General features: G+C 46.9%; 2 protein-coding genes across 2 annotated transcripts; one reads left to right on the top strand and one right to left on the bottom strand.

Annotated features, from left to right (window-relative positions):
* Positions 1-10,579: 10,579 nt before the first annotated feature.
* LOC308677950 (transcription factor MafA-like) lies at positions 10,580-15,769 on the top strand. The gene is made up of 3 exons (XM_081344674.1): positions 10,580-10,670; positions 13,113-13,515; positions 15,124-15,769. Exons 1-3 carry the CDS (start codon positions 10,651-10,653, stop codon positions 15,520-15,522), a joined length of 822 nt encoding a protein of 273 aa, XP_081200800.1. The 5' UTR covers positions 10,580-10,650; the 3' UTR covers positions 15,523-15,769.
* An 18,664-nt stretch (positions 15,770-34,433) lies between these two features.
* Positions 34,434-57,712, bottom strand: LOC308677939 (copine-6-like; the record flags this gene model as incomplete). The annotated part of the gene is made up of 15 exons (XM_081344660.1): positions 34,434-34,559; positions 35,857-36,090; positions 36,227-36,360; positions 37,151-37,202; positions 37,309-37,363; positions 37,483-37,616; positions 41,486-41,545; positions 41,681-41,767; positions 44,699-44,797; positions 45,650-45,739; positions 47,039-47,122; positions 49,132-49,206; positions 50,411-50,485; positions 51,370-51,558; positions 57,560-57,712. 15 exons carry the CDS (start codon positions 57,710-57,712, stop codon positions 34,434-34,436), a joined length of 1,647 nt encoding a protein of 548 aa, XP_081200786.1.
* Positions 57,713-70,771: the final 13,059 nt, after the last annotated feature.

The following is a 70,771-nucleotide window of genomic DNA, read 5'->3' on the forward strand; positions in this document are numbered from 1 at the left end:
AACTTGGCCCTTTTTTATGACTTGCGGTCTTCAACTCCCAGAATTCCTCAGCCAGCGTGAGGAAATTATGACTCTTTGATGACTTGTGGACTTCAACTCCCAGAATTCCTCAGCCCCCGTGCCTGGCTGAGGAATTCTGGGAGTTGAAGTCCACAAGTCATCAAAGGGCCACGTTTGTAGACCCCTGGTCTAGTTTAATGAAGAGAAGGACCGGGGGGACGACATGATAGCAGCGTTCCAATATTTGGGGGGCTGCCACAAGGAAGAGGAGGGGGTCAACCTGTTCTCCAAAGCCCCTGAAGGCAGGACAAGGAGCAACAGGTGGAAACTCACCAAGGAGAGAAGCAACCTGGAACTAAGGAGGAATTTCCCAACAGTGAGAACCATTAACCAGTGGAACTGCTTGCCTCCAGAAGTGGAGGGTGGGCTTTCAAGAAGAGATTGGATAGCCATTTGTCTGAAATGGCCTAGGCTAGGTTTCCTGCTTGACCAAGGGGTTGGACTAGAAGACCTCCAAGGTCCCTTCCAGCTCAATTATTCCGTTAAGGAGAGACTCACCGTGCCGAGGATTAGGTGGGGAACTTTACCTGTTGAACTTCTCACGACGCCGGGGGACGGGGGTGGGGGTGGGGGAAGCTGCTGCTGTGCAATACAGGAAACCTTTTGGAAAATAAAGTGGTTCTTCTCCTACCCACCCCCACCCCAAATTTCAGATCAGGGGGCAAAATCTCTCTGTCGATTTTGCAGGGGATGCCAAAAATTCGCACCCGGAAAATTGAAGAAACGGGGTAGAGCTCAAAGAGAAAACAGGTCTGATTTTTCAATATTTTGAATTTTTGATTTTTCCCCCAATATTTTTTCAACTTTTCAAAGTTATTATTCAGTGCTTTGGAGAATTGTGGGGCAAGAGTTAGCCCCGATTTTCTTCTCTTCCCTTCCCCCAAATACAGAGTAACCCTTATTTGGAGCCCGGCAAGCCACAAAAAGTGACCGCAGAGAATCAGAATAAGTGAGCCGGAAGGGACCTCGGAGGTCTGCTAGTCTGACCCTCTCCCTCAAGCAGGAAACATTATACGGGTGGTCCCCAACTTACAACCATTCATTTAGCGATCGTTGGAAGTCACTACGGCGCTGGAAAAAAAGGGACCGTTTTTCACGCTTAACGACCGTTGCAGCACCTCCCACGGTCAGGTGATCAAAATTCAGAGGCTTGGCAACTGACTCGCATATATGACGGTTTCAGCCCCCTCTCCCCCCCGGGAATCACGTGATCTCCTTTTGCGATCTTCTGACCCGCAACGTCGGTGGGGTTAAGCCGGATTCGCTTAAGAACCGTGTCACTCGTTTAACAACTGCAGGGATTGACTTACGAACTCTCGGCAAGAAATGTTCGTAAAATGGGGCAAAATTCACTGAACAAGGGCTTCATTTTAGTAACAAAAATTTGGGGCTGAACCTGTGGTCGTAAGTAGAGGATCATTCTGGACAGATCTCTTCTTAAAAACCTGCAGCGATGGAGCACCCACGATTTCTGGAGGCAAGTAGTTCCGCTGGTTAATTGTTCTCGCCGTGAGGAAATTCCTCCTTAATTCCAGGTTGCTTCTCTCCTTTGATTAAGCCTTGAAAAAGGCAAAAAAAAAAATCCCCCTGCAAAAGATAAAAATAAAAATAAATAAATAAAAAAAATAAAAATAAATAAAAAAGCTAAAATCTCGCCTCTTTTGGCGCCGAAATCAGCCCCCATTCAAGGTTTCAATCTGTCAAGAAGGCAAATTTTGCCATTTTGTCAAAGGGTGTGCAAAGGTGACGCGCAACGCTTGTGTCTATTAGCACCCGAAATGTGTTGCTTTTCGTCACATCCGCGGAAGCGCAAAGCAAACTGCGAAAAAATATAATTCCGAGATCCAGACGACAGCTCTCCGGCTGATGAAATAAATTGCAATCTTGCCTTTAAAAAAACAACAACAACACCCAAAAAGAAAATCCAACACTTTAACCTTTTCCTAGCCCTCAAAGACCTTTGGCTTGGCTGCCTGGGGATGTTGGGATTTGTAGTCCGGTTCCTTTCAGGGCACCTGTGACATTCATCCTCACCCAGGTCCCCACAGACTCTTTTTTTTTTTAAAAGGTCCGTACAGAAGCGGTCGTTTTCTGGATAATTCCCCTCTTTTTGCCTCTAGCTCTATCAGTTCTCACGCGGTCCGGTCTGTTTCCAGCACTTCTCTGGATGGTGACGGGTTGTGAATGACAGCCGACTGTCAGGAACATGTGAGCATTCTCCGTCATTGCTTTCTGGACGGTTCTCCGAATCGTCCCATTAAGCGACCGGTTTAGGGGGGCTCCCAAACAGCCAGCCCCCCCTCCCCCAATGACCCCCCCCAACCAGCCTTTTATGGGGAGCATCTGAGCTGACGCCTTAAAGACAAACCATTCGTGGTGCCATCTCCTTTTACAAGGACTAAACATTCACATGGGTGACGTAGGCCGTCCTCACTCGTCGCTAAGTGAGGCAGCTGTTAAATGAGTTTTGCCCCACCTTGACAACCTTTTTCGCCACCGCTGCTAAGTGAATCAGTGCAGTTGTTAATGAGTCAGACCGTTGCTAAGGGGATCAGGCTTCCCCGACTGACTCTGCGGGTCAGACGGTCACAAACGTGACACCCCCCGGGGACACGACAGCCGTCATAAATATGAGTCAGTTTGCCAACTGTCCAAATTTTGATCACGCGACCCCAGGGATGCTGCAACGGCTGTGACGGTGAAAAAAACCAGTCATAAGTCCCTTTTTCCAGGGCCCTTGTAACTTTGAACGGTTGCTAAATGAACGGTTGTAAGTTGAGGACTGTGGCAGAATTGGGGAATTGTAATTGAATTCCTACGATGCCTGGGAATTCAGGAAGCCAGGAAACCAGCTTCCACCATTCTCTTTGGGGAAACTGAGGCATCCCATTGCTGAAAGTAGAATAGAATAGAATAGAATAGAATAGAATAGAATAGAATAGAATAGAATAGAATAGAATAGAATAGAATAGAATAGAATAGAATAGAATAGAATAGAATAGAATAGAATAGAATAGAATAATAAAATATAGAAGAATAGAACAGAATAGAATAGAATAATAAAATATAGAAGTATAGAATAGAATAGAATAATAAAATATAGAAGAATAGAATAGAATAGAATAGAATAGAATAGAATAGAATAGAATAGAATAGAATAGAATAATAAAATATAGAAGAATAGAATAGAATAGAATAGAATAGAATAGAATAGAATAGAATAGAATAGAATAGAATAGAATAGAATAGAATAGAATAGAATAGAATAATAAAATATAGAAGAATAGAATAGAATAGAATAGAATAGAATAGAATAGAATAGAATAGAATAGAATAGAATAGAATAGAATAGAATAATAAAATATAGAAGAATAGAACAGAATAGAATAGAATAATAAAATATAGAAGTATAGAATAGAATAGAATAATAAAATATAGAAGAATAGAATAGAATAGAATAGAATAGAATAGAATAGAATAGAATAGAATAGAATAGAATAATAAAATATAGAAGAATAGAATAGAATAGAATAGAATAGAATAGAATAGAATAGAATAGAATAGAATAGAATAGAATAATAAAATATAGAAGAATAGAATAGAATAGAATAGAATAGAATAGAATAGAATAGAATAGAATAGAATAGAATAGAATAGAATAGAATAGAATAGAATAGAATAGAATAGAATAATAAAATATAGAAGAATAGAATAGAATAGAATAGAATAGAATAGAATAGAATAGAATAGAATAGAATAGAATAGAATAGAATAGAATAGAATAGAATAGAATAGAATTGGAAGGGGCCTTGTAGGTCATCTAGTCCAACCCCCTGCCCAAGCCGGAGTCTCTGGCCACTGTTCTCCTTTGCTGCCAGCCTGCTGCTTTTGCAGCCATACCTGTTTAACCCTTTTGCACCAGAGACTCTCAAACTTGGGGTGGAGGAGCCCTTGAGGAGGGAGGGGGCAGGAAAGATTCTCTCTCTCTCTCCCCCCCCCTTTTGAAACCTGACCAAGCTCACGGAGGCCCAAATGGAAGCCTTGTCCGAATTTGGGCTGGTTTCCGGTTCTCCCTTCGCAGCCACAGGGAAGAACGTTGGATGGTACAGTGGTGACAATCCGGTTATTAAACACGATCTTCCGTTCTTGCGACGGTCCTCCCTTCAGTCATGGCTTTTAGGGGTCACGCAAGCCTGCTAGCCATGGTTAAAGTTCCCAAGCCCTCCAAGTTGAAGGAACCTTGTCCGTGGGAATCCTTGCTGCTCTCTGAGATGGGTGGTTTCTTTGCAGACCTTTCATGACCAAGCTAGGGAACATCATCAGTGCAGTGATGATGTTCCGTAGTTGGCTAATGAAACAATTGCAAGAAAATTGTCAGGCTCAGAGAGCATCAAGGACCCTTCAGCCTTCCTCCTCCACCTCTCCCTAAACCCCCCTCCCTTCTAGCACTGATGATGTTCCCTAGTTGGGCCATGAAACGTCTGCAAGAAAACCATCAAGCTCAGAGAGCACCAAGGGCCCCACAGTCGTTGTCCTCCTCCTCCTCTCTCCACAACCCCCCCTCCCTTCTAGCACTGATGGAAACATCTGCAAGGAAACTACCAAACTCAGAGAGCACCAAGGGCCCCCCCCAGCCCTCCTCCTCCTCCTCCTCCTCCTTTCCATAAACCCCACTCCCTTCTAGCACTGATGATGTTCCCTAGTTGGGTCATGAAATGTCTGCAAGAAAACCATCAAGCTCAGAGAGCACCAAGGACCCCACAATTCTCCTCCTCCTCTTCCTCCTCCTCCTCCTCCTCCTCCTCCTCCTCTTCCTCCTCCTCCTCCTCCTCCTCTCCATAAACCCCACTCCTTTCTAGCACTGATGATGTTACTTAATTGGGTCATGAAATGTCTGCAAGAAAACCATCAAGCTCAGAGAGCACCAAGGACCCCACAATTCTCCTCCTCCTCCTCCTCCTCCTCCTCCTCCTCCTCCTCCTCTTCCTCCTCCTCCTCCTCCTTTCCATAAACCCCACTCCCTTCTAGCACTGATGATGTTCCCTAGTTGGGTCATGAAACATCTGCAAGAAAACCACCAAGCTCAGAGAGCACCAAGGATCCCACAGTCGTTGTCCTCCTCCTCTTCCTCCTCCTCCTCCTCTTCCTCCTCCTCCTCCTCCTCCTCCTCCTCGTCCTCCTCTTCCTCCTCCTCCTCCTCCTCCTCTTTCCACAACCCCCCCTCCCTTCTAGCACTGATGACATGACCCAGTTGGGTCATGAAACATCTGCAAGGAAACTACCAAACTCAGAGAGCACCAGGGCCCCCCCCAACCCTCCTCCTCCTCCTCCTCCTCCTCTCCACAAACCCCACTTCCTTCTAACAACTGACGACGTTCCCTAGCTGGGTCGTAAGACGTCTGGCAAGGAAACCCCCCAGCTCAGAGAGCAAGAACAGCTCAAACCCTGGAGCTGCAAAACATTTTCTCCTGTCAAATCCCATCTCCGGCACTGCTTAACCCGAGTTAGACAGAACGGGGTGGACAAGCGGGATTAAAAGTTTAACCCACCACGCGCCAGCCGGGGATCGAAGTGGGAGAAATCCTCTCCGTCTGCCCCACTCCCCGATCCCATTAAAGGCCTTCCCACCTTCTTAATCTGTCTGTTTATTTGCCGGGATCAAGGTTTACAAACACTCCCCGGCTAGGCTGAGCTGGGAATCCATTAAATGCCGTCTTGGGCCCAGATCAGGATTAAATAGATTGGAATATGGGTCACTGAGGATGGAAGGTGTTGGGGGGGGGGAGAGAGAAACGGCCGGGGGGGGGGGGAGGCGGTCATCATGGAAGAAAGCTGGGCCAATTAAGCTGAGAATATACCTTAAAGTGATTAACAGAGCTGGGCTTTATTTAAAGACAGCTGCTTGAAGGCCCTGCGCTGAGCAGGTTAATCAGTCTTTTTTTTAACTTTGCAGGCCAATTGGGAGCTTCCTACAGGGAAATTCCTGCTAAAATTCTCATTTCAAGACACAACAGCTCTCTTTCTGTCTGGGAAACAGGAACGGTTGCGGGAATTGGGTATGTCTCGTTTAATGAAGAGAAGGATGAAGGGGTGTGTGGGGGGGGACATGATAGCAGCCTTCCAACATCCCAGGGGCTGCCCCAAAGAAGAGGGAGTCAAGCTGTTCTCCAAAGCCCCTGAAGGCAGGACAAGAAGCAACGGATGGAAACTCATCAAGGAGAGAAGCAACCTGGAATTAAGGAGAAATTTCCTGACGGTGAGGACAATTAACCAGTGGAACAACCTGCCTCCAGAAGCGGTGGATGCTCCAACGCTGGAAGTTTTGAAGAACAGACTGGACGGCCATTTGTCCGAAATGGTGTAGGGTTTCCTGCCTGAGCAGGGGGTTGGACTAGATGACTTCCAAGGTCCCTTCCAACTTTATTATTATTGTTGTTGTTGTTAGCTGCGAAGTCGTGTCCGACCTATCGCGACCCCATGGACAACGTTCCTCCAGGCCTTCCTGTCCTCTACCATCTTCTGGAGTCCATTTAGGCTCATGTTTATTATTATTATTATTATTATTATTATTATTATTATTATTATTATTATTATTATTATTATTATTATTATTATTATTATTATTATTATTATTATTATTATTATTATTATTATTATTATTTCAGCCTCAGAAACAGATCTCCCTCAGCAAGGCTCAGCTTCTGGGCTGTTGGCTTGACCCGTTGAACGTTCCACTTGCCCTGTTGTACTTCAGCCTGGCATCTTGTGCCCATTGCAGCTTGGCTCCTGAATTTATGGGGCAGGTCGGAGCCAAAGCCTGGGAAATTGGGTTCAGTCTGCCTCCCCTGAAAATCCAAAAAATAAAAATAATAATAATAATAATAAAAAAATCACACTGCAATTTTGGGCTTTAAGAGCATCAGCAGCAGAGGTTGAAATTCAACAGGTTAAGCTTTGCGCTTGGGGCATTTCTCTCTTGCTACCCAGGTCAGGAAAAGTCTCCTCGCCTCACGAGCAACGTTGAGCCCAATTTTTTTTCTTGCTAGATCAGACCGTTGTTAAGCGGGTTTCGACCCAATGTCTTGCAACGGTCCTTAAGTGACTCACTGTGGTCGTTACCGTCATAAGCAGGTCGTTAAGGGAATCTGGTTTTCCCATTGACTTTGCTTGCAAGAAGGTCATAAACGGGGATCACACACGACTGCAGGGACGCTGCGACCGTCATAAACGCGAGTCAGTTGCCAAGCCTTTGAATTTTGACCAGATGCTGAAACGGTCCTTAAGTGCAAAACCGGTCATAAGTCACATTTCTCCCTGCCCGGGAAGCTCTTTCGAAAGCCCAAATGAGTTCCGTCTCCCTCCCACAGCAACTCAACACCTGCCTTGTTTCGGCCTAACCTCCCCGGAACTCGGCTCTACCCATCAAGCAGCTAGTCCTCAAGAGGAGACTGGCAGGCAAGCAGCTGAATTGCAGTTTGGGGTGGGGGGCGCGAAAGATAGAGCTGGAAACGGGGCACGGCCGGGGAGCGGGAGGGGGGGAGGGGGGGGTCTTTTTTTTTTTTTTTTGCGAAGGGTGGATTTTTCCTGCTTTTCTTTCATTCGGGGGGCTTAACAACAGGACTGGGTCAGGTGGGGAGGTCACGAACGGTGGGGTGAGGGCGGATGACAGGCTGATGTCCAACTGAATAGGCTGAGAATCCCTTGTCAGAATGGGTTAGCAACGCTGAGTGGGCCCTTTGTGCCCATGTGGGGCTCGGCATTAGCAGAGGGGCGGGCAGGCCCCGGCGCCATGGCAACCCTCGGCCGGCCTGGGGTCCAAACCAGGGACGTCGCTTCTGCCCCATAGGACCCATTTCCATCGGGGCGCTGGCCTGCCTGGCTTTTTACGCCTCTGCCCGGCTGCCCGGTATACAGGCAGCGGGTGCGAGTTCAGCCTCTTTCTCAGCGCACGTCAGGATTTGAACCCACCTCCGCCTTTCATGCATGCTGCAAACGGGACTCCGAGCCCTGCCGTCTTCACCCCTGCCCTGAGTCGCGTCTCTCTCAGCCACAAGGCCTTTGTTTCTGACTTCCTGGGCATGCACAGAGTGCCTTCCCCCGCCCCCGCGAAAGAATCCTTTCCGATGGTTGCTGAAAGGGCGAACGATCTCTGAGCATGTCTAGAATGCCTTTTCTTTCTTTCTTTCTTTCTTTCTTTCTTTCTTTCTTTCTTTCTTTCTTTCTTTCTCCTTCCTTCCTTCCTCTTCTTTCTTTCTTTCTTTCTTTCTTTCTTTCTTTCTTTCTTTCTTTCTTTCTTTCTTTCTCCTTCCTTCCTTCCTTTTTCTTTCTTTCTTTCTTTCTTTCTTTCTTTCTTTCTTTCTTTCTTTCTTTCTTTCTTTCTTTCTTTCATTCTTTTTCTTTCTCCTTCCTTCCTTCCTTCCTTCCTTCCTTCCTTCCTTCCTTCCTTCCTTCCTTCCTTCCTTCCTTCTTTCTTTCTTTCTCTTCTTTTCTTTTCTTTTCCTTTCTCCTTCCTTCCTTCCTTTCTTCCTGCCTTCCTGCCTTCCTTCCTTCCTTCCTTCCTTCCTTCCTTCCTTCCTTCCTTCCTTCCTTCCTTCCTTCCTTCCTTCCTTCCTTTCTCTTTCTCTTTCCTTTTCCTTTCTTTCTTTCTTTCTTTCTTTCTTTCTTTCTTTCTTTCTTTCTTTCTTTCTTTCTTTCTTTCTTTTTCTATTTCTATTTCTATTTCTTTTTCTTTCTTTCTTTTTCTTTCTTTCCTTTTGCAGTTGCTACTCATGCCAGTGCTCAAGAGGTCTAGCTTCTTTGCCTGTCCAAAGTGAGTTTTTTTGTTTTTTTGTTTGTTCTTCCTTCCACTCCTGCGGAAAGTTAATTCTGGGCTTGCACAGAGCGCCTTTTCCTGACAGAGGAATCTTTTCCGGGTGTGGCTCGACAAATAACCTCTGAGCATGTTTAGAGTGCCTTTTTTCTTGCACTCAAAGAGATCTAGCTTCGGAGCCTGCTGCTTATTTTTCCTTCCCACTCCTGTTTGCTTCCAAAACAAAGTTTTTTGGGTTTTTTTTTAACACCCAGGTCGTCCTCCACTCACGACCACAGCTGAGCCCAAAATTTTCGTTGCTAAGTGAAACCTTTGCGAAGTGAGTTTTGTCCCACTTTGCGACCTTCCTCCCCACCTTTGGTAAGTGAATCCTTGCAGTTGTTATGTTAGAAACACGGCTGTTAAGTGAATCTGCCTTTCCCACTTGACTTGGCTTGTCAGAAGGTCGCAAAACGTGACACCCACCCTCACCCCCACCCACCCTGGGACACAGCAAGCGTCTTAAATGTGAATCGGTCACTTGGATCGTGGGATCGTGGGGAATGCCGCCACGGTCGCAAGTGTGAAAAACGGTCGCAAGTCTCCTTTCTCAGTGCCGTGGGAACTTTGGACGCTCACGAAAGGAACTGTTGTAAGTTCTTAGCTACTGCTAAGCTTGTAAGCCGCCCTGAGTCTTTGGAGAAGGGCGGGATATAAATGGAATTTTAAAAAAATAAAAAAAAAAGTTGAAGATTACAGGCAGGCTGAGGCTGTGGGGTGGGTGGGCGTGTGTGTGTGTGTGTGTGTGTGTGTGTGCGCGCGCGCGTGCGAGCTTTGCCGGCCAAGGCACCCAGCTTTGTGCATGCTCAGGAACACGACGGGCACACCGCTTCCACACCTTGCCCTTGGCACTGGGGTGCCATCCAAGCCAGAACTGAGACCATTGTGTGTGTGTGTGTGTGTGTGTGTGTGTGCGTGCGCGCGCATGGGCTTTGCCGGCCAAGGCACCCAGCTTTGTGCATGCTCAGGAACACGACGGGCACACCGCTTCCACACCTTGCCCTTGGCACTGGGGTGCCATCCAAGCCAGAACTGAGACCCCTGTGTGTGTGTGTGTGTGCGCGCGCGCGCACGAGCTTTGCCGGCCATGGCACCCAGCTTTGTGCATGCTCAGGAACACGACGGGCACACTGCTTCCACACCTTGCCCTTGGCACTGGGGTGCCATCCAAGCCAGAACTGAGACCATTGTGTGTGTGTGTGTGTGTGTGCGCGCGTGCGCACGAGCTTTGCCGGCCAAGGCACCCAGCTTTGTGCATGCTCAGGAACACGACGGGCACCGACATGACCTCACCGCTTCCAGACGCACTGGGGTGCCATCCAAGCCAGAACTTTAGAGGTGTGTGTGTGTGTGTGTGTGTGTGTGTGTGCGCGCCGGGAGCGCTGGGTTTTGTAGTCCCATGCATGGGAGGGTGGAGGCTGAGCAAGAGTGCAAATCTGGGGGGGACCATGTGATTCCCCCCCCAAAAGAGGAACTGGGAGTAGGGAACAAACTTCCTCCAAGCTGGTGAAAAGGGAGGAGGGACGGGGGGGGGGGTAAATGTCGGCCACGCCCCCGCCTAAATCCCACCCTCCCCATTGGCTGGCTGCTAATATATGCGGATGAAGTCATTCTCCCGGGGTTTAAAGGGAACCCCGGGGGCTGCGCTGGGTTCTTTGGGATCCTCAGCCCTAAAGCAGCTGCAACGGGAGGCAGGGCAGGGCAAGGCGGTCCGGACCGGACGCTGGGAAGGAACAAGATCTATGGACGACCAAGCGAGCAGGTGGGCTCTTTCCCCCCCCCCCACACACACACACCAAATATATATATATATATAGAAAGAAATTGGAATTTGCAAAGGATCGCTTTGCGTTTTCCCCGGATCTGGGGTTTTTGCAAAGGATCGCCTTGCGTTTTCCCCGGATCTGGGGTTTTTTTTTTTTTTTTTGCAAAGGATCGCTTTGCGTTTTGCAGGCTTTCTCCTCTATCCCTGCCCCGTCCGCTTTCATTTCTTCTTTTCTCTCCGCGATCCTTTCCGCACCCTTCGGGATGGCAAGAGCTCCGGGGAGAGAGAGAGAGATCCTCCTCTCCTGTGGAGGATGCGCGCAGCCGCTGCGCGCCATCCAGAGGGGGAAGCCAGCACCTGTGGATTGCGGGGTGTGTGTGGGTGTGTGGGTGTGTATGTGTCAAGGTGTGGATTTGGGCTGGCGGGGTAAAGGAAAGGCTGTTTAGCGGATCTTGACAAAAATGCATCCTCGGATGGGATCTTTAAGCAAAGTTTTTCAACTTTTGACAAGTTGAAGAGGGGAAGGACTTCGACTCCCAGAATCCCCCCCGGAGTCGAAGTCCTTCCCCTCTTCAACTTGTCAAAGTTGAAAAACTTTTGCTTCAGAGTATTAGATTCTGGAGGCGGCGGGGTGTGTGTGTGTGTCTTCCCTTTATCAGACCCTTCCCATTTAATCCAAGGATGCCAGTTAGGCACCAAGGGTTGGTCTATGTAAGTAGCGGTAGCCTAGCCAGGAAAAAAAAGTAGTAAAGAGAAATAATCTCAGTTCGGTATTTTCCATCCAGCTCGGCTAGGAGAAGAAATTCTGCCTGGTTTTTTTTTTTGCTCAGCAGAATCCCCAATGATTCCGGTTTCAATGCTAAAATCACCCTCCAGTTTTCCCCAAAACCCCCTGCACACCGGCAAGAGGTACTTCTTCTTCTGGCTTGGGGTAGACAGTGCTGGGCTACAGAAGCTCGGCAGAGGGAGGTGCTCAGAGACAGCGGACTTTAATCCAAGTCATTAGGTGTGAATCGAGTGCAAAACGTTTGCACTGGGGCAAGGGATCGGATCGCCTTTGCAACCTATCCTGGTCAAGAGCTGGCTAGCAAGGATATGTAGGACTCAAACTGTGGTTTAAATCCAGATGGCCGGCACGTCACCGTGTCACTTTGGGTGGCGAGTCGGGCGGCATACAAATTTAACCAGCGATTTTTAACATGAAATAAAATCTTCCCCGGATAATCCGTGGCTGCCACTTTTTTTGTTGTTCCTTTATTATTTATTTCCTGGTGTCTCCGCCCCAGCGTATCGTAACCGATGAAATAATAAAGGCGAGAGATGGTGGCACTAGAAATTTTCCGTGGGGCTGGGCGAGGTGCAAAACCTACCTCACGGGGGTGTTCAGCGTCCTGAGCAAACGGGAGAGTTGGTGCCAAAGAATATTTTATTTTTTTGCCTATTTATTTCTTGGCAACTTTAGCCTAATCTACCAAACGAAGGGAAAAAGTGGGTAGCAATAGAGGTTTTGCTGTGGGGTTGGATGAGGTGCAAAACCTGCCTTCAAGGATGTTCAGTGTCCTGAGCAAACAGGGTTGCAGACGGTCCTTGACTTACGACTGCGATGGCGCCCAGAATTTCTCTTGCTAAGTGAGACCTTTGCGACCTTTCTTGGCACGGTTGTTAAGCGAATCACTGCACTCGATAAGTTAGCAACCCGGTTGTTAAATGAATCTGGCTTCCCCCGTCGACTCTGCTTGTCGGAAGGTCGCAAAAAGGGGACCAGACAGCAACGGTCATAAGTACGAATCAGTGGCCAAGCAACTGAATTATGATCACGTGATCGAAGGTCGTAAGTGTAAAACATGTAAAACATAAGTCCTTTCCCCCCCCCCCCCCCGGTGCCGTTGTGACTCTGACATGGTCACTAACTGTTGTAAGTAAAGGGCCCCCTGTAGTTGGTGCAGAAGATTTTGTCCTTGTTGTTGCCTATTTATTTCCTTCATAACCACCTACAAAATAAGAGAGAGGTGGTAACATTAGAAGTTTGCCGCGGGGCTGGATGAGGTGCAATACCTGCCCCACGGGATGTTCGGCGTCCTGAGCAAACAGGGTAGCTGGTGCAAAAGACGCATATTTTCCCCCCCGTTTATTTCCTGGCAAGCATCTCGTAACCTACGAAATAATAAAATAGGGAGGTGGTAGCATTAGAAGTTTGCCGCGGGGCTGGATGAGGTGCAAAACCTACCGCACAGGATATTCAGCGTCCTGGGTAAACAGGGTAGCTGGTGAAAAGAATATTGGGTTGGTTATTTTTCTATTTCCCCCCCCCCCACCGCCTCACAGTTAATCCATTAATCCAGATCTCTTCCAGCCCGGTGAGACACACGTATGCACAAATGCACCGACACACACACACTCACACACAAACACCAACCTTATCTTCCTTCCTGCTTGCAGAATGAGCATCTTACCCGCCAGTCCGATTGCTCTGGATTATCTGGATGAGTTTGACCTGCTGAAGTTCGAAGTGAAGCAGGAGTTGCCGCGACCGGGCAGCAGTTCCTCCATCAGTTCCACCCCATGCAGCTCCGTGCCCCCCTCGCCCACCTTCGACAAGGGGGCAGACCCCAAATCCTCCCTGGAAGAGCTCTATTGGATGGCGACGCTGCACCAGTCTTTGGCAGCCGCGGCGGCGGGCACCGGTCCGGAGACGCCAATGGTGCCAGGGCTGGATGAAGCCGTCGAAGCTTTTTTGGGGGTACCGGTGGCAGAAGGGGGTCTTCGGAACAACGTGACCCCCCAGCTGCAAGGCTTCTTGGGATCCGTCGAGAGCTTTGGGGCAGAGCAACAGCAGCCACAGGTAAGGCCTACAAAACGAAAAAAAAAGAAAGACATCCAATATTTATTTTAGGCAGTCCTCGACTTACGACGACAGCGGAGCCCAAAACGTCTGCTGCTTTCTCGCCGCAACGCTTAAGGGAATCGCTGCCGTGATCCCGGCACCCTGCGACCGTCGTAAACGTGAGTCAGTTGCCAAGCGTTTGAATTCCGATCACCTGTGGATGGGGACGCCGCAGCGGTTGTTGAGTGTGGGGGGAAAAAAGGTCGCTTTTTTCAGGCCTGTTGTAACTTTGAATGGTCATTAAACAAGCTGTTGCAAGTGGAGAATAGGAGGGGCAGGGAAACAGAAGGATGAATGGGAGAGTGGTTCAATTAGTCTTGGGAAATTGGATCGAATTAAGAGTCTCTGAGCATGTGCAAAGAGCCGTCTTGCTAGAAGCTATGGTCCCTGTGCGTCCAAGGTTAGAACGGCTTCGGACCTGAAAGGCTGCCTAAAATGAAGGGGTCCCCCGGTTGAAGGCCCTTCCTGGAAGGCATAGCTTTTGAGCGTGTGCAGAGTGCTGTTACCTGACTACACGGGGCAGAGGGCTCATAAACCTGTAGTATAAGAAATGAGCACTCTCAGACTTGGATTGTGAATGAGATGTTTCAAGGGGAATAAAAATATTCTTAATTTCTCCGGATCAAGAAGGTAACGGACCAGATAGCCAACATTAAAAAAAAGAAGAAGAAGAAGGAGGAGGTTGCATGTTAGGTCCATGCTGGCTTATGGCCAGCCCAATGGAGGTTCTGTTAATTCAGTTTTTCTGGCTTTATGTGACACGAACTAAATAGCCAGGATTGCACATTTTAGAAAACGAAATAATTGGGTTCAGTGCTCGAAGCAGCTTGCCTCGATCAAGTATCCTCTCCATGTGGAGCACTACAACTCCTATCGGTAGCCAGTGGCTGGGAGTGCAGGGAATTGTAGTCCAACCAAACCCAGAGGGCCCAGATGTTGGGGGACACCAGCCTCCGTCTTCTCCAGCTTGGTTACAAGCCTGAATTCAAAGAAAGATTATGTACAGGTAGTGACCATTTTTCACACAACCTTTGTAGCCTCCCCGCGGTCACATGATCAAAATTCGGACGCTTGGCAACTGGCATGCACTTAACGACGGTTGCAATATCCCGGGATCACCTGATCCCCTTTTTGCGACTTTCCGAGAAGCAAAGTCAAGGGGAAAAGCCAGATTCATTCAACAGCTGTGTTTCTCCCTTCAAAATCGCAGGGATTCAACTTAACAGCTGGGGTAAGGAAGGTCATAAAATGCAGCCAAACTCACTTAACGACTGTCTCGCCGAGCGACAGAAATGTTGGGCTCAATTGCGGTCGTAAGTGGAGGACCGTCTGTATTCCCTACCCCTAGTGTAGGGGTCTTCAAACCTGGCCCTTTTAGGACTTGTGGACTTCAACTCCCAGAATTCCTCAGCCAGTGCCTGGCTGAGGAATTCTGGGAGTTGAAGTCCACAAGTCCTAAAAGGGCCAGGTTTGAAGAACCCTGCCCTAGTGTGAGAATGCTGCAACTTTAGCATCCTTTTGCTCACCCAATGTGGCTTTTGTCTTCCTCTGCCCCGCCTGATACAGCTTCCTCATTTCCAGCTACCCCGGCTTTCCGACCGCTTCTCTGATGCCCAGCTGGTCTCCATGTCCGTGCGGGACCTCAACCGGCAGCTCCGCGGCTTCGGCAAGGACGAGGTGCAGCGGCTGAAGCAGAAACGGCGCACCCTCAAGAACCGCGGCTACGCCCAGTCCTGTCGCTTCAAACGGGTCCAGCAGCGCCACATCCTGGAGGCCGAAAAGTCCCAGTTGGCCCAGCAGCTGGAGTCGTTGCGGGTGGAGGTGGCCCGCTTGGTCCACGAACGAGACATCTACAAAGCCCGGTGTCAGAAGCTGCTGAGCGAGGCGGCCGGGGGGCATTGTGGGGAAGGGGCCGCTAAGGCCCCCATAGCTCAGGCACCCTCCATGGTGCAGTTTTTTTTATGAGCCCGCCCTGGACTTCCTTCCGTCTCCATCAAACTTTCAGGGAGCTGTGCGGGAAATGAACTTGCTGAGAAGCTGCTTTCCCCTCTTTAATCCACCAGAGGGGGACGCTGAGCCCAGCTCCCTCCCAGGTAGTCCCTTTTTCCACCACCAGATGGCGCCAAAAAGTCTCGGCCATCTTAGGCAGGTCTACACGCACTAATAGCTTTGGGGATGATGGCAAGTGGGCAGACGCTTCCCCTCGAAGGCTCCTGGGAATTGTAGTTTGGCACGGGTGCTGCTCAGGGGTGGGGTGGGTGTCGTCCATCTTCCACCCGAGGAACTACAGCCCCCATGGTTCTCTGCAGCCTTATTCCTCAGTCTAGTGACGTTTACGGTGCAAATAAGGCTTGTCCTCTTGAGCGTGTTGAGAAATGTACAGGGTGATCATTCTTGCTTCCATCGGAAGGAGAGAAACAAATGGAAGCCGAAAACAGGCTTCCAGTCTCTTCCCCAGAGCCAAAATTTGGCCCAGAGGGCAAAAGAGGCAGATTTAGGAAGTTGTTGCCCAATTTTTAGGTCCCAAATTTGCAAATGGAGAGAGTTTGGCAAGGAAAAAGGGTGTGCAGCAGGGATCCTCAATTTTCTGAGAAACCTGGAGGCCATATTGGATCCTGGAAATTGCCAGGAAGGGAGGGGTAGACCTGCCCTTTCTCAAAATGGCTGCCTCATTGGTGAGGCCAGGCACAAAACCATTTGTGGGCCCAGGATCCCCAAAACATGCCACTGTCAACAACATGCATTACATTTTCCTGTGTGGGTGTGAGAGTTGTGTGGGGCGAAACAAAAAATAAAAATAAAAAAATCTTTTAAGCCTCTCTAGGCGAAAACCACAACTCCCGGAATCCCTAGCCAGGATCCCAGAATTCCTAGCGAGTAGCTAGGAATTCTGGGAGTTGTGTGCCTGGAGGACGGCTGAGTTGACAGCGATGCTGGGATTGGACGATGTTCTTCTGGGCCTCTGTGGGGATTTGGCCAGTGTTGCAGGAAAACAAAAGTGTGTGAAAAGTGCAGCTTTGTGATGTTTTTGTTGCAAAAGGAGACCCACAGTCACCCTTTAGATCCTGTCAATAAAAAAAAACAGAGTACTTTTACAAATGGCTTCCTCCACTTCAGCAACATCACAGGATCAAGCTTTTCCTTGGGGAACAAATACCAAATATTCCCAAATAACCACACAAGAGTCTGGAAATCCGTAGGTTAAAAAAGTGGGGGAAAATACAAGAAAAAACGCAGTCACGTGACCCTGGGACACTGCAACCATCACAAATATGTTTTTATCCTTTTAATTTTTTAAATAATTATATATATATATTTTAAAAAGCCCTTTGTAGGCACGTGTTGGCACCCCTGCCCTTGCATTGCTCCCTCACAGTTGTACAACTGCAGTGGACAAGAACCCACAAATCGTTAAAAGAACATCACAGCCACACTTCACAGGCCTGCGGTCTCCAAAGCTCCCATCCCAGCTGCGGGACTGGGCAGGCTGTCTCGTTGCCCACCGATTCTAGTACACAACGGGAAGATTCAATCTGGTCCTCGCTTAACGACTGCCCCGTTTAGCGACCATTTGCAATTGCGACCAAAATGAAAAATATAACTTTACAACCATCTGTATGACCCTAAAGCAAAGGGACGCTAAATTAAGATCGTAAGCCCAGTTGTGATTTCATTTAGTGACCTCTTTACTTAACAACCAAGCTCTTGGTCCCCATTGTAGCGGCTAAACTAAATATTCTACGGTGGGGTTACTGGTAGTCCTCAACGACAAAAATTGAGCCCCAAATTTCTGTTGCTAAGTGAGGCATTAGTTTTGCCCCATGTGACGACTTTGCTTGCCTGAAGATTGCAAAAGGAGATAACGTGACCCTGGGACACTGACCGTCATAAATAGGAGTCAGTTGCCAATTGTCTGAATTTTGATCATGTGACCCTGGGGCGGCTGCGATGGTTGTAAGTGTGAAGCACGGTCGCAAGTCACCTTTTTCTGTGCCGTTGTATCTTTGAAAGGTCGCTAAACGATCACATTTAAGGACCAACGTGACAAAGGCACTGAAAAAAGTGACTTATCACCGTTTTTCACACTTAACGACCGTCGCAGCATGCCCAAGGCATGTACTTCTGACAGTTGCACTGTCCCTAGGGTCGTGTGATCTCCTTTTGCGACCTTCTGGCAAGCAAAGTCGGTGGGGAAGCCAGATTCACTTACCGACCGTGTTACCCGTTTAAACAACTGCAGTGATTCACTTAACAGCCATGGCAATAAAGGTCGTAAAGTGCGGCAGAAGTCACTTTACAAATGTCTCACTTAATGACCAACATTTCTGGGCTCGATTGTGGTCGTAGGTTGAGGACTCCCTGTATTTTTAAATTTTCTTTTTCCTTCTTTTAGTCTCTTCCCAAGTGAAACTTTGGGATGTTTCCAGCTTACTGGGAAGACGTTCCGCGATGTATGGATTTTTTAAATAATAAAACATCCTTTTCTAACCAAAAAAACCCCCCAAAGCATAATTGTAAGCCATCATGCTGGTTTTGAGGAGTGAAATGGGCACATTTTAAAAGCTGCTTGTAGTCAAACGTTTGCTGGCAGATCATGTCTGGGCTGGAAGTGAAGCCTTTGATTGTGGTTTATTTCTTTAAAACCATATATTTGGCCAGCCACCACACAACAGGAAGAGGACCAAAGATTTAAATCATAAGACAAGACAAACGTTTTGTGGAAATCAACAAGTGAAAAGCGGCAACGCAACAATTGATTGAGGTCTGAGAAATAAATTTCCCTACTCTTTAGAACAGGAACCACACACAGCCCAACGAATGCACAGATGAAAAAGCTTGGGCCCGCCCCCTACTTGGATGGGAGACCACTTGGAAATCCTACAACGGCCGGCTAGATTGGCTATTTAGGAAGAAAATCATTGCAAACTGTTTCCATGCAGTGGCCAAGAACACCCCATGGATAAATCCATGGAAACTTCCAGAGGATGCTGCCCGACTTACGGCTGTCTGTTTAGTGACCGTTCAAAATTGCGAGGGCTCCGGAAAAAGCGACATGACCGTTTTCCACACACCCGTCACAACATCCCCACAGTCACGTCATCAAAACTCGGGCGCTTGGCACCTGGCACGTATTTTTGACCGTTGCATGATTCTGGGGTCACGTGATCCCCTTTTTGCGACCTTCCCAAGCAAAGTCAACGGGGAAGCCGGGTACGTTGAACGATGGCACGTTTCATTTAACAACTGCAGCGATTCGCTTAGCAAGGGTGGCAAAACGGCTGTAAAATAGGGCAAGGCTTGCTTAACAACTGCCTTGCTTAGCAACTCTGGATTCCATTGCGGTCGCAACTAAAGGACCGCCTGTATTGAGAGTCAAACTTCTAGGCCCGCCGATCTCGCGAGCATCTTAAAAATGTCGTTTATTTCCTTCCCGGAGCTGAGAAAATCTCAGAGACTTTTGCCTTTTGCAACTAGCAATCTGATCTGGCTAAAATCCAGGGAAGGAAAAATAGGAGTTAAATGGGATTTAAGAGCAGCAATGCTCAAAGTTCACCTGCCATGAATGTTACGCCTGACCTTGGACGAACTGAGGGAGATAAATCTGGCTTGTTTTTTTTAATTTTTTATTTTATCAGTGTAATGGAATATTATTATAACTCTGAGATGTCCAAGTGAGGGAGCAGATAAGGATTGCGAAATCGCAACGTTCCTACCAACGAATAATCTGTTCAGTTAACCCCAAGGGGGACGCAAAGTCCAAAGTTGGCCGAACCTCTGGAAGAAATTGTTCCGTCTTTTTCGGAATAAATTGCTTTAACGATTTATCGTTCAGCCTCTTGCCGAAGGCAGGAGGTTGTTCAGAGACAAGGCGGATTCGCGTGAAATATTTTCCTCGGCTGCTGTTTCGTGTCCGAGTGACCGCGACGGGCCAACCGGGAGAAACAAATCGGAAGCGCGAGAAATGGATTTAAAACCAAAAATACAAGGCAGTCCTTGACTCACGATCGCAGTTGAGCCCAACATTTCCCGTTGCTAAGCGAGATCATTTTGAAATGAGCTTTGCCCCCTTTCGCGACCTTGCTTGCCAAGGTCGTTAAGTGAATCGTTGCGGTTGTGAAGTCGGTAACAGGCTTGTTAAGTGAATCTGGCAATTAACCAGTGCAAGAGAAGTTCCCTTCAGAAGTTGTAGATGCTCCAACACTGGAGGTTTTGCATAAAAGTCTGGAATAGGGTCTCCTGCCTGAGTAGGGGGTTGGACTAGAAGACCTCCAGGGTCCCTCCCAGCTCTGTTCTGACTGAGAAACATTGGTGTAGAATAAAAAGTCGATCAGTCAAGTTGAGGGTGCTTCATCACTGGACGTTTTGAAGCAAAGACTGGACCTCCACTTGTCTGAAATGTAGGGTCAGGTGATCAAAATCCAGACGCTGGGCAAAACGGCATCGTACTTATGACCGTCGCTGTGTCCCAAGATCACCTGATTCCCTTAACAACCAGGCTCAATAACTTATCAACTGATTCACTTAACAACCATGACAATAGAACGTTGTAAAATGGGGCAAAAGTCACTTAACAAGTGTCCACAACCACAGAGGTGTTGGGGTCCATTGGGAGTCGTAAGTGAAGGACTAGCTCAGGTGTAGGCAACCTCGGCTCTTTTATGACTCATGGACTTCAACTCCCAGAATTCCTCAGTCAGCTGACTGAGGAATTCTGGGAGTTGAAGTCCATGAGTCATAAAAGAGCTGAGGTTGCCTACCCCTGGACTAAGCTGTATTTTATCCTCAAAGAAACCCGGTTTAGCCTAAATTTGAATACTGAGCTTTGTCTCCAACGCCAACACGAGGTGGCGCCAACGTACAAGCAAATTTCTTGACAAGGGTTGCAAAATTTATTTTCCTTCCCGGCAAGGCGAGATCAGCAAGACAGATTTTATTTTCTTCGTTTATTTTTTCTTTTTCTTTTTGAGTGGGAAAACCTTCAAAGATTTCTGTGAAATCAAGAAGATGCACAGGTCAACATTTGCTAAAGGACAGTTGCAGGATTTGGGAATGGCCAGTCGAGAGAAAAGAAGGACCAGGGGTGACACGATAGCAGTCTTCCAATATTTGAGGGTCTGCCCCAAAGAAGAGGCAGTCAAGCTATTCCCCAAAGCCCCCGAAGGCAGGACAAGAAGCAACGGATGGAAATTAATCAAGGAGAGAAGCAACCTGGAATTAAGGACAAACTTCCTGACAGTGAGGACAATTAACCTGTGGAACAGCTGGCCACCAGAAGCTGGGGGTGCTCCATCAATGGACATTTTTTTAAGAAGAGACTGGACAGCCACTTGTCTGAAATTGTATAGGGTCTCCTGCTTCAGCGGGGGGCTGGACTAGAAGACCTCCAAGGCCCCTCCCAGCTCTATTCTGATTGAAACGCTTCTCGTTTTAGTGCGATACCCAGAATAATGATGGAGAGAGCAACGCGGGTGAGAATAGTTCGACAAATGGAGGGGCTGGGCGTTTATTTATCGATCTATTCGATAATTACCCCACCTTTATTACTTTGTTAGTAACTCAAGGTCAGCTGGCTTTTGTGTCTTAAGGTGGGTTTAGAACTCAGCGTCTCCTGGCGATTGGCCCAAAGTCACCCAGCAGCTTTGATGTCTAAGGTGGGACTAGAACTCCCTGTCTCCTGATGATTGGCCCAAAGTCACCCAACTGGCTTTTGTGCCTATGGTAAGACTAGAACTCACCGTCTCCCGGTGATTGGCCCAAGGTCACCCAGCGGGTTTTCATGCCTAAGGCGGGACTAGAACTCTCCATCTCCTGATGATTGGTCCAAATTCAGCCAGCGGGCTTTCATGGCTAAGGCAGGACTAGAACTCACCGTCTCCTGGTGATTGGCCCAAAGTCTCCCAGCGGGCTTTCATGCCTAAGGCAGGACTAGAACTCCCTGTCTCCTGGTGTTTGGCCCAAAGTCACCCCAACCAACTTTTGTGCCTAAGGCAGGACTATAAATCTCTGTCTCTTGGTGATTGGCCCACTCAACTGGCTTTCATGTTTAAGGCAGGACTAGAACTCATCTTAACAAGTATCTCGTTTAGCAACAGAAATTTTGGGCTCAATTGTGGTCATAAGTTGAGGAATAAATGCAGTTTTGGCCCAGACTCAGATGCCTTTTATCAAAGTTTGTTGTGGCTGTTCCTCAGGCTTTTCCCTTCTGCCCCTCACACTTCCAGATTCCCTGATGGACTGTCTCTTCAAACTCCTGCCCAGCACCCATCCTTCCTCGACTTACGACAGTTCATTTCGTGACCGTTCGAAATTCCAACGGCATTTTTAAAAAGTGACTTACGACCATGTTTCACACTTCTGACCATTGGAGCATTCCCCACGGTCACAGGACTTCCATTTGGGTGCTGACAACGGACTCACATTGATGACGGTCGCAGTGTCCCCGGGCTCACCTCGATCCCTTTCCGAGACCTTCCGACAAGCAAAGTCAACGGAGGAACCAGATTCATTCTTTCTTTCTTTCTTTCTTTCTTTCTTTCTTTCTTTCTTTCTTTCTTTCTTTCTTTCTTTCTTTCTTTCTTTCTTTCTTTCTTCTTCCTCTCCTTCCCTCTCTTCCTTCCTTCCCTCTTTTTTCTTCCTTCTTCCCTCCCTCCTCTCCCTACTTCCTCTTTCTTTCTTTCTTTCTTTCTTTCTTTCTTTCTTTCTTTCTTTCTTTCTTTCTTTCTTTCTTTCTTTCTTTCTTTCTTTCTTTCTTTCTTCTTCTCCCTCCTTCCCTTTCTTCCTTCCTTCCCTTTTTTCTTCCTTCTTCCCTCCCTCCTCTCCCTACTTCCTCCCTCCCTCCCTCCCTCTTTCTTTCTTTCTTTCTTTCTTTCTTTCTTTCTTTCTTTCTTTCTTTCTTTCTTTCTTTCTTTCTTTCTTTCTTTCTTTCTTTCTTTTCCTTTTCCTTTTCCTTTCTTCTTCCTTCCTTCTTCCCTCCTTCCCTCTTCCTTCCTTCCCTTTTTCTTCCTTCTTCCTTCCCTCCCCCCTCCCTTCCTACTGCCTCCTTCTTTCTTTCTTTCTTTCTTTCTTTCTTTCTTTCTTTCTTTCTTTCTTTCTTTCTTTCTTTCTTTCTTTCTTTCTTTCTTTCTTTCTTTCTTTCTTTCTTTTTCCTTTTCCTTTCTTCTTCCTTCCTTCCTTCTTCCCTCCTTCCCTCTTCCTTCCTTCCCTCCCTTTTTTCTTCCTTCTTCCTTCCTTCCTCCCTCCCTCCCTCCCTCCCTCCCTCCGTCTTTCTTTCTTTTTCATTTTCCTTTCCCCTTCCTTCCTTCCTTCCTTCCTTCCTTCCTTCCTTCCTTCCTTCCTTCCTTCCTTCCTTCTTTCCTTCCTTTCTTCCTCTCTCTCTCCCTCCCTCCTTTCCTTCTTTCCTTCCTCCCTCCCTCCCCCCTCCCTCCCTCCCCCTCCTCTCTTTCTTTAGCATCTGTTTGCAGCCTGGGTGTTATTATGCGGGTGCATCAGGCACGACAATAGATATTAAAACAGCATTTTTCTAAGTCCCCCGCTGGGTAAATATGGCTCCGGAGTCTCCGAGGGTGGGTGGGGGGCTGGCACTAGAAAGATGCCCCCCCCGCTGCCAGCCCTGGTGGCAGCAGAGCCTTGCAATTAAGTCCCCAAAACAACGGCTCCCGAATGGGGTCAGGATGACTTCTGCCTCCCCCCCCACTCCGCCCAGGACAGGCGCCTTCAAATTTCTCCTATTTTTTTTTCCCCAGCTGGCTTCCAGATACGTGTTGGCACGGCTGATGCAGAATGGATCGATTTTGCTATTTTTCTCTTTGCACAAACTTCGTTTCCTCTAGCCATAAAGACTCTAAAGTAATAGCCTCGTGCAAACCAAGCTAGGGGTTAACCACATTCACAAGACACCTAATTCACTGGGGGTTTTTTGGGGAGGGGTTTTTTGCACCATACATCAATTAATCAAATAAGATGGGAGCGCTGGCTGTGTTAAGCCATCATCTGTCGCCACCACCCTGCAATCGGGGTTAGGGCTAAGCAAGCTTAGTGTTTGCAGCCAGCCGCCTTTGCTTGACCTGGGTTAATTCTGCTGTGTGAATGAGTCAGAGAGAAGGCCCAACTCTTCCCATGATCCGAGTGGATCATTGGGTCAGGAGACAAGCTGGATATAAATCCATTCACTTCCAAATATGTATTAGATCATACGTTGCTTTGCACCTGGAGTTCAGTCTGTAGCAGAGGGAAGATCATTATAACTTAATAATAAGGATTGCAAAAAATACATTTAACAGCATCAAACTTCCACATCTGCCCATCTCAGGTCCTTGGGAAGGAAGGGCTGGAAAGGTGAATAAAAATGCAAAATCCAGTCTGAACATTTGGCTGACTATATGACGGAGGAGGAGGAGGAGGAGGAGGAGGAGGAGAAGAGGAGGAGGAGGAGGAGGAGGAAGAGGAAGAGGCAGAGGAAGAGGAGGAGGAGGCTGCTAACCTTCCAAGTTGAGAAACAGATCTGAATTTTCCAGTACATCTAAGTGGTTTTGAAGTAACACGCCAAGCCTTTGCAAGCGAGTTCCAAAATGATCAGCGAGGAATGACTTGGCAGCAGTGAACGTTTAGCTAATTGCTTCTCACCCAGGACTCGGTGTTCCGAATCTGTAAAATGGGTACCGGATGTGCTGTTTTGACTACCTCTGTTCAGTTCTGCTGGTTGCTTTGACATTTAGAAGAGCAAGTTCTCGTGTAGCGACCACAATTGGCGCCTGTCATTAAGCCAAACAGTCGCTCAACGAAACCTTGACTCTGCTTCAGAGCTTCCCTCAGAGTTCCTTCGCTTTTCAGACTTGCGAAGGTCGTAAATGTGAGGATTGGTCGCAAAGTTGCTTCTTCATCACCGTCGTGTCTGTGAAAGGTCACTAAGTGAGGCGGTCTGTAAGGGAGGATGGCAATAAGTATACTGAATGGTCTTAATTACTAGTTCCTCCAAATTAGGGGTCTTCAAACTTGGCCCTTTTAGGACTTGTGGACTTCAACTCCCAGAATTCCTCAGCCAGGCACGCTGGCTGAGGAATTCTGGGAGTTGAAGTCCACAAGTCATGAAAGGGCCACGTTTGAAGACCCCTGATCTAAATAATGCAGGCGGTCCTCGACTTATGACAACAACTGAGCCCAGAATTTTATGTTGCTAAGTGAGACATTGTTCAGTGAGGTTTGGCCCATTTTTACAACCTTTCTTGCCACGGTTATTAAGTGAATCCCTGCAGTTTTTAAGTCAGTAAGACGGTTTGTGAAGTGAATCCGGCTTCCCCATCGACTCACAACGCTTCGTTTAGCGACCCAAGTTACAGCGCCGCTGTACAAAGGGACCAAGACGCTCGACAACCGACTCGTATTGATGAAAGGTGCAGCGTCCTTTGTGTGTGTGTGTGTGTGTGTGTCACACAATCCCCTTTTGAGACCTCCTGATCAGCAAAGTTGACGGGGGAAGGCAGATTCACTTAACGGCCATGTGACTAACTTAAGAACTGCAGGGGTTCCCTTCCCAAACTGCAGCGAGGAAGGTCGTCAAATGGGACTAATCTCACTTAACGGCCGTCTGGCTTAGCAACCGAGAGTTGTGGCCGTAAAGATGAGGACTGGCTGTATTTCCACCCTGTCTTGAGATAGGGAGATTTTCCTTGCAAAACTGGCCTGCAGCCCAGGCTGGGCCTGTTACCTCTTGCCAATAATTCCATTTTGGTCCTCTTAATGGCCTCCGCGTAATTAATCCTGCCGTCTTTCCCAGAGACCACCCATCCCCCCACTTTGATTTTCCAGGCAAGGGACCCACCTCCAAAAGGCCTTGAAGCCCCCAGCCCCGTCTCGGTTGCGTCCTTCCTTTGGAGAAAGCCGGAGCCGGGGAGGTTTACCTTTTCAATTGCACCCTTCGTCTCTGGAGGGTGTTTGAACAACAGAATCACGGAAGAATTGGGAGGGACCTTGGAGGTCTTCTAGTCCAGCCCCCTGCTCCTTGGCGGGAAACCCTGTAACATTTCAGACAAAGGTTTCACTGCGCCCTTGATCTGAACTCCTCCCAGACAAACCCCAGAATAAAAAGAATGTCAGCATCAGGGAAGAGTTGGGAGGAGGTCTTCTAGTCCAACCCTTTACTCCGGCGGGAAACTTCTATCTATCTATACCGTTTATTCTCAGTTTCCTCAGCTCAAGGCGATGAGGGAAGGGGGGTGCGTGGGGGGGGAAAAAGAGGGTTTTAGCCTCCAGCACATTGATCGCTTTGGCAGGCCAGAAAAAGATCTTCCCCCTGGGGAGGGGGGGGGAGAAGGGGAGGGTCATGAAACACCTTGAGCATTTCTTCAAGAAGCCGTGGAGAGCAAAACGACTTCCTTCTTTCCTTCTTTCCCTCTCTCCCATCTCTTTCTTTCTTTTCCTTCCTTCTCGCTTTCTCTCCATGATCTCCCTTCCTTCTTTCTTCCTCTCTCTTTCTTTTCATTCTTTCCTTCTCTTTCTTTCCGTCTCTCCCTTCTCTTTCTTTCTTTCCCTTCCTTTTCGCTTTCTCTCCAGGATCTTCCCCTCCCTCTATTCTTCTTTCTTTCTCTCTCTCTCTTTCCTTTCCTTCTTTCCTTCTTTCCTTCTTTCCTTCTCTTTCTCTCCCTTCTCTTTCTTTCTTTCCCTTCCTTCTCGCTTTCTCTCCAGGATCTTCCCCTCCCTCTATTCTTCTTTCTTTCTCTCTCTCTCTTTCCTTTCCTTCTTTCCTTCTTTCCTTCTCTTTTTGTCCCTTCTCTTTCTTTCTTTCCCTTCCTTCTCGCTTTCTCTCCAGGATCTCCCGCTCCCTCTATTCTTCTTTCTTCCTCTCTCTTTCCTTTCCTTTCCTTCTTTCCTTCTTTCCTTCTCTTTCTTTCCCTTCCTTCTTGCTTTCTATCCATGATCTCCCCCTCCCTCTATTCTTCTTTCTTCCTCTCTCTCTTTCCTTTCCTTCTTTCTTTTCCTCCCTCCCTCCCTCCCGTGATCCCCTTTTATAACCTTGAGACAAGCAAAGGCAATGGGGGAGCTGGATTCACCTAACAAACCCTGTTCCTAATTTAACAACAATTCAGAATCAGAATCAGAATAGAGCTGGAAGGGACCTCGGAGGTCTTCTAGTCCAACCCCGCTGCTCAAGCAGGAGAACATAGACCATCTCAGACAGGTGGCTGTCTGTTCTCTTCTTAAAAGGGAGGGGGAGGGGGAGGGGGATGAGAGACCCAAATCTTTTGCCTTGCTTGTAAGATTTCCTCGCTGTGGAAACCTTACCAACAATAGCTTGTGGACACGCTCTCTGCTTCATCCCCCCGAGGCAAGCATTATGGAACTGATCTATATTATTTATGAGCCGCCGAAAGTACGCTGCCATCGCTGAATGGATGGGGAGGCCCATCAGCGCTAAATAGCTTAATGCACCAGGGATGGGGGCCTTGCGTGATTGCACAGGCGGAAAAAGCCAACTGCAGTCCTAGGCTGCATTAACAGAGGGATGGAAACAAGATCACGTGAAGTTCTCGTACCGCTTTAACAAAGCCTTAGTAAGGCCACACTTGGAATACGGCATCGAATTTTGGTCAGCCCAAGATAAAAAAGGTGCTGAGACTCTGGAAAGAGTGCAGAGAAGGGCAAACAAAGTTGATCGGGGGACTGGAGGCTAAAACATACAAAGTACGGTTGCAGGAATTGGGTTGTTGTTGTTGTTGTTAGCTGCGAAGTCGTGTCTGACCCATCGCGACCCCGTGGACAATGTTCCTCCAGGCCTTCCTGTCCTCTACCATCTTCTGGAGTCCATTTAAGCTCACGCCTCCAGCTTCAGTGACTCCATCCAGCCACCTCATTCTCTGTCGTCCCCTTCTTCTCTTGCCCTCAATCTTCCCCAGCATGAGGCTCTTCTGCAGTGAGTCCTTCCTTCTCATTAGGTGGCCAAAGGATTTGAGTTTTAGCTTCAGGATCTGGCCTTCTAAAGAGCAGTCAGGGTTGATCTCCTCTAGGACTGACCAGTTTGATCGCCTTGCAGTCCAAGGGACTCGCAGGAGTCTTCTCCAGCACCAGAGTTCAAAGGCCTCCATTCTTTGGCGCTCAGCCTTTCTTATGGTCCAGCTTTCACTGCCATACATTGCAACTGGGAAGACCATAGAACTGGGTAGGTCTAGCTTAATGAAGAGAAGGACAAGTGGCGACATGATAGTATTGCTTCAATATTTGAGGGGGCTTCTACAAAGAAGAGGGAGTCAAGCTGTTCTCCAGGGCACCTGAGGGCTGGACAAGAAGCAACGGATGGAAACTAACCAAGGAGAGAAGCAACCTGGAATGAAGGAGAAATTTCCTTACAGTTAGAACAATTAACCAGTGGAACTACTTGCCTCCAGAAGTTGTGGGTGCTCCAACATTGGAAGCTTTTAAGAAGAGATTGGACAACAATTTGCCTGAAATAGGGTTTCTGACCTGAGCAGGGGGTTGGACTAGAAGACCTCCAAGGTCCCTTCCAACTTTGATTCTATTCTGTTCTGTTCCGTTCCGTTCCGTTCCGTTCCATTCCATTCCTTATTTTATTATTCTATTCTATTCTATTCTATTCTATTCTATTCTATTCTATTCTATTCTATTCTATTCTATTCTATTCTATTCTATTCTATTCTATTCTATTCTATTCTTATTCCTATTCCTATTCCTATTCCTATTCCTATTCCTATTCCTATTTCTATTGTATTCTTGTTCTTGTTCTTGTTCTTGTTTCTGTTCCTATTTCTATTCTATTCTATTCTATTCTATTCTATTCTATTCTATTCTATTCTATTCTATTCTATTCTATTCTATTCTATTCTATTCTATTCTATTCTATTCTATTCCATATTTTCTATTCTATTCTATTCTATTCTATTCTATTCTATTCTATTCTATTCTATTCTATTCCATATTTTCTATTCTATTCTATTCTATTCTATTCTATTCTATTCTATTCTATTCTATTCTATTCTATTCTATTCTATTCTATTCTATTCTATTCTATTCTATTCTATTCTATTCTATTCCATATTTTCTATTCTATTCTATTCTATTCTATTCTATTCTATTCTATTCTATTCTATTCTATTCTATTCTATTCTATTCTATTCTATTCTATTCTATTCCATATTTTCTATTCTATTCTATTCTATTCTATTCTATTCTATTCTATTCTATTCTATTCTATTCTATTCTATTCTATTCTATTCTATTCTATTCTATTCTATTCTATTCTATTCTATTCCATATTTTCTATTCTATTCTATTCTATTCTATTCTATTCTATTCTATTCTATTCTATTCTATTCTATTCTATTCTATTCTATTCTATTCTATTCTATTCTATTCTATTCTATTCTATTCCATATTTTCTATTCTATTCTATTCTATTCTATTCTATTCTATTCTATTCTATTCTATTCTATTCTATTCTATTCTATTCTATTCTATTCTATTCTATTCTATTCTATTCTATTCTATTCTATTCTATTCTATTCTATTCTATTCTATTCTTTTCTATTCTATTCTTCCCTCCCTCCTTTCCCCTCCCTCCCTCCTTCCTTCCCTTCTTTCCTTTTTTTCCTTCCTTCTTCTGTCTTCCTTCTGTCCTTCCCTTCCTTCCTTCCTTTTTCCCTCCCTCTAATTCATTCCCTCCTTTTCTTCCTCCTTCCTTCCTTCCTCACCTCCTTCCTTCCTTCCTTCCTTCCTCCCTCCTTCCCTCCCTCGCTCCCAAAAAGAAATGACGAATGATGAAGGTCCAGCAAACTTATTTCCCTGAAGGCTACCATCTGCTTCTGGGATTCTTCTGGCACGGCCACAATCACACACACACACACACACACACACACACACACACACACACACACACACACACAGACAGGCTGTGCTTGGGAAGACATCTGCTGGATAAGCAGCTTCTCCCTCAAAGAAGTCAGCAAAGCAATTTGTGCCAAAAGGGGAAAACTCCTCCGTAATCAGTGTGGCCTTTTCTGCTGAGCTGGCCGGTGAGCTGATGCGCTGGCCCATTTTGGCCCAGACTCCAGATGAGTAGCGAGAAGCAGGGAACAAGCTTGGCCAAGCAGGACAGGCCTAACCGGCTGGGGAAAAGGTTGATGATGTAGCTGGATTGTGCTTAATTTCATCACGGTGAGCTTTGCGAGCCATTATCCAGGGCAGTGTTTCTCCACCTTGGGGACTTCAAGATGGGTGGACTTCAACTCCCAGAATTCCCCAGCCAGCATGGCACTTAGCAACCTTAGCAACGTTAAGGTAGGTGGGCTTCAACTCCCAGAATTTCCAAGCTACCAGGGTGGTTAGCAACTCTTTAACAATTTTAAGGTGGGTAGACTTCAACTCCCAGAATTCCACAGCCAACATGGCGTTTAGGAACTTTATCCATTTTAAGGTGGGTGGACTTCAATTCCCAGAATTCCGCAAGCAGCATGGCGGTTCACAACCTTAGCAATGTTAAGGTAGGTGGACTTCAACTCCCAGAATTCCCCAGCCAGCATGGCGGATAGGAATATTATCAATTTTAAGATGGGTGGATTTCAACTCCCAGAATTCCCTAACCAGCATAAGGGATTAGCAACCTTAGCCATTTTAAGATGGGTGGACTTCAACTCTGGCTGGGGAATTCTGGGAGTTGAAGTCCACCCATTTTAAGTTCCCAAGGTTGAGAAATACGGATGTGTAACGTTCCTGAACGTGGGCGGTGTTTAGAAAGATGGGCTAACTGGGTTATATTTCTTAAAAGGGAGTTTGAAACGAGTCTGTCGGCGAGAAGCATGGTCTTCCCTCTCTGTGGATTCGGTACCCACAATGCCTTGCTCTTTTGAGTTCTCGCACCCGTATCTTCCCCGTGCCAACACAACCAGCCGGATTAATAGCGCTTTTGAACAACTGTCATAAATGAAATGCAAGGGGACGCCCGCAAAGGAGAGCAGGAAACCACAGGAAATGGTTTGCAAGGAAGGAAAAAACACCGCAAGATGACCCCAATTGGCCTTTGAGCTGCGCAAGAAAAAAACCTGTGTGGTTAGCATCAACAGCTGGCTGCAATTTTTTTGTGTGTGTTTTAGGTTTTTCCAGCTTGTGGTCCTGTGGATGAGGTGTGCTTAGGATGGGTGGCCACTGAGGAGGGAAGAGGATCCCTTCTGCATATGCTCAGAGGAATTGCCACGTAGGGTTGAGCACCAGTAACGAAGGACAAGCTGAGATGTCAAATGTTGGCATAGATTATGGTTTCGAGCTGGTCCTGCACAACCAGACACACCAACTAGTCATATCGTTGCTAAATTAGGCGCACCAAAATCTCATTATTCTTAATGTCGTCTCTGACCAGTCACTTGACTTGAGTTTTTCTTTTTCTTTCTTTCTTTTCCTTTTTCTTTCATTCTTTTCTTCTTTCATTCTTTTTTCTTTTCTCTTTCCTTCCTTCCTTTCTCTCTTTCTCTTTCTCTTTCTTTCTCTTTTTCTCTCTTTTCCTTCCTTCCTTCCTTCCTTCCTTCCTTCCTTCCTTCCTTCCTTCTCTCTCTCTCTCTCTCTCTCTCAGTTGAACTCCACCCATCTTAAAGTTGAGAAGCAGTGATCCGAACTGCTTCAGATCATGGACAGTATTAAGGATGAACTAACCAACTTAGCCTGTTTCTGAATTTAGAATAGAATAGAATAGAATAGAATAGAATAGAATAGAATAGAATAGAATAGAATAGAATAGAATAGAATATTAGAATAGAATAGAATATTAGAATAGAATAGAATAGAATAGAATAATATTAATAGAATAGAATAGAATATTAATAGAATAGAATAGAATAGAATAGAATAGAATATTAATAGAATAGAATAGAATAGAATAGAATAGAATAGAATAGAATAGAATAGAATAGAATAGAATAGAATAGAATAATAGAATAGAATAGAATAGAATAATATAATAATAGAATAGAATAGAATAGAATAGAATAGAATAGAATAGAATAGAATAGAATAGAATAGAATAGAATAGAATAGAATAGAATAGAATAGAATAGAATAGAATAGAATAGAATAGAAGCTGGAAGGGACCTTAGAGGTCTTCTAGTCCAGCCCCCTGCTCAAGCAGGAGAACCTATACCATCTCAGACAGGTGAATGTCTAGTCTCTTCTTAAAAATCTCCAGTGATGGAGCCCCTTAGATCCTGGAAGACTGCTATCATGTCTCCACTATTTCTTTTTTTTTTCTTTAGACTAGCCAAGCCCAAATTCCACAGCCGTCCTTCGTATGTTTTGGTCTCCAGGCTTTGAATCATCCTAGTTGCTCTTCTCTGAACTTTTTTTCCAAACTCTCAACGTCTTTTTTGTGATATGGTGAACAAAATTGGCTGCAATATTCCAGGTGTGGCCTCACCGGGGTTTTATAAAGTAGTATTAATACTTTGTGTGATCTTGCTTCTATGCCTCTGTTTATACAACCCAGGATTGTATATTTCACACCCTTATTAACATTTCACCACTGTCTTACACTCCTCCTTCAAAATCAACATCCAAATTTGAGAATAAAAGTCCTGGCTATGGCACTGAAAATTTCTACCAGTGAAAATGAATTATTATTTTTTCCCCTGAGCAATAATCAGTATTTTTTCACATACAGGTAATCCTCAGTTTACCACCACAGTTTACCCTTAAATGACTTGCACCTAGATTTTATAACCTGTACTGCTACCGTTCTTCAGCAAATTGCCACGGTCCTTAAGTGAATCCTGTGGTCGTTACGCAAATCTAGCTCTCCCCCCACCCTTTGCCGGTTGGGAAAGGTCCCCAACGGCAGTTGTAGAACCTCGGGACCCTGCAACCCTCGTAAATGCACGGCAGTTGCCAAATGCCTGGATTATGCTTGTGTGCCTCTGGAGGGGGGGGAGAAAATGCTGCGATGGTTGTAAGCACGAGGACCGGACGTAAGTGCGAGGAAATCACTTTTTTTTTCAGCGCCGCTGCAACTTCGCACAGTTGCGCAATGAACGATTGTAAGTTGAGGACTACCCGTTTCAAAAGAAAACCAGCCGTATCGTACCGTCTCGGAGATATGGCAAGGACAGGAAAGACTCAAGAATCGAAGGAGGATTTCCCGGTGTTTATTAAAGGATATGGGGGTTCACCCCGGCAAGCTATTGGGGGGGTGGGGTGGGGGTCAGGCTAAGAGCAGGGAAGGCAGAGAAGGGAGAACACTTGGGGAAGGGGGTGCCCGATGCCCGTGGTGCCAGCTGGCGTCCTGAGTCGTGTTTGAAGCCCTGGAGCCACAGATGAGGAAGACAGCTCCCCGTTCGCTTTCTCTCTTTCTCCCACGTGAAGGGGTCGGTGTAGTTTTCCAAAGGGACCAGAGGCTGGAAGACGGAGGTGTGGGGAAAGAGTAACAGGCACCTGGGCCAGAGAGAGAGAGAGAGAGAAAATAAATAAATTGATGCACAACAAACCCCGTTGCAAAATCTGCTGGTTCACACAACCCATTAACCCTATACACCCGGGTTCTTGCAGTTGTGGGAAAGCTGCACAGATGACCTCTGGAATCCCCAAGAGACTTCTCTTTAGGACAGGGGTAGGCAACCTTGGGGGTCTTTTATGACTCGTGGACTTCAACTCCCAGAATTCCTCAGCCAGCTTGGCTCAGCTTGGAAACCTCTCCCTTTTCTCCTCAGTGTGGCCGGCTCAGGAATTCTGGGAGTTGAAGTCCACGAGTCATGAAAGAGCCAAGGTGGCCTACCCCTGGTTTAGGATTTGCCTCATGCCTGTTGCCCTCCTGCTGGTTCACACAACTCAGCTTTCCCACAACTGCCAGAAGCTGGATGTAGGCTTAGTGGGTTGTGTGAACTGGCAGATTTGACCCACAAATCTGCCAGTTCACACAACGATTGACTAAACCTACACTCAGGTTCGTGCAGTTGTGGGAAAGCTGACCCCGGGAGTCCCCAAGAGTCTTCTGTTTTGGATTTGCCTCATGCCCGTTGCCCTCCCTCTGGTTCACACAACTCACAAAATCTGCTGGTTTCACACAACCCGCCCCCTAACCCTACACTCAGGTTCTGGAGTCTGTAAGTGTCTTCTGTTTTGCATTCGCCCCAGGGCTGTTGCCCTTCCGCCGGCTAAGGCAACCTACAAATCCGCTGATTCACACAACACACTAACCCTACTACACCTAGGTTCTTGCAGCTGGCAAAGCTGTACAGATGATCTCTGGAGTCCCCAGCAGTCCCCCAAAGTGTCTTCTGTCTTAGATTTGCCTCAGGCTTGTTGTGGGTTCACACAACCCACCAATCTCCTGCTTCACGCAACCCACTAACCCTACACCCAAGTGCTCGCACAAAAGAGCTGCACAGATGACCTCTGGAGTGCCCAAGAGTCCCCTGTTTGGGATTCGCCCCCTGGCGGTTGCCCTCCTGCCCTCTTCTGAGGCGATTTGCCCATTTCCCCCATGTTTTTCTGAGCAAAAACCAACAGACCAGGCTCAAAATGGTGGTGCGGGACTCTGCTTTCCCTTCCAGGGGAGGGGGGGGAAAAACTGCAATTCCCAGCATTCCGAGCTGTGCCGCTCGGAATGCTGGGCGTTGAAGTCCGCATCATTCCAAGAGGCTTAAGCTAGCGGGCCTTCTAGAGTTGGCGCAGCCCTCGGCCTTCGTTTTCGCTAATTCTCACCTATTTTTTTTCCCCCGTCGCTGCCCACTCACAATTACATCTCCACCTCATCCCCTCACCCCGGGCACCCCAAAACCAGCTTCTTGGCCAGTTGCCAAGTCTGAGCGACACTGCTTTTGACACTCACATTCAGGTGCTGGGCAGACCATGCCCAGAGGGGGTGGGGGGGTGCTTGGGGGGGGGTCTCTCTCTCACTGGGGCAGTGGAGAAGAGGAGGACCTCTGCGTCCCAGGGGGGATTCCCTTGCTGCCGTAATATTCCACCACCTGTTTGGGGACTTCAGCCAAAACGGTCCTGGCGAGAGCGTTGGGGGGGGCCTGGGAGGAAAAGAAAGAAGAGGGGGGAGGGGGGAGGGAGGAAAGAATGAGAGAAGGAAGGGAGGGAGGGAGGGAGGGAGGGAGGGAGGGAGGAAGGAAGGAAGGAAGGAAGGAAGGAAGGAAGGAAGGAAGGAAGGAAGGAAGGAAGGAAGGAGACAAGGTGAAGGGAGGGAGGGACCAAGGAAGGGAGTAGAAAAAAGGAAGGAAAGATATAGGAGGGTGGGAGGAAGGAAGGAAGGAAGGGAGGGAGGGAGGGAGGGAGGGAGGGAGGAAGGAAGGAAGGAAGGAAGGAAGGAGACAAGGTGAAGGGAGGGAGGGACCGAGGAAGGGAGTAGAAAAAAGGAAGGAAAGATATAGGAGGGTGGGAGGAAGGAAGGAAGGAAGGGAGGGAGGGAGGAAGGAAGGAAGGAAGGAAGGAAGGAAGGAAGGAAGGAAGGAAGGAAGGAAGGAAGGAAGGAGATAAGGTGAAGGAAGGGAGTGAGGGACCGAGGAAGGGAGTAGAAAAAAGGAAGGAAAGATATAGGAGGGTGGGAGGAAGGAAGGAAGGAAGGGAGGGAGGAAGGAAGGAAGGAAGGAAGGAAGGAAGGAAGGAAGGAAGGAAGGAAGGAAGGAAACAAGGTGAAGGAAGGGAGTGAGGGACCGAGGAAGGAAGTAGAAAAAAGGAAGGAAAGATATAGGAGGGTGGGAGGAAGGAGGGAAAGAAGGAAGGAAGAAGGAGAGTGGTAGAAGGAAGGAAGGGAGGGAGGATGAGAGGAAGAAGACAGAGAAGGAAGGAATGGGGGAAAGTGGCAGAGAAAAGGAGGGAAGGAAGCAAGGAGGGAAGGTGAGGGAAGGCAGCGAGGGAACGAGGAAGGAAGTAGAAAAAAATAAAGGAAAGATAAAGGAGGGAGGGAGGAAGGAAGGAAGGAGGGTGGCAGAAGGAAGGAAGGAAGGAGGAGGGAAGGAAGAAGACGGAGAAGGAAGGAAGGGAGGAAGGTGACAGAGAAGGAAGGAGACGAGGTGAAAGAAGGGAAGGAGGGAGGGAGGAAAGAAGGAAGTAGGAAAAGGAAGGAAAGGTAAAGGAGGGAGGGAGGGAGGATGGAAGGAAGAAGACAAGGAAGAAAGGAAGGGAGGAAGGTGACAGAGAGAAGGAAGGAAGGAAGGAAGGGACAAACTGAGAAAGAAGGCCTGTCTAGGCAGACATTCAAGGCCCAAAGCGGCCCTTGAGCCCCTCCTGAGGGCCGGTGCCTTCCAGCTCCCTCACCCCCCCCCACCCACCCCCCGAAAGCAGAGCCTGGCACCCACACTCCCCCCTCACCTTCTTGAACTCCCTGACGGGCACAAACTGCACGATGTCCCGCACCGCCCTGCCTTCCTCCGTCTCCAGCATCCCTCGGTCCCCGTTCAGCTCCCGCATGTCGGAGAAGTCGGCGTTCCCGATGCCCACGATGATGATGGAGAGAGGCAGACGGGAGGCCCGCACCACGGCGTCGCAGGCCTCGGGCATGTCGCTCACCACCCCGTCGGTCAGGATGAGCAGCACCCGGTACTTCTGCAAAAGAGGGGGACGGGGCGGAGAGGGTATCAAGAGCCAGGAGGGGGACACGAGGTGAGACCCCCCCACCCCCGGCTCTTTGGCAGGAGGGGAGGGGGGGTCTCAGGTGTTTCCTTCGCCCCCCCTCCCGTACCGTGGGCATGCCACTTTTTTCCTCCTCGGCTGCAGGCCCGGCCACCTTGCCGATGATGGGGGCCACGTTGGTGGGGCCGTAGAGCTCGATCTGGGGCAGGCAGCGCTTGTAAGCCTCGATCACGCCCAGAATCTCTGCCAGGGAAGGAAAGAAAGCGAGACTGCAGACCGGGTGGTTTCTCTGGGCCACGTGTGTGTGTGCATGCGAGTGTGGCTATGTGCATAATTTGTTTTATTTTTGTCACGTTTATGCAGGTTATGTTTGGGGGGGTAACTCTCTGAGAGCTGTAGGAAACAAAAGCTCCTTTTAATGTAGGCTGATGAGCGTACGTTTAAAGTGACAATAAAATCTTTCTTTCTTTCTTTCTTTCTTTCTCTCTCTCCCTCCCGATTTCCTTTTTAAAATTCTCCTTTTCCTTTCCCACAAATTCCTTCCTTCCTTCTTTCCTCCCTCCCTCCCTTAATATTTCCTTTTAAAATTCTCCTTTTCCTTCCTTCCTCCCTCCCTTAATATTTCCTCTTTTTAAAATTCTCCTTTTCCTTCCTTCCTTCCTTCCTTCCTTCCTTCCTTCCTTCCTTCCTTCCTTCCTTCCTTCCTTCCTTCCTCCCTCCCTCCCTCCCTTAATATTTCCTTTTAAAATTCTCCTTTTCCTTCCTTCCTCCATCCCTCCCTCCCTCCCTCCCTATTTCCTCTTTTTAAAATTCTCCCCTCCCTCCCTCCCTCCCTCCCTCCCTCCCTCCCTCCCTCCCTCCCTCCCTTCCTTCCTTCCTTCCTTCCTTCCTTCCTTCCTTCCTTCCTTCCTTCCTTCCTTCCACCTAACTCCATCAAGTGACTCTATTATTGCCAGGGTTTTCAATCCCCCAAATCTTTCTTTAAAAAAAAAAGCACCAGGAATTCCACTGAAAAATCACAATTCTTCCTTACTTTCACATTCGGGGTTCTCCGGATCAAAGTTGATGGCGAAATCGTGAGACACCTGTCCGAAGGAACAAAAACAAAAACAAACAGGAACGAGGATTCGAACCCGGAGCACAAAAGCTGTGGGGAAACGATTCAGTTTAATCAGGTCTCAGGATTCTTACCTCGAAATCGGGAGGGATTCTCGCTCCGAAGCCAAAGGCCGGGAACCGTTTATCGCTGGAAGACAAACAAAAAACAAAAAAAACCCACACTGTTTCAGTTTTCCATCCGGACAGGTGGCAGGGGGATTCTGGGAGTTGTAGTTTCGAGGTGCCAGGCGCACACCTATCCCGTACCTGTCGTAGTCCTGGCAGATTTCGCCCACGGATGACAAAGTTTTCAGGTATTCGTTCGGCTCTCGGGGGCTGATGAAATGGAGCGAATGTTCACTTCTGGGGTCCCCGTTGGAGGCTGTGAAGTCAATGGCTACCTGGGCAAGGGAGAGAGGGAGCCAGCGGTGTAGCCTAGTGGTTAGAGCACCGGATTCGTACCAGGCGTCTTGAGAATTTTCCGATACTCATTTAAGGCGCAAAGCTCTCTGAGCAAAAGTTGCTGGGAATCTGAAAAGAGAAGCTGGAGGAATCTTAGCTCATTGTTAGGAGTGTTTGTGAGTGTTAAACGGGCGGCAGCCAGAAAAGCTAACACAATTCTGGTGTGGGAAGTCAGTCCCCCCCCACCAGAGAAGGAAGTATTAAAAGGGCAGAAAAATATATTTCCTCAAAGAGGCAGAAAAGCGTGCCCAGTTTTTCTTAATAGGCCCAAGTCTCCTCCAAGCAGAAACCAGATCTGTAGAAATGCAGATGTGATCATCCATTCAGGAAGATTGGAGCCCTCCAGCTAGAAGATTAAGAAGACAAAGACACCTAAAATCTACATAGGTAAAGGTAAAGGTTCCCCCGCACATGCGTGCTAGTCGTTTCCGACTCTAGGGGCCGGTGCTCATCTCCGTTTCAAAGCCGAAGAGCCGGCGCTTGTCCGAGGACGTCTCCGTGGTCACGTGGCCGGCATGACTAGACGCCAAAGGCGCACGGAACGCTGTTACCTTCCCACCGGAGTGGTCCCTATTTTTCTACTTGCATTTTTACGTCCTTTCGAACTGCTAGGTTGGCAGAAGCTGGGACACATAACAGGCGCTCACTCTGTTACGCGGCACTCGGGATTCGACCCGCCAAACTGCCGACCTTCTGATCGACAAGCTCAGCGTCCTAACCCACTGAGCCACCGCATCCCTTAAAATCTACATACCCCACCCAAACTCTTCAGGCAGGACAGGACAGAGGCCAAAGGGACCCAGGTCAAAATACATGACACAAGAAATAGCCTCCAACAGGAACAGGAAGCAGCTCCAAACAAAAGGCTCCAGAGGGTATAAAAACCCACTCCCTACATGTGCTCACTCTCTCTTTTTTCTTCCAGAGCCATCTTCTTGTCTGCCTCTCCTCTTTCGCTAAACTGCAACCATCTTTCTAAATTAGTCGCCGTGTTGTTTATACCCAGCTTGGACTGGACCATGATGAAGACTTTTCCTTCAACACTTTTTTTAAAAAAATCCCATTTATATCCCGCCCTTCTCCGAAGACTCAGGGCGGCTTACAATCTAAGAAGCAAAAATCAATGTGCTTAGCAGTAGCCTTCATTCTATGTATATGCCTGCTTAGTAGGGCTTTCGCCCACCCCCACCCCCAGCGGCATTTTTACAAAGTCAGCTTAATTGCCCCCAACAATCTGGGTCCTCATTTTACCTACCTCGGAAGGATGGAAGGCTGAGTCAACCTTGAGCCTGGTGGGACTCGAACTTGCACTAATTGCAAACAGCTGGTGTTACTTAAGGAGGCATTAGCCCACTGCTCCACCAAGGCTCTTGCTTGTGTAAACAGAGGCATAGGATCAAAATCACACGAAGCGTTAGCACCACTTTACAAAGCCTTTAGTAAGGCCACACCTGGAATCCTGCATCCAGTTTTGGTCCCCACGTCGCCAAAAAAAACAAAAAAAAAGATGTTGAGTCTTTGGTAAAAAGTGCATAGAGGAGCAAGTAAGATTATTTAAAGGCCTGGAGACTAAAACATAGGAAGGACGGTTGCACGATTTGGGTTTGGCCAGTCTAGACAAAAGAAGGACTTGGAGGGGGGGACGACATGATAGCAGTATTCCAAGTATTTGAAGGGCTGCCACAAAGAAAGGGGGGGGGTGTCAACTTATTTTCCAAAGCACCAGAAAGCAGGACAAGAAGCAACGGATGGAAACTAATCAAGGAGAGAAGCAACCTGGGATTAAGGAGAAACTTCCTGACAGTGAGGACAATTAACCAGTGGAACAGCCTGCCACCAGAAATCGTGGGTGCTCCATCACTGGAGATTTTGAAGAAGAGACTAGACAATCATTTGTCTGAGATGGTCTAGGGTCTCCTGTTTGAGCAGGGGGCTGGACTAGAAGACCTCCAAGGTCCCTTCCAGATCTATTCTGATTGATTGATTGATTGATAGGTTAGGGCCAAACAGATCCAGATCTAAGGGAACTAATAATAATAGTAACAACAACTTGCACCTAAACATCGGCAAGAGGAAAGAGATGGTGTTAGACTTCCGGAGAAAAAAGGAAGAACCTGCCCCACTTTACATCGGGGAGGACTGTGTAGAGAGAGTTTCCTCCTTTAAATTTCTGGGAGTCTACCTCTGCGAAGATCTGACCTGGAAAGTTAACACAACCCAGGTGGCTAGAAAGGCCCAAGAGAGGCTTCACTTTCTTAGGGTCTTGCGGAAGAACAGGGTAGAACAACGGCTAATGACCCTCTTTTACCGGTCTACTATAGAGAGCGTCCTCTCGTACGGTATTGTGGTTTGGTATGCTGTTCTGACAGCCGCGGACAGGAAAGTATTACAGAGGGTGGTGAGCACAGCACAAGACATTGTGGGCTGTTCCCTGACACCACTGGATGACCTCGCCAGGGCTCGTTGCCTTGGAAGAGTGAGGAAAATTCTCAGGGATGACTCACACCCTGGACGGTATCTCTTTACTCTCCTACCATCCGGTAGGAGATATAGGAGTATAGCCAGTCGTACCAACAGGCTGAAAAATAGCTTTTATCCGTGGGCTGTTAGGCTTTTAAATGGGACATAATCTTATGCAGGATTGACTTGGGAGGCCGGTGTGTGGTGTAGTTGGTTCACATAGTGTGGTGGGATGGAGGGTTTGTTGTCACTGTGTGTTGGGGGGAGAGAGCATGGGGGGGGAGGCTCAGCTAATCTCAATGTACACATGTTGTACTTTGACAATAAAAGGTTAATAATAATAATAATAATAATAATAATAATAATAATAATAATAATAATAATAATAATAATAAGAAGAAGAAGAAGAAGAAGAAGAAGTAGTTGGAAGGGACCTTGGAGGTCATCTAGTCCAACCCCCTGATAAGGCAGGAAACCCTATACCATTTCAGACAAATGGCTGTCCAGTCTCTTCTTAAAAACCTCCAGTGTTGGAGCATTCACCACTTCTGGTGGCAGGTTGTTCCACTGGTTAGTTGTTCTAACTGTCAGGAAGTTTCTCCTTAGTTCTAGGTCGTTTCTCTCCTTGATGAGTTTCCATCCGTTGCTTCTTCTCCTGCCTTCAGGCGCTTTGGAGAAGAGCTTGACTCCTTCTTCTTTGGGGCAGCCCCTGAGATAGTGGAAGACTGCTATCATGTCACCCCTCGTCCTTCTCTTCATTAAACTACACATACCCAATTCTACTTGAGGTTTACTCCAGATCTGGACAAATGTACCAAAGAAAGCCTAATACTAAAGCAAGGGTCTTCCAACTTGGCCCTTTGATGATGACAGTCCTCATTCAGCAACTGTCCAAAGGGACAACGGCAGTGAAAAAAGTGACTTTCGACCATTTTTCACACTTAACGACCGTCGCAGCATTTCCCCCCCCCCACATGGTCAGGTGATCAAAATTTGGACGCTTGTCAACTGACTCGTATTTATGTCGGTTGCAGCATCCCAGGTGTGTGTGTGTGTGTGTCACGTGATTCCTCCCTTTGCGACCTTTCCTGACAAGCCAAGTCAATGGGGGAAGCCGGTTTCATTTAACGACCGTGTGACTCGCTTAATAATCGCTTAGCAGTGATGCACTTAACAACCGTAGCAGGAAAGGTCATAAAAGGGGATCAAAATGCCTGCATTAAATCATAATGGGGACAGTTGAACAATACATGCAAGTGATCAATCGATCTATCAAATAAATAGACAGTCAACAGCCTGCTTAAAGATCCTACCTCTCTCTCTCTTAATTCTTAATTCTAAAACTTACCGTGAAGGAGATTTGCAAACCACCCATGATGTAATCCAGGAAGGTGTGGACTTTCTCCATCTGCGGAGAGACAATGATGGTTAGGCTGAGGGCTGCGACGGTTAGCCATCATCAGAATCTTGGCTTTCTGCTTCTTCTTCTTCTTCGGAGGCCCGATATATTCATACCGACACCCCACAAGGCTACAAGGCTCACCTTGCACTGAGTGAGAACAATATATCCAGAATTTTTGTAGTGTTTCTTCTTTTCTTGATACTTGGGGTTAATACATTCCCATTTCACCTGCCAAGAAAAAAAAAAGGAAATGAGGTTATAATGCATATTTTTTGCCTTTTGCTGTTCTGGATAGAAGATCCAGATAAGGAAAAGCAGGGATTTTTTTTATTTTTTCCAACTAACCCCAACATTAAAACACTTCTTAAAATTTAGGTTTTTCCCCCCTAAAATATGTAAATTCTTAAAGGTCAATTTCCCCCCACCCCCCGCAATATAAATTACTGATGGTATGCAGATAGTCCTCGGCTTATGACCATTATTAAACAAACTCAGCATGGGAAAAATGCTTTATGACTTGTCCTCGCACTTACGACCACCCGGGTCCCATGATTGTGATTTGGGCACTTAGCAACTGACTCGCGTTTATTTTTATTTATTTATTTTATAAAGTTTCATTGATTTTTTTAAAAAACAGAATTCAATAGCAACCGTTCAACAAAAACGTGTTGCCTGAGTATCTTATTCACTAATACAAATAAAATTCCTAATCCCTAAATCTTTTCTCTAACCATTGATAAAATAGGTCCCAACTTTGAAAATATTCTGTTTCTCCTTTTTCTTTCAACCTTAAAGTAACTCTGTCTGTTTCCGCACAGTCTAGTATTTTTTTTAAAAAAATATTTCTTCTTCTGGTGGTGTTTCTTCGTTCTTCCAATATTGTGCAAATATAATTCTTGCCGCTGTTATCATGTGTAAAATCAAGTATGTACTTTGCTTATCAAATTTTTCTGGCATTATACCTAGTAAAAAAAAAATTAGGTTTGTAGTCTATGTGTTTCTCTTAGATTTTTTCCTAACCATGTGTGAATTTTTGTCCAATATTTCCTTGCTTTAACACATGTGCACCACGTATGATAATAAGTACCTGGCTTATGCTTAGATTTCCAACATTACTCTGACATATTTTTAAAACATTTTTGCTAAGCTTGTTGGTGGCAAGGGCCATCTATAGAACATTTTGTATAAGTTTTATATAAGTTTTATATGACTGACTCATGTTTACGACCAGTCGCAGAGTCCTGCAGTCACATGCTTGCAAATTGTGACCTTTTTTTTTTTTTGCTGTTTTCTGGCCAAAGCCAGCAAAAAAAATGTCCATTAGGGGAAGCTGTTCGTGTTTAACGAACATGTGATTCGTTTAACGGCCACATGTTTTACTTAATGACCCCCGTGATTCGCTTTATGGTAAAAATGGTAAATAATAATAATAATAATAATAATAATAATAATAATAATAATAATAATAATAATAATAATAATAATAATAATAATAATAATAATAATAATAAGTTGTTGGAAGGGACCTTGGAGGTCATCTAGTCCAACCCCCTGCTCAGGCAGGAAACCCTATACCATTTCAGGCAAACGGCTGTAGTAAAATCGAGTCCTGTCACATCCAGATTTACAATTTCACCAAATTATGGGAGAGATTCCAGTCCGAAGCATAACTCAAGGACTACCTGGATCTATTTTACCCTAATCCCATGGGTGGTGAAAACTCAGCCACCGAATTCATGGTCCTTCCATCATTTTAATTCTTTCAGATTTCTCTTCCCCCCCCCTGTCTTCTTCTAAGCTTGGCCAAGTGTTAAAACTCTGAAGTTTGAAGTCAAACCTAGCACAGCGCTGAACTTTAGCACAGCGTTGCTAAAGTATCTCCTTTCACAAGGGCCAAACTCCCAGAGTGAGTTTTCCATCTTAAAAAAAATAATAATAAAAAAAGCAGGCTTTTTAATTTTTTTTTTAATTAACGAAGTGGATAAGCAGATAAAAGCTGGATCTTTTTTTTAAAAAAAATTAAATGAAGGAAAAGGCTGCAGCGCTAAAAGAGAGCGTTAAAACGTACAGCAGAGTTTGGTTTGCTAAAATCCACTTCTAGTCATTTCACTTAAGGTCTGTTAAGGATAAGGTGAAGGGGAGCTTCAGTTCAGGCCCAGAATTCCACCCCCACCCCTCATATTGGCCGTTGTTGGGAACGCTGGGAAGTGAAATCCACACAGTGACACAAGTGGACCTGGCCATCTCCCTCTCCTTCCTTCCTTCCTTCCTTCCTTCCTTCCTTCCTTCCTTCCTTCCTTCCTTCCTTCCTTCCTTCCTTCCTTCCTTTCTCTTTCTCTTTCTTTGTCACTATTTCTCTATCTTCCTTCCTTCCTTTCTCTTTCTCTTTCTTTGTCACTATTTCTCTACCTACCTTCCTTCCTTCCTTCCTTCCTTCCTTCCTTCCTTCCTTTCTCTTTCTCTTTCTTTGTCACTATTTCTCTATCTTCCTTCCTTCCTTCCTTTCTCTTTCTCTTTCTTTGTCACTATTTCTCTATCTTCCTTCCTTCCTTCCTTTCTCTTTCTCTTTCTTTGTCACTATTTCTCTATCTTCCTTCCTTCCTTCCTTCCTTCCTTCCTTCCTTCCTTCCTTCCTTCCTTCCTTCCTTTCTCTTTCTCTTTCTTTGTCACTATTTCTCTATCTTCCTTCCTTCCTTCCTTTCTCTTTCTCTTTCTTTGTCACTATTTCTCTACCTACCTTCCTTCCTTCCTTCCTTCCTTCCTTCCTTTCTCTTTCTCTTTCTTTGTCACTATTTCTCTATTCCTTCCTTCCTTCCTCATTTCCTTCCTTCCTCCTTCCCTCCCTTTTACCTTTGATCCATTGCCCCTTCCCTGCCTCCCTTCCTTCCCTCCTTCCTTCTCTTTCTTTTTCTTCCTTCCTTCCTTCCTCCCTTTCTCTCTTCCTCCACCCTCCCTCCCTCCCGTCTTTTCCTCCGTTCCTTTCTTCCTCTCTCCTTTTTCTTTCTTTCCTCCCTCCCTCCCTCTTACCTTTGATCCATTGCCCCTTCCCCTCTCTCTTCCTCCCTTCCTCTCTTCTTTCCTCCCTTCCCTCCATCCATCCTTCCTTCTCTCTCTCTCTCTTTCTTTTTTTCTCCCTCCCTCCGTCTCCTTCTCCATTACCTCTTCTCCGGAAGACGCCTTCAGCATCTCTTGAAAACTTGTGTTGAATTCCCCAATGTAATCATGTTTCCCACTGGAGTCGTGATCGTAAACCACACACTGGAAAAGAAAATGGCCAAGTGACAGAGCCAGAAATACGGAGGAGAATTGCTCTGCCTGGTTCCTTCCGAAAAAATCCAATTAAAAGGCAGGCAGACCCTGATTTGCCTGGGATTTTTTTCCCCCTCCAGGAGCAGAGAAATAAAACAGTTGGAAAATTGGTTCTGCTACTCAATCGCTTCGTAGGTTTCCTAATTGTTCACTGTAATTTGAGATTATTTCCAGATCTAAAGCAGTGTTTATCCAACTTGCCAAGTTTAAGCTGTATGGACTTCAATTCCCAGAATTCCCCAGCCAGCACAGCTGGGGAATTCTGGGAATTGAAGTCCACCCGGCTTAAACTTGTCCAGTTTAAGAAACATGGATTTAAATCCTTTTATATTGATGTCTAGAACTAAACAGACTTTTTTTCCCCCCACCACGGTCTTTTTTTTAAAATCCCATTTATATCCCGCCCTTCTCCGAAGACTCAGGGCGGCTTACAATCTAAGAAGCACAAATCAATGTGCTTAGCAATAGCCTTCATTCTATGTATATGCCTGCTTATTAGGGCTTTCACACACACCCCCAAGCGGCATTATTACAAAGTCAGCTTAATTGCCCCCAACAATCTGGGTCCTCATTTTACCTACCTCGGAAGGATGGAAGGCTGAGTCAACCTTGAGCCTGGTGGGACTCGAACCTGCACTAATTGCAGGCATCTGGTGTTACTTAAGGAGGCATTAGCCCACTGCTCCACCAAGGCTTTGATGTAGCCAAGACTTTCGAAATCAATATTCCGCACTCAATTCATCCCCCCCTCTCTTAATTTTCTTTCTTTCTTTCTTTTAATACGGCTCGGAAGAAGCCTACCCGTATAGGCCTGTCGGGATCACAACTGCACAGCGATTGCAAAGAAATTCGGAACGGTTGCCAGCGAGGGCTCAAGTTGTTCTTCACCACCTAGGGCACAAAACGATGGGAGAGAGATTTTCAAAAAAAGGTTAACCCCAAGAAATTGTCATTTTTTTTATCCCTAAACCATGTGTGTGTGTGTGTGTGTATGTCTGTCTGTCTGTCTATCTATGTCTGTCTGTCTGTCTGTCTGTCTGTCTATCTATCTATCTATCTATCTATCTATCTATCTATCATCTATCTATCGTCTATCTATGTCTGTCTATCTATCTATCTATCTATCTATCTATCTATCTATCTATCATCTATCTATCTATCATCTATCTATCGTCTATCTATGTCTGTCTATCTATCTATCTATCTATCTATCTATCTATCTATCTATCTATCTATCTATCTATCTATCTATCTATCTATTATCTATCTATCGTCTATCTATGTCTGTCTATCTATCTATCTATCTATCTATCTATCTATCTATCTATCTATCTATCTATCTGTCTGTCTGTCTCTGTCTGTATCTATCTATCCCTATCTATCTATCTATCTATCTATCTATCTATCTATCTATCTATCTATCTATCTATCTATCTATCTATCTATCTATCTATCTATCTGTCTCTGTCTGTATCTATCTATCTGTCTCTGTCTGTATCTATCTATCTATCTATCTATCTATCTATCTATCTATCTATCTATCTATCTATCTATCTATCTATCTATCTATCTATCTATCTATCTATCTCTGTCTCTATCTATGTCTCTATGTCTCTATGTCTCTATGTCTCTATCTATCTATCTATCTATCTATCTATCTATCTATCTATCTATCTGTCTCTGTCTGTCTGTCTGTCTGTCTCTATATCTATCTATCTATCTATCTATCTATCTATCTATCTATCTATCTATCTATCTATCTATCTATCTATCTATCTATCTATCTATCTCTATCTTCTATCTATCTATGTCTCTCTATGTCTATCTGTCTGTCTGTCATTCTCTCTCTCTCTAAGTTTATTTTATTTATTTATTTAGTTTCTTAATTACATTTCTTTGCTGGCCATCTCGTTTCGAAACGATGCTGGGCGTCTTGCAACACTAAAAGCCTTGAAATAATAAAAGACGAGTAATTCTAAAACCTTAACAGGATTGGACGTATCCATTCGGATAGCCGGTTAACCGATCAGCCGGCTCAGAGGCTTGCAAAGCGTCTCCTTGCTGCCTTTCAGCTTCCTTCCAGCCCGTTTAAATTTGTTATGTCTCCATTTCCCCCCCACACTGTTTTTTTTTTATATATAAAAAATCCCTCCCATCAAACTCTACAGAGGGGCCCCATAATATCCTCACCTCTGTCCTCCAGGCCAGATTCTCCGACTCGCCACTGCCCATCTTATATATTTCCAGGAAAGGATCGGATTTGCTGAAGAAATCCTGCGGAACAGGTTGTTTTTTTTTAGAGAGTAATTTTTTCACGAAACGCTCCATGGCGCTACAGCGAAGGAGCCATAAGGTTGACACTCCCGGGAGCCGATCACAACAATCCAGATTGGGTATCACACCAGCTGCTCTCCCACGGAGGTCCTTTAAGGTCCTCCAACACACCCTTGCCCTTTTTTCCAGGTAGTCCTCGACTTACGACATTTGAGCCCAAGATTTCTGTCGCAAAGCTTGCTAAGTCAGCTTTGCCCCGTTTCGGGACCTTGCTTGCCACCGTTGTGAAACGCAGCCCTTGTTCCCCTAATCACACGGTTGTGAAGAGAACCTGGCTCCCCCATGGACTTTGCTTGAGCCCAGGGCCGTCATAAAGACGTGCCCGTCGCCAAGGGTCTGACGGGGGTCTTAAGTCTGAGAAACGGTCCTCGCTCACTTTTTTTCCGCCGCCGTTGCAGCTTCAAATAGTCACTAAATGAATCGTTTTAAGTCGAGTTCTACCTGTACTTCTACTCGGGGGTCAGGGAAAGCCAAGCACACGCCAGCGTCACGTCGTGCTCATTTCAGGAGGGCTGGGACACCGTGTTGCACCCGGCGGTGCGGAAAAATAAAATGCATTTTTTAAAAAATCCTGCAGAGAGCAGGTTTTCTCCAAATGAGCCCAGCCTCGCTGGGCAATCCTCAGGGGGAAAAAAGGCCTGTCAGATTAAATGGGGCATCTACAAACTGATGCAGCTCCGTCGCATCAGCGGCTCACAACCTTGCGAAAAGAAGGGGAAAAAAAGATGGCTGGACGAACCACAGCGGCGTGGAAATGAAGGTGGAGAAGATGGACAGGTGAGAAAAAGCCATTTGCTATCTGATAATCCTGTTTAAGGGGATCGAAACCATGCAGTGTTTTTCGACCTGGAGCCTTTTAAGAGGGGTGGACTTCAACTCCCAGAATTCCCCAGCCAGCGATGCTGGCTGGGGAATTCTGGGAGTTGAAGTCCACCCCTCTTAAAGGGCTCCAGGTTGAAAAACACTGATCTGAAAAAGTTTCTGAACGTGGGCAGTATTTAGCATGATGGGTTAACCATTTTAAAACGGGTGGGCTTCAACTCCCAGAATTCCCCAGCCGGCATCTGTTAACTCCCCACTTTAGAATGAGAATAGAATAACGGAGTTGGAAGGGACCTTGGAGGTCTTCTAGTCCAACCCCTTGCTCAGGCAGGAGACCCTAGACCAGGGGTAGGCAACCTCGGCTCTTTTATGACTCATGGACTTCAACTCCCAGAATTCCTGAGCTGACAGAATTCCTCTCAGAATTCCTGAGCTGACTCAGGAATTCTGGGAGTTGAAGTCCATGAGTCATAAAAGAGCCGAGGTTGCCTACCCCTGCCCTAGACCATTTCAGACAAATGGTTGCCCAAGATCTTCTTAAAAAGGAGGAGGGGATAACAGAATTGGAAGGGACCTTGGAGGTCATCTAGTCCAACCCCCTGCTCAGGCAGGAAACCCTATACCATTTCAGACAAATGGTTGTCCAGTCTCATCCTAAAAACTTCCAGTGTTGGAGCATTCACAGCTTCTGGTGGTCGGTCGTTCTGGTTAATTGGTTCTAACTGTCGTTAACTGGTTAATTGGTTCTAACTGTTGTTAACTGGTTAATTGTTCTAACTGTCAGGAAATTCCTTCTCAGTTCCAGGTTGCTTCTCTCCTTGGTTAGTTTCCATCCGTTGCTTCTTGTGCTGCCCTCAGGTGATTTGGAGAATAGCTTTGACACGCACCCCTCTTTTTTGCGGCAGCCCCCTCAAATATTGGAAGACCGCTATCATTTCCCCCCTGGTCTTTCTCTTCATTAAAGATTATTCTTCCTTGTTTAAAAAGCAATTAATCATGAGGTAAATGTCTGGTTTAAAATGCCGCCAGTTTCTAGGCTACATAGCTCGCTTCCCAGGCAAAGAGTCCTGTGACACCCCAACCTTGGATATTATTCCTCTAGGATCCACTTCTCAATTTTTCCTTACCTTGTCATCCAGTTCTTGACCGCAAAATTCCAGTTGGACAAACTCGTTGGTGCGGGAGACCTCTTCGGCTTCAATCTGCCCACAAAAATGGCCCAGAAATTCATCTCAAGACAGCAAAATACCTCCAAGATAATCTGCCTACCCTTTTCTTGAAATACATGCAGCTAGTCCTCAAGTTACGACTGTAACTGGGGGCTGGAATTTCTGTCACTAAGCAAGGCTCAGTGTGAAGTAAGGCGGGCTCTGCATTTGTGAGCCATTTTGCCACTGGTTGTGAAGCGAATCATTGCAGTTGTTAAGTGAATCGCATGGTCGCTAAGCGAATCCAGCTTTCCCTCATTGGCTTGGCTTGTTGGAAGCCGGCTGGGAAGGTCACAAATGGGGAATCACGTGAGCCTGGGACAGTGCAGCCGTCGTAAGTACATGCCAGTTGCCAAGCATCCGAGTTTTGATCATGTGATCACGGGGATGCTGCAATGGTCATAAGTATGAGGACCGATTGTAAGCTTCTTTTTTTCAGATCTGTGGTAACTTTTAATGGCCGAAACGAATTGTTGTAATTGGAGACTATTTGTATTCTCTTTACTACTAAACTCTTCTTGTTGATATTTATTTCACTAAAACAACTTAATATATTCTAAAGACATTACTCATTCTAACTAAGCATCCCCCATCAATTCAATTCTCCCACCCTATATTTGAAATCTCTGGGGCTTAAATTCCTGCAAACCAAGAGCTGACGGTCATTAGATGAGACGAGCTCAAATCCCTATTTTTCCTGTGAAGCACACAGCCCATGCCACCTTATAAGGTTGTGGTGCAGATGAGATAGAACAAGAAAGGCAGGTTGAAAATATTTGCAAAATTACAGTAAGAATCTGCTCTCCTGTTTTCAAAAGCCAGAAGAGACAACTCTTGTAAGTAAGCCAAACTGCACACTGAGGGAAAAAAAAGCTAAATGTTGATTACCAGAGGACGACACTGGTGGGATCAAGGTCAGCTTCTCCTAGCTGTTATGGGACCTAATGGTCCCAACGCATCTTAGCTTCCAATTAAAATAAATTTTCGCCCGTGGTTCTAGACCACATGAAACCCAAATTGTGTTTCTGATCAGATCATGCTGTTTCCATCACTCCTACAATTCCTCGCATTAGGCCATGTTCCCTGCCTTCCCACCCCCCCACCCCGAATTATGCTTGGTTTCTCCCTTTGTCCTTCTCTAAAATTAAGATTATTTCTCATTTCTCTTTCTCCTGCCCCTTCCCCTGGATTTATGTACCGTGATGATTGAATTCTCCAAAATCTCTCCATTTAGCAATGCCAGCTGCTTGGTAACCTTGGTCTGGGAAACAATCTGGAGATGAAAAAATAGAATTAATGTTTGGATGGATGAATTAATGGATGGATGGATGGATGGATGGATGACTAGCAAGATAGGAAAATGGTGATAGATAGATAGATAGATAGATAGATAGATAGATAGATAGATAGATAGATAGATAGATGATAGATAGAAAGAAGATGGATAGATAGAGATAGAGATAGATAGACAGATAGACAGAGACAGACACATAGATAAAAGGCAGATAGATGATAGATAGATAGATAGATAGATAGATAGATAGATAGATAGATAGATAGATAGACAGACAGATAGATGGATAGAAAGAAAGAAGATGGATAGATATAGAGATAGATAGATAGATAAAGACACATAGATAAAAGGCAGATAGATGATTGATAGATAGATAGACAGACAGATAGAAGATGGATAGATAGAGATAGATAGATAGACAGACAGACAGAGACAGACATGGATAGATAAAAGGCAGATAGATGATAGATAGATAAATAGATAGAAGATGGATCGATAACTGATAGACACATAGATAAAAGGCAGATAGGTAGATAGGTAGATAAATGATATAGATAGATAGATAGATAGATAGATAGATAGATAGATAGATAGATAGATAGACAGACAGACAGATAGATAGATAAAGATAGAAAGACAGAAGGAATGATAGATGATAGATTGAGTGATACACAGATGATAGACAATTGATAAATGGACGTACATAGGGAGATGATAGATGATAGATGAATAGGCGACAGACAGACAGACAGACAGACAGACTGAGAAAGAGATTAAGGACAGAGAGAGAGAGGGAGGGAGGGAGGGCTGGTGGTGGGTGAGATGGATGGACGGACAGATGGACAGGCAGAGGCCCCTCCTACCTGCCCGAGGGAGCATTCGGTGAGGCCAATCAACCTCCCAGCCTCACAGCAAAGTTCGGGATCACCTGGTTCCTCAGCGTCAAACACCTGGAATCTCAGATTCTGCATCTCCTCAAAGAAGTAATCCAGGGCGAAGACGTGGGCAAAAACGGGGTTCCGGGACCCGTGCAGGACTTCCGACTGCCCCACCTGGGGAAGGAAAGGAGAGGGTGTGTGTGTGTGTGTGTGTGTGTGTGTGCGCGCGCGAGGAAGCCCAGAAAGAGTATCCTACTTGGGAGAAAAGTCGGAAGATGTTTCCGGCAAGTATTGGAGGTTTGATTTGGCTGCACTTTTGTAAAGAGGAATATCGCATTTCTGGGGTTCTTTATTTTTATTTTTTGTTGTCTGATGCTTATATTCTTGCAAAACAGTGCTCTTTCTCAACCTTAGCCACTTTAAGGCAAGTGGACTTCAGCTCCCAGAATTCCCCAGCCAGCATGAAGGAGGGAAGGAGGGGGGGGATGGAGGAAGAAGGGAGAGAGGGAGTGAGAAAGAGAGGAAGAGAGAAAGGAAGGAAGGAAGGAAAGGAGGTAAGGAAGGAAGGAAGGAATGGAGGGGGAGAGGAAGGAAGGAAGAAGAGAGGAAGAAAGAAAATGAGGGAGGGAAGGAAGGAAGGAAGGAAAGGAGGGAGAGAGGAAGGAAGGAAGGGAGGAAGGAAGGAAAGGAGGGAGGTAAGGAAGGAAGGAAAGGAGGGAGAGAGGAAGGGAGGAAGGGAGGAAGGAAGGAAAGGAGGGAGGTAAGGAAGGAAGGAAGGAAAGGAGGGAGAGAGGAAGGGAGGAAGGGAGGAAGGAAGGAAAGGAGGGAGGTAAGGAAGGAAGGAAGGAAAGGAGGGATAGAGGAAGGAAGGAAGGGAGGGAGGAAGGAAAGGAGGGAAGTAAGGAAGGAAGAATGGAAAGGAGGGAGAGAGGAAGGAAGGAAGGAAGAGAGGAAGTGCTTTATCTAAGAAGCAGGCGAGACAGCAAGTTAACAATTTAACTTTTTATTCTGAACCAGGCGAAGAACAAGGGAACATGACAACTATTTATACTGACAGCTGCCGGCGGATCGACCAATCCCGGGTGAGTCTTCTCCCGCGCCGTGGTCTCCGCCAATCGGGTTCGTTTGGTTTTGACAGCTCGGAGCTGTCATCTGTAGCGCGTGTTGAGCTGTCACTTTTGGCGCTTGCGCGGTTTCGCCCGGCAGCTTTTGACAGCTGTCAAAAGCTGCCGCGGTTTTACCTCAGTTCTGTAACTTCTGTTTAACTAATGTAAATAACAATTAGTAATACACAACACCCCTTCCCCCTCCCTCTGATTGAGTTGATTTTACCCCAACTGTTTCTTCTTTGGTTTTCCCCATTCATAGTCTTTCAGGTATGTGGGAGGTTTCTTTAATCTCTCGGAGCGCCGGGGGGTAGCCTCGGTAGTATGTTCTGGTTCTCTTGGCGCCTCTTGGGTCGGTTCCGGGGGTGGGGGGTTTGGCTCTGCAGGATCTGCGTAAATTGGAGTGGGGTGTTGAACTGGTATGCTCCGATCAGGGGAGTCCTGTCGTGCCAGTCTTTTCGCCGGTGCTTCTGTCGGTATTTCGTCGTCACCCCTTCCCCCTATAGTTTGAGGACTGCGTTGGCGTAGTTGGTCTATGTGTCTGCGGATGTGTATATTTTGTCCGATGTCAATGATGTAAGACAAAGGGCCTGTTTGTTCGATGACCACCCCTTGTGTCCATTTGTTTCCTCCCCCGTAGTTTCTCGCCCAGACAGCTTGCCCAGTGGTGAGAGTTCTATGATGGAGGGGTAGGTCTGGGTCTGGAGGGGATCTGTCTGGGTGGAGACGGTCCAGTCTGGTGGTCAATCTTTTGCCCCAGCGAAGCTCTGCTGGGGACTTTCCGGTAGTTGTGCAAGGCGTGGTGTGTTGGGAGAGAAGAAATTGTGCCAGTCGTTGGTGCCAGTTGCCGGAGATGATCTTGCGCAGGGCCTCCTTGGTTGATTTTACCATCACCTCTGCCAAGCCGTTCGATGATGGGTGAAAGGGAGCCGAGGTGGTGTGCCTAATAGAGTTCGCCGTTGTGAAACTCTGGAATTCGTAGGAGGTAAATTGGGGCCCGTTATCGGAAACTATAACATCAGGGAGGCCGTGTGTGGCGAATAATCCCCTTAAAACTTGTATAGTGGCCGAGGAGGTTGTATTGGCTACCGGCGCCACTTCCAGCCATTTTGAAAAGCTGTCAACGACAATTAGGAATGATTGTCCCTGGAACGGACCTGCATAATCTATATGAATGCGGGACCAAGGTGACTTTGTCGTTTCCCATCTATGTACGGGCGCCTGTGGCTGAGCTGCTCTAACTAGCTGGCAGGAATAGCAGCCAGCTACGTGTGCCTCAATGTGTTTGTCTATACCCGGCCACCACACATAGCTCCTGGCCAGAGCCTTCATTTTGACGGTGCCCGGGTGCCCTTCGTGGAGGCTATCTAGCACCTTAAGCCTGTGTTTGTCAGGGATGATTACTCTGCAGCCCCATAAGAGACATCCCTGATGGGTGGATAATTCCTTTTGTTTTAAGAAGTAAGGTTGGAATTGTGGTTCCTGGGGTGCATATTGCCAGCCCGTTGTGACATAGCCTAGGACTCTGCCTAGGATTTTGTCTCCCGCGGTAGCTGCGGAGATATCTTTGACAGTTAAGGGGCATTCTGGCAGTTCTGAGATAGCCAGTATCCTTCCAGCTGGTGCTGGGTCTGGGTCAACAATTGGCTGCGGCAGTCTGCTCAGGCCGTCTGCATGGCCCATGGTTTTCCCTGGCCTGTATTCTAGTTTGTATGAATAGGCTGATAGAAATGTAGACCATCTCAGGATGCGGGGAGATAATATTTGTGGTGTTAGCCTGTTTACTGTAAAGAGTCCTAATAGGGGCTTATGGTCAGTATAAATAGTAAATGGTCGACCATACAGGTAATCATGAAATTTTTTTACGCTGGCCACTATAGCTAGAGCCTCTTTATCGATTTGAGCGTAATTCCGCTCAGGTTTTGACAGCGTTCTCGAATAGAACGCTACAGGGGTCTGTATTCCTTCTGTAGTTAAATGGCTTAGGACCGCTCCGATGCCGTACGGGGAGGCATCACAGGCGAGACATAAGGGCAGCTGTTCGTTAAAAAGGGCTACGGTTGTGCTGCTGGAGAGTAAGTTTTTTAGGAAGTTAAAACTTTTATCATGCTCAGGGGTCCACGTCCAGGGTTTGCCCTTGTCTAGTAATCTATGTAAGGGTTCTGCAATGGAGGCTTTATGCGGTAGGAAGGTGTGGTAAAAGTTGACTAACCCTAAGAAAGCCTGAAGTTCTTGTTTGTTTTTGGGGGTCGGTGCTGTTTTGATAGCTTTAATTTTTGTGTCCGTGGGGTGAATTCCCTTAGCGTCTATTTTAAACCCTAAGAACTCTGTTGAGGGCACCCCGATGGAGCATTTGTCTTTTTTTAATTTGAGACCAGCCTTCCTGAACCTTAGGAGTACCTTAGTTAGTTTGTCAGCCAGGTCATTTTCTGATTCCCCTGCAATTAGGACGTCATCAAAATATGGGCAGACCCCGGGGATTCCCTTAAGTGTTTTCTCCATGATTTCCTGGAAGATTCCCGGGGCTGCAGAGATGCCAAATTGAAGGCGGTTAATTTTGAATGCTCCCTTGTGGGTGACTATTGTTTGAGCCAAAGCAGTGTCAGGGGTGACAGGCAACTGTAAATACGCCTGCGCCAAGTCTAATTTGGCAAATATGGCGCCTGACTTAATGGCCGCCAGGATGTCTTTGACAGCCGGGACCGGGTAGGCATGTGCGTTTAAAGCGAGGTTGAGGGTCGCTTTATAATCGGCGCATAATCTTATTTGGCCGTTTGGTTTAACTGGGGTCACTATGGGTGTCTCCCACTCGGCCCCTTCTACCGGTTCGAGGACCCCTAAGTTTGTTAATCTGTCGAGCTCCGCTTCTATTTTTTCCCTTAAAGCGAAGGGAACCCTTCTGGCCTTGATTCTGACAGGCATCACATTTGGGTTCAGTTTAAGTGATACGGGCGGTCCCGTGTATTTCCCTAGTGAGCTGTCAAAAACGTCCGCGAATTGACGGCAGACGGATTCCAATTTTGACAGCTGAATGGCGTTGACACCTGTCAACGCTATTCCTAGTGCCTCAAACCAGTCTAATCCTAGCAGGCTTATTCTGTTTTCTTGGGTCACCAAAATAGGAAGGGATCCTTTAAATTTTTTGAACTCTACGGAGACGGAAGCTTTTCCCCGGAGTTTAATGGGCGTTTTCTGGAAGTCGGCTAGGCGGAGTTTAGTGGGTCTAAGGGCGGGTCCTTCCTTACTACGGTTACAAATGTCCCTGTACGTTTGCCAAGAGATTAGTGAGACGGAGGACCCAGAGTCCACCTCCATCTCACAGGGAATTCCCTGAATCCGGACGTCCACCTTAATTTTGGGCTTAAGGATGTTGTGGACTGTATGTTTCTCTGCCCTTCCCCTTACGTTAGACACTGGGGTTCTGGGGCTGTGCCTAGCTCTTAGTGTATGTGGGGCCATACCTTCGGCTGTCACCTCCAGGTCGTGCAGGTTTTCCCGGCTCCGGCTGCGGCATACGGCTTTGAGGTGACCTGTCTTCCCGCACCCGTGGCACTTGGCGCTGCGGAACCGGCACGTTGCCCTGGGGTGGCTTCCGCCGCAGCTGGCACATTTCGCCCTGTTATTCGGAAAATTGGGCCCCCTCTGATTGCTGGCAGGGCCCCCCCTGTAGTTGCGTTGCATCCTCAGTTTCTCGAACCGCCGTTGCACCGCGTCTATATCTGTGGGGCCGTCGTCGTCCTCAGAACCGCTGAACCTGCCGTCTTCCTGGTGCACGGACCCCCGTGGTCCGCTGTCCGGTACCCGTCGGTCGTCTCCGTGGCAGTCTTCGTATGCGATGACTTCTCTAGCCACATCGGTCATTGTCATTTCAGGCTTGGCGATCAGCTTCTTCCTCAGCCGTTCGTCCTTAAGCCCTATGACAATCTGGTCCCGGATTCGGTCTTCCAAATCCGGGAACCGGCACCGACGTGCGGCATGCCTGACCCTGGTTATGAAGTCATTTGCTGACTCGTCAGGAAGCTGGAGTTTCCGAGCGAAGTTCACTCTCCAGTAGAGTTCTGACTTGAGGGGCATGAAGTATTTACTCAGCCCCTCAGTAAGGTCTGCATAAGAGATGGTGGCGACCGGCTCCGGGGTGAAGATCCCCACAGCGGCATCATAAACGGCGGGGCCGCTGAGCCAGAGGAGGGCGGCCGCCTTGGCCCGGTCATCCGTTATCTTCTTGACTACCAGGTACCCTTCTACCTGGCCCAGATGCGATTCCCAGCCTTCTGGGTGGCGGGTATCGAATTCTCGAATGTGGCCGTGATTCGTCATGCTGTCTGTATTTGAGGTGCCGCTGCTTGCGTTGAATGGAAGTTTGACTTCCAGTGACTTCAGCAAGTGACCAGCTCGGCTAAGGGAAAAAAATCTCTTCTCCCCTTAGGTAGTGACTTCAGCTAAGCAAGCAGCATCCCACCTTCGTCGCCAGTGCTTTATCTAAGAAGCAGGCGAGACAGCAAGTTAACAATTTAACTTTTTATTCTGAACCAGGCGAAGAACAAGGGAACATGACAACTATTTATACTGACAGCTGCCGGCGGATCGACCAATCCCGGGTGAGTCTTCTCCCGCGCCGTGGTCTCCGCCAATCGGGTTCGTTTGGTTTTGACAGCTCGGAGCTGTCATCTGTAGCGCGTGTTGAGCTGTCACTTTTGGCGCTTGCGCGGTTTCGCCCGGCAGCTTTTGACAGCTGTCAAAAGCTGCCGCGGTTTTACCTCAGTTCTGTAACTTCTGTTTAACTAATGTAAATAACAATTAGTAATACACAACAGGAAGGAAGAAAATGAGGGAGGAAGGAAGGAAGGAAGGAAGGAAGGAAGGAAGGAAGGAAGGAAGGAAGGAAGGAAGGAAGGAAGGAAGGAAGGAAGGAAGGAAGGAAATATTCCCAGTCACTTCCAAGCGGCAATTAAGCCCTTCAATTTTCCTCTAACGCAACGGAACCATTTTAAGATGGGTGGACTTCAGCTCCCAGAATCCCCCAGCCAGCATGGAGGATGCCCAGATTTTTTATTTTTAAAAAGCCGTACCTCGTTCCACTGTCCATCGCTGAGCAACTGAATAATCAGACTCGGGTCAGGTTTAATGTTGGCTTCTCTGTCCGGCAGGCCCCAGCAGGAGACCCGTAGTTCGACCCGGGAGGCCCCCAAAGCCACAGGCTGGGAGTCGGCCCCTTCAGACATGACGGCAGCTAAAAGGAGGGAAGGAGAGGAGGGGTGAAACAGAGAGAGGGAAGGAGGGACAGGCCGGAGGACTGGAGTCCTCTGGGAGGTGGGATATCCCTGTGGGGAGAGGCTGACTGGCTGTGGATGATGTGAACAGTGATCCAGCAGATTTTAGAAGATGCCTGCTTTGGGAACCATTGTCCTAAAGTGATTTGCGTCAGGGTTAGGGTAGCAGCATTTTGAGATGGGAAGGGGAAGAGGGAAGGAAGGAAGGAAGGAAGGAAGGAAGGAAGGAAGGAAGGAAGGAAGGAAGGAAGGAAGGAAGGAAGGAAGAAGGGAAAGGAGGAAAAATGGAAGGGAGGGAGGAAAGGAAGGAAGGAAGGAAGTAACAAAAGAAGGAAGGAAGGAAGGAAGGAAGGAAGGAAGGAAGGAAGGAAGGAAGGAAAGGAGGAAAAAATGGAAGGGAGGGAAGGAAGGAAGGAAGGAAGGAAGGAACAAAAGAAGGAAGGAAGGAAGGAAGGAAGAAGGGAAAGGAGGAAAAATGGAAGGGAGGGAGGAAAGGAAGGAAGGAAGGAGGAAAAGGAGGAAAAATGGAAGGGAGGGAGGAAAGGAAGGAAAGAAGGAAGGAAGGAAGGAAGGAAGGAAGAAAGGAAGGAAAGGAGGAAAAATGGAAGGGAGGGAGGAAAGGAAGGGGAGGGAAGGGAGGGAGGAAGGAAAGGGAAAAGAGGAAGGAAGAAAAGAAAGCAGGCAGGAAGGAAGAAGAGAAGAAGGAGGGAAAGAAGGAAAAATGGAAGGGAGGGAGGAAAGGAGGGAAAGAAGGAAGGAAGGAAGGAAGGAAGGAAGGAAGGAGGGAAAGGAGGAAAAATGGAAGGGAGGGAGGAAAGGAAGGAAGGAAGCTAGGAAGGAAGGAAGGAAGGAAGGGAAAGGAGGAAAAATGGAAGGGAGGGAGGAAAGGAAGGGGAGGGAAGGGAGGGAGGGAGGAAGGAAAGGGAAAAGAGGAAGGAAGAAAAGAAAGCAGGCAGGAAGGAAGAAGAGAAGAAGGAGGGAAAGGAGGAAAAATGGAAGGGAGGGAGGAAAGCAAGAGGGGAAGGAAGGAAGGAAGGAAGGAAGGAAGGAAGGAAGGAAGGAAGGAAGGAAGGAAGGAGGAAGGAAGGAAGGGGTGACCCAACTGTTTGAAAGGATAAACCCAGCCTGGTGTCCCATTGATGCCAACCCCTGCCAGGGGCCGGGCACAGCCGGGGACGGAGAGAGGGGCTTGGATGGGGCTGGGAACTGGCATCCTGGCAGGGGGGGGGGCCTTCTTGGGACTCCTGCCCCGTGCAACCGTCCTCCCAGCTCCAGCAACGGGACAGGAAGCCGTGGGAGGCCAGCTGGCATCCCCACATTGGCACCTGCACTTGTGAGCCCGCAGGGTGCTGAGTCAGCTCCCTGGACTTTGATTTATGACAGGGGGGTTCGGAGCCAGGGCGGGGGGGGGGAGTCAGCTGCCCCCGGGGATGTGAGTCAGGTCAAATCCAGGATGCTCCAGCAGCAGAATTTTTTAAAAAAAATCTTTAAAGATGCCTTTTCCAATCTGGAGAACAGTCGGTTAAGATTTGAAGGGATGTAAGATGCTCAGTCTGAACCCAGTTAAGATTTCCTGGCATGGAACATGGTCAATAGGAACCCGGTTAAGATTTCCAGGGACGTAAAATGCTCAATCTGAACCCGGTTAAAATTTCCAGGGACGTAAAATGCTCAGTCTGAACCCGGTTAAAATTTCCAGGGACGTAAAATGCTCAGTCTGAACCCGGTTAAAATTTCCAGGGACGTAAAATGCTCAATCTGAACCCGGTTAAAATTTCCAGGGACGTAAAATGCTCAGTCTGAACCCGGTTAAAATTTCCAGGGACGTAAAATGCTCAGTCTGAACCCAGTTAAAATTTCCAGGGACGTAAAATGCTCAATCTGAACCCGGTTAAAATTTCCAGGGACGTAAAATGCTCAATCTGAACCCGGTCAAAATTTCCAGGGATGTAAAATGCTCAGTCTGAACTCGGTTAAAATTTCCAGAGACGTAAAATGCTCAATCTGAACCCGGTCAAAATTTCCAGGGATGTAAAATGCTCAGTCTGAACTCGGTTAAAATTTCCAGGAACGTAAAATGCTCAGTCTGAACTCGGTTAAAATTTCCAGGGACGTAAAATGCTCAGTCTGAACCCGGTTAAAATTTCCAGGGACGTAAAATGCTCAATCTGAACCCGGTTAAAATTTCCAGGGACGTAAAATGCTCAGTCTGAACCCGGTTAAAATTTCCAGGGACGTAAAATGCTCAATCTGAACCCGGTTAAAATTTCCAGGGACGTAAAATGCTCAGTCTGAACCCGGTTAAAGGCCCTGGATGACAAAAGAGGCTTTGTAATTCCAAGGCCTCTCCTGAAGGAATGATCTATTAATGGTTCTTCAAACTCAGTAGCAAAACGGAGCCTCCATGTTTCATGGCAGTCTACCTTTGGATACCAGCGTGCCGGTGGGGGGGGCGGGGCTGGGGGAAACGGGTGGGAGAATGCGAAACAGCAAAGGAAGCATCCTAGCCTTTCTCATCTCTGATTTATGAGCCTCGTGGCTGCAACTGAGCTAGAAATAGGATGCTGGAGTAAATTCACTCTGGGTCTGATCCAAGGGCCGACTCAGCACAAGCGGATGGAGATCAAAATGCATTTGTAGAAGCTCCAATTATTTACCGGGAATGCCGGCAAATAAACAGCAATCAAGCTCCCAGGCACCACAGTTATGCCCCAGTTGCATTTCCGAGAGGGAGGGGCACCGCCTGGGAGGGTTCTGCCGCCATTTTGACTTTTTTGACCCACTCTGACAATGCCGCTTGTGAGGAAGACATGAAGAGTTTGAAAAATAAGCTTTTCTTTTCTTTTTTTCTTAATGGCATGCTGGTTCCAGCTCAGCATACGCCACGAGAAGGGTTTTTTTGGGGAAGGAAGGAAAACACAAATTTTGTGTATTTGTGTGTGTGTGTGTGTGTGTGTGTGTGAGTCAGGCTTGCAGGCCAAGAAAGTTTGCTTCCCACCCAAAACTTTTGTCATATTTATGTTTTCCCCCCATGCTTATGGAGTGTCTATCGGTGACCCTTGGAGAGCTGTACGCAACGAAATTTCATTTTAATGCATGCCGATTGGTGTACATTCAAAGTGACAATAAAGTTATTATTCTGTTCTGTTCCGTTATTTTAAAATAAAAAATAAATAAATCTGGGAATGGGCAATTAATAATTGTGGTCCTCGCTCTGCATGGTTTCCCCTTCAATGCCGTGCGCAGAGGAGTGCCCACGGTGACACCCTGTATGAGTTTCTGTTCTCTGGGATGGGGGGGAAGGCCCTGTTCTCCATGGTGTGTGTAAAAACACACACCCGGAACAGCTTCCTATGTGCCATGCAGTGCTGATTGAACGGAGACTAACAGATCAAGTACTCAAACAGAGATTCAACTGGAAGGATCCCTGATGGTGCGTCCTGTTTGCAGAACGGGAATTTGGGGGGTGGGGACAACGTCCCAAGCCCCACCCAGAATAAATACAGGTAATCCTCGACTTAACGACCATCACTGACCCCAAATTTTCTGATGTTGGTTCACTGAATTTTGCCCCGTTTTACAGACTTCCTTGCCACCGTCGTTAAGTGAATCACAGCCATTGTTAAGGGGAATCTGTCTTCCCTTTTGAATAGAACACGGGTCTTCAAACTTGGCCCTTTGATGGCTTGTGGACTTCAACTCCCAGAATTCCTCAGTCGGCCATTTTGATGAAACTGCGGGCTTAGACCCAGACCAGGGGTCTTCAAACTTGGCCCTTTGATGGCTTGTGGACTTCAACTCCCAGAATTCCTCAGTCGGCCATTTTGATGAAACCACGGGCTTGCATCCTGAGGGGGGGGTGTCTTCTAACTTGGCCCTTTGATGACTTGTGGACTTCAACATTCCTGGCTGAGGAATTCTGGGAGTTGAAGTCCACAAGTCATCAAAGGGCCAAGTTTGAAGACCCCTGGAATAGAATGTCCTTATTGTCATTGTGTAACTCACAACGAAATGAATTTGCTTGTCAGAAGGTCGCAAAAGGGGATTGCAGGACACACACACACACACACACACACACACCCTGCCGGGACGCTGCAACCGTCATAAATACGAGTCAGTTGCCAAGCATCCGAATTTTGATTACGTGACCACAGGGATGTTGCGACGACCGTTAAGTGTGGAAAAACAATCGTAATTCATTTTCTGTGCCGCTGACACTATGAATGGTCACTAAACGAAGCGTTGTAAATCAAGGACCACTTGTACAGAAAAGGGGTCTCCGAACTGAATTACCTTCTCAGTGAATTAAGTAGGTGGATGTTAAGATAATTAAGTTCCCACTTTACGGGGAATTAATTATCTTAATTAACGTCCAAGTGTTACTTTAGTGCCCAAATATTACATTCTCTACAGCAGAAATAGGTTTCACGCCAGCCTTAGGAAATCCATCCAAGAGGTCAGTAGGGCCTGGTCAAAAAAGTCAAAATGGCTGCCAAAACACTACAGTGGAAATTTCCTTGCATTGATCAGCATTCTTGTGGCTACAATCTGATTATTTTTTTTACTGTATTCGGTGGACACCCCGAGATATCCCCACAAATGAATAGATGGTGGTTTGAGGCGATCAGTGAATAATAATAATAATAATAATAATAATAATAATAATAATAATAATAATAATAATAATAATAAATGACTTATTTTGAAAAACTGAAAAACTAAAGCAAGGAATGAACCGCATTTTTGCCTCTTAAGTGTGTAAAAAAAGGGTGTGTTTCATAGTTGTTCCACACCAGCTCTGATTTTCACCAATCTGAATGCCGGGAATGCCGTTCTTGGATGCCATGTAAGCTGGAGGGCAAAATCCAATTTAATTTGAGCAAAGAGAATAGATTTTTTTTCCAAGAAGAATTGCCCTCAAAGCACCGGATTTAAAAAGCATGATTAAAAATAAAATAAAAAAGGAGCGGATTAATTGGTAGTTTTCCACTGGAAGTCAGTTAAGGGCCAGCTGTGCAATCTATTCAGAGAATTACAAAACCCATCAGGCAGCTGGCAGTGCCTCATTGGAACTCTTAGAGAGACACCCAGTTCAGATGTTGCTAAAAGCCCCAAACAACCACACAATAGGGAGGATGAGTCCCAATTCTCAAAGGGAATAATATTATTAATAAAATCAAATTCATACCACGGAATCAAGAGTCTTTAAAAGAGTCAACCAATGGAAATTAGACCAGTTTAAAAAAGATGCGAAGAAAACACAGGTTGAAAAGTACCTTAGAGATCATCTAGACTAACCCCCTCTGCCTAGTGCCAAAGATCACCTAGACCAGGGGTCAGCAACCTGAAACAGTGAAAGAGCCACTCGAACCGGTTCCCTCACAAAAGGAAAAACTGGGAGCCGCAAAAAATGTGTGCACATGCGCGTACATGCGCACATGCGCAGAACAGGGTTTGAGTGAAGAGTGGAGCCAAGGCAAGATATGCACCTACCCTGCATATTTGAATTGATTGGTTGAACTTTTTTAGTCCCACTTTTTTTTTTTTGGACTGCACATGGCAGACGACTGGGAGCCCAGGAGACGGCTGAAAGAGCCGCATGCGGCTCTGGAGCCGCGGGTTGCAGACCTGTGACCTAGACTAACCATTTTTCTAATGGAAAAGATCATTCTAGAATCTAGACTAACCACTTGCCAAGTGCAAAAGATCATTCTAGACTAACCCCCTGCCTAGTTCAAAAGGTCATCTAGACTAACCCCCTGCCTAGTGCAAAAATCCAGAGAATAATAATAATAATAATAATAATAATAATAATAATAATAATAATAATAATAATAATAATAATAATAATAATAATAATAATAATAATAAGAAGAAGAAGAAGAAGAAGAAGAAGAAGAAGAAGAAGAAGAAGAAGAAGAAGAAGAAGAAGAAGTTGGAAGGGACCATGGAGGTCATCTAGTCCAACCCCCTGCTCAGGCAGGAAGAAAATGAGCAGAAAATCCATTGTCTGAATAGTATTTGGCACGGGAAAAACAGCTGCTGTCCAGGTTATGCCTGGCCAAGCCCGCATATTTTTAATTAATTTATTGAAAAATCTAATTATTTTCCAAAAGAGGAAAGTGGGCCACCAGCTGAACGTCTGTCAGAAGATGGAAAAATAGTTTCTTGGCTTCGTAAATTATCCTAGTTAGGTCTTTTATTCTCAATTTGGTAGCTTAGTCGCAAATTCCGCAAAGGTGTGGGAGCTTATACTAAGATTTTATTAATTGTTGAGATAGGTTGCTTTTCCCTTAGCTGTTTTTTTGTTGTTGTTATTTATGGTTTTGGGATGGTGTTTTGCTGCTGTTTTAAAGTCCAGATAGTCCTTGACGTACGGCCACAATTTCCGTTGCAAAGCAAGACATTTGTGAAGTGAGTTTTGCTCACATTTGACCACTTTTCTTGCCACGGACGTTAAGCGAATCACTGCCTTTGTTAAGTTAGTCGTGCGGTTGTTAACGGAATCTGGCTTCCTCATTGACTTTGCTTGTCAGAAGGTCGCAAAAGGGGATCACATGACCTTGGGACCGTCATAAACATGAATCGGGTGCCAAACAGCCGAATTTTGATCATGTGACACCACGGGGGTGGGGAAATGCTGCAAAGGTCGTTAAGTGTGAAAAATGGGCATCAATCCCTTTTTGAATGGTCACTAAACAAACCGTTGTAAGTCAAGGACTATCTGTATAGTTAGACACCCCTCCGGAGTCATGCATTTTGAGAAGGACGTCCATAGGAAATTAATACATAAATAAGAATATTTGGTGGCGTTATCAATACCTTGCAGCAATTTATTTATTTATTTGTTTGTTTTAGATTTATATACCGCCCTTTTCCCCGAGGGACTCAATTGAATACGTACTCTCTCTGTTGCATGAAAAAACAACAACTTTCTCCCGTAAATTCATCACAGCAAAGAGTTCGACGGAGCCGCAAAGATCACACGTGCGCGCACAAGGACACACAAGTACACCTTATTTTAATAAGTGTCTTTTTTTTCTTGTGTTCTTGTCAAAAGAACCCACATGTCCTTAATTTCTGCACTGTATATTAAATTATGGTAATTGAGGACAATTTGGAACATTCCAGGCATGTCATGAATCAACAATTCAGCATCTCAAGATCACACGACACAAAATGTGTCGGTCACGCTGGCACAACCCAGAGAGAGAAGGTGGAAAAATGTTAGCAACTTGTGTGTGTTTCCCACTAAAGTCATTCGGGGCGTCAGGCTGTCACAGCGGCGCCCCGAAAACAAGCAAGAACAGGCAATGGGCGAAAAACCCTGCGTGTAACACAACAGCGCAAAGGAACACAAATCGTGGAGACGTCAAACCCCGAACTTTGAAATATATCTTTTACATATTTGCATTGTAACCTTGTTCCTGAGAAGGAAGCATCGGTTTGAATGGCCAAAAAACTCCCTCAGCAACTCACAAGCATGTGCAGAGTGCAATCTAAGTTGCACACTTGCTTCTTGTATACCTCGCTGTAGTAAATCAGGCTGTCTCTGGACCGACCACACCTGGGTGCAAATCCCATTTTTCCCCCCAGTCCCACCCCACAAACAAATGCATCCAATCTAGCAGGTCTTAAGGAGGGAAAGGTGGAGCTTCCATGTGCAAAGGCAATCTACCTGATAACCAGAGCAAGCCAAAGGGAGGTGGTTTATTTCTTTATTCCCAGAAGGAAAAAAAAAATGGAGTGTAAAAAGAAGGCAAAGAATGAAGAAAAACTGCAGAAGTTCCTATGAAAAGGATGTGTCAACCAGCCCAAAGTGGGGAACAGGAGTTTACAGTAACGAAGTGCGTTGCGGCTCATTAAAAAAAAAAAAGGTTGTTCCATTGCATAACACAGTTATGCAACATCCCTCCATGTACCCCCCACCCAGCTGGTTCGGCCAAAGGGATGAGGTTGTCCCTTTGGCTTTGCCACAGCCTCCAAGCCCCTCTCAGATACACTGCCCCTGAATCAGGAGGCTCTATTTTGCTGGGTCCAATTAATTTGGCTGGGTGGGGCAAAGGTTTCCCCCCACACACACACACACAAAGGGCTAGGCTGATCCTGAAGGAAAGACAGCTTGGCTTGGCTGCTTGGCTTATCCCTACAAACCCCCCCCCCCCCAGGAGTGCAGTTGGCAGGGAAAGAAGGAACATGGGTAAGGGGATCCCCCACTAGAAGCAGAAGGACCCAGGATGATGGGAGAGATAAAAGTCGGGGTTACAAAGCTCCCAATAAGCTTCCCAGGACGACCCAAATCCTGAAGATGCTGAAGGGACACCGCCCGGGAGGAGGCCGGGAGGCAATGCGGGCTGCAGCTGGGAAGCATGGGGCTTGTGATCCACCCAGCAGCAGGGAACCTCGGTAAAGCAGGCTGGGACGAGGCGCAGGACCGGTCCGGGAGGAGGGCAGCCGCGCACCCCTGAGTTGGACACGCTTTGCTCCAAGGACCGGACCCCAAGCGAGCGGCGGCAGCCGGTCGTGAGAAAGTGGCCAAACTCGGAAGCGGGGACCCTCCAGAGTTGGGCTGAGCAGTCTTCGGGGTGGGGGTGAGCGCCCTCAACCTACCCACTGGATCCTCCCAGTGAGGAGGAGGAGAAGGAGAAGGAGAAGGGGGGGAGACCCCAACTTCGGGACCACAAAGCCCATCTCTCTCGGCCCGACGTCTGCCCCGTGCATTCGCCCCCCACCGCCTAAGGACCCCCTCCAAGCAGAGGAGGAGGAGAAGGGAGGCAGCCCAGTAAGACAAACCTCCCCAACTTCGGGACCACAAAGCCCATCTCCCCCGGCCCGAAGTCTCCCCCGTGCATTCCCCCCCACACACCGCCTAAGGACCCCCTCCGCGCAGAGAAGGGACGGAGCCCCCTAAGACAAACCTCCCCAACTTCGGGACCACAAAGCCCATCTCCCCCGGCCCGAGGTCTCCCCCCGTGTATTTCACCCCCCCACACCGCCTAAGGACCCCCTCCGCGCAGAGAAGGGACGGAGCCCCCTAAGACAAACCTCCCCAACTTCGGGACCACAAAGCCCATCTCCCCCGGCCCGAAGTCTCCCCCGTGCATTCCCCCACACAGACCGCCTAAGGACCCCCTCCGCGCAGAGAAGGGACGGAGCCCCCTAAGAGAAACCTCCCCAACTTCGGGACCACAAAGCCCATCTCCCCCGGCCCGAGGTCTCCCCCGTGTATTTCACCCCCCCCACCGCCTAAGGACCCCCTCCGCGCAGAGAAGGGACGGAGCCCCCTAAGAGAACCCTCCCCAACTTCGGGACCACAAAGCCCATCTCCCCCGGCCCGAAGTCTCCCCCGTGCATTCCCCCACACAGACCGCCTAAGGACCCCCTCCGCGCAGAGAAGGGACGGAGCCCCCTAAGAGAAAACCTCCCCAACTTCGGGACCACAAAGCCCATCTCCCCCGGCCCGAGGTCTCCTCCGTGCATTTCACCCCCCACCACACACACACCGCCTAAGGACCCCCTCCGCGCAGAGAAGCGCGGAGCCCCCTAAGAGAAACCCCCCAAACTTCGGGACCACAAAGCCATCTCCCCCGGCCCGAAGTCTCCCCCGTGCATTTCACCCCCCCCACCGCCTAAGGACCCCCTCCGCGCAGAGAAGGGACGGAGCCCCCTAAGACAAACCTCCCCAACTTCGGGACCACAAAGCCCATCTCCCCCGGCCCGAGGTCTCCCCCGTGTATTTCACCCCCCCCCCACCGCCTAAGGACCCCCTCCGCGCAGAGAAGGGACGGAGCCCCCTAAGAGAACCCTCCCCCAACTTCGGGACCACAAAGCCCATCTCCCCCGGCCCGAGGTCTCCTCCGTGCATTTCACCCCCCCCCCTACACACACACCGCCTAAGGACCCCCTCCGCGCAGAGAAGGGACGGAGCCCCCTAAGAGAAGCCTCCCCAACTTCGGGACCACAAAGCCCATCTCCCCCGGCCCGAAGTCTCCCCCGTGCATTTCAAGCCCCCCCCCCCCACCGCCTAAGGACCCCCTCCGCCCAGAGAAGGGACGGAGCCCCTTAAGAGAAGCCTCCCCAACTTCGGGACCACAAAGCCCATCTCCCCCGGCCCGAAGCCGAAGTCCCACCCCCCCACCCCCCTCCCGGTGCATCCAGAGCCCCCACCCCACCCCCCCCGCACCCCCGTCTCCAGCCCAAGGCTGCAGCGGGCGGGGAGCATGGGCGGAGCGGGACCCACCCAGCGGCCCGGGAGGGGTTGCGACCGCAGCGGCGGCGGCGGAGGGCGGCCGGGGCGTTACCTGGCCCAGGCAGGCAGGCAGGCAGGCAGGCGGGCGGAGGGGTCGGGGCTGGTGGGGCGCTGGAGACCCTCCCGGGCCGGCTCCCGCTCCGCTTCCTTCCTCCCGTCCGGCGGGGAGACTCCCGCACGCCGCTCCGGCCCCGCGACCTGGCCGGCTGACAGCTGAGAAGGTCCCGCTTCGCCCGCTCGCTCGCTCCGCCGATGATGCCGCTCGGGTCCTCCCCCCTCCTTCCCCCGCCCCTCCCCTCCCCGCGACTCCTCCCCTCGCCAGACTCCGCAGTGCCCGGGGAGGGAGGGAGGAGGGAGGGAGGGAGGGAGGGAGGAGAGCCCCCTCCCCCGCCCCTCCCCGGCAGGAGGGGCTGCGGAGGGGCGCCCCCCCCACAAATACGCGCGCTGGGTCCCGATCCCGGGAAGGAGGCCTTTAGCCGGGGCGAGGGCGAGGGGGACGCGTTCCCACGACCCCTGCCCGCAGGAGGAAGCGCAGCGGCTGGGCCGGCCTCCCGCTTGGGGGGGGGGGTGGTCCGCCCCGACTCTCCGGAGGGGGGGGCGGGGGAGATTGATTGATCAGAGGGATGGTTTGCCCATCAAGTTCGTTCGTTCGTTCCTTCCTGTCTTTCCTCCCTCCTTCCACCCTCCCCTTCCTTCCTTCTCTCTTCCTGCCTCATCCTTTCCTCCCTCCCTTCACTCTCTTCCTTTTTTCCTTCTCCCTTTCTTTTCTCCCCCTTCCTTCCTTTTTTCCTCCCTCCTTCCTTCCCTCCCTCCCTTTCTCTTCTCTTCTCTTCTCTTCCCTCCCTTCCTCTTCCTTTCTTCCCTCCCTCCTTTTCCTTTCTTTTTTCCTTCTTTCTTCCTTTCCTTCTCCCTCTCAGCCCCTCTTTTCTTCCCTGCTTCCCCCTCTCCTCCCCTCCCTTCCTCTTCCTTTCTTTCCTCCCCCTCCCTTCTTTTCCTTTCTTTTTCTCCTTCTTCCTTTCCTTATTCTATTCTATCTATTCATTCATTCTATTATTCTATTCTATTCTATTCTATTCTATTCTATTCTATTCTATTCTATTCTATTCTATTCTATTCTATTCTATTCTATTCTATTCCTTATTTTTATTCTATTCTATTCTATTATTCTATTCTATTCTATTCTATTCTATTCTATTCTATTCTATTCTATTCTATTCTATTCTATTCTATTCTATTCTATTCTATTCTATTCCTTATTTTTATTCTATTCTATTCTATTCTATTCTATTCTATTCTATTTTCTTATTCTATTCTATTCTATTCTATTCTATTCTATTCTATTCTATTCCTTATTTTTATCTATTCTATTCTATTCTATTCTATTCTATTTCTATTCTATTCTATTCTATTCTATTCTATTCTATTCTATTCTATTCTATTCTATTCTATTCTATTCCTTATTTCTATTCTATTCTGTTCTGTTCTGTTCTGTTCTATTCTTTCTTATTCTATTCTATTCTATTCTATTCTATTCTATTCTATTCTATTCTATTCTATTCTATTCTATTCTATTCTATTCCTTATTTTTATTCTATTCTATCTATTCTATTCTATTCTATTTTCCTATTCTATTCTATTCCTTATTTTTATTCTATTCTATTCTATTCTATTCTATTCTATTCTATTCTATTCTATTCTATTCTATTCTATTCTATTCTATTCTATTCCATTCCATTCTATTATTCTATTCTATTCTATTCTATTCTATTCTATTCTATTCTATTCTATTCTATTCTATTCTATTCTATTCTATTCTATTCTATTCTATTCTATTCCTTATTTTTATTTCTATTCTATTCTATTCTATTCTATTCTATTCTATTCTATTCTATTCTATTCTATTCTATTCTATTCTATTCTATTCTATTCTATTCTATTCCTTATTTTTATTCTATTCTATTATTCTATTCTATTCTATTCTATTCTATTCTATTCTATTCTATTCTATTCTATTCTATTCTATTCTATTCTATTCTATTCTATTCTATTCTATTTTCTTATTTCTATTCTATTCTATTCTATTCTATTCTATTCTATTCTATTCTATTCTATTCTATTCTATTCTATTCTATTCTATTCTATTCTATTCTATTCCATTCCATTCCATTCATTCCATTCTATTATTCTATTCTATTCTATTCTATTCTATTCTATTCTATTCTATTCTATTCTATTCTATTCTATCTATTCTATTCTATTCTATTCTATCTTTCTATTCTATTCTATTTATTATTATTCTATTCTATTCTATTCTATTGTATTTTCTATTCTATTATTATTCTATTCTTTATTCTATTCTATTATTCTATTATTATTCTATTCTATTCTATTTATTTTCATTTGGGCTCATTTTTTAAAGCTTCCCCTGGGACCAGCCAGATAATTTTAATATTGCTCCCTATTTCACAATCACCCCAGCCCTATTAATCTCTCTTAACTCCATTTATTTAAATGTCCCATTCATTCAAAGGGCAGTGAGCATCCATTTTGCATCCTCCTAAATCCCCAGAGCCACCATCCCCAGGTCCCACAAAATTAGGGACCGACTCTCGTGGGAATTCTCTGCTGGAAAAAAACATGCCGCCGCAGCATGTGAGAATGGCTGGAAGCCTCCATGGTTTGTTCCTGGTTATTTCTATTTTGGGAGAAGCCGGATTCGCACATTCCTAACATACTGCAAATTCTGGGACTCGTATTCTTAA

This window comes from Vipera berus (assembly GCF_964194415.1).
Source record: "Vipera berus genome assembly, chromosome: Z".
NCBI lineage: Eukaryota > Metazoa > Chordata > Lepidosauria > Squamata > Viperidae > Vipera > Vipera berus.

Coding starts and splice junctions, on each gene's coding strand:
- LOC308677950 (XM_081344674.1), top strand. CDS start 10,651: ATGGACGACCAAGCGAGCAG. Junction 10,671..13,112: donor ATGGACGACCAAGCGAGCAG/GTGGGCTCTTTC, acceptor TCCTGCTTGCAG/AATGAGCATCTTACCCGCCA. Junction 13,516..15,123: donor CAGAGCAACAGCAGCCACAG/GTAAGGCCTACA, acceptor CGCCTGATACAG/CTTCCTCATTTCCAGCTACC.